Source organism: Anarrhichthys ocellatus, unplaced genomic scaffold, assembly GCF_004355925.1.
Source record: "Anarrhichthys ocellatus isolate YVR2014 unplaced genomic scaffold, GSC_Weel_1.0 scaffold26, whole genome shotgun sequence".
Classification (NCBI taxonomy): domain Eukaryota; kingdom Metazoa; phylum Chordata; class Actinopteri; order Perciformes; family Anarhichadidae; genus Anarrhichthys; species Anarrhichthys ocellatus.
The window spans coordinates 2,311,193-2,382,063 of NW_022280056.1; the positions used below are offsets into that span (position 1 = coordinate 2,311,193).

At 41.0% G+C, this 70,871-nt stretch overlaps 4 protein-coding genes across 10 annotated transcripts in view; 1 reads left to right on the top strand and 3 right to left on the bottom strand.

The window, feature by feature from the left end:
* Positions 1-13,430, bottom strand: part of ints1 (integrator complex subunit 1) — a 17,159-nt gene extending 3,729 nt beyond the window's left edge. The window contains exons 1-39 of one of the 6 annotated variants that reach the window (XM_031862244.1): positions 13,360-13,430; positions 12,615-12,743; positions 12,234-12,524; positions 11,956-12,152; positions 11,705-11,842; positions 11,448-11,607; positions 11,226-11,331; positions 10,925-11,111; positions 10,480-10,625; positions 10,250-10,391; positions 9,936-10,112; positions 9,742-9,850; positions 9,530-9,650; positions 9,351-9,428; positions 9,092-9,249; positions 8,783-8,879; positions 8,611-8,702; positions 8,458-8,518; positions 8,177-8,374; positions 7,783-7,912; positions 7,405-7,584; positions 7,043-7,192; positions 6,761-6,940; positions 6,539-6,652; positions 6,267-6,434; positions 5,823-5,934; positions 5,579-5,737; positions 5,341-5,487; positions 5,137-5,235; positions 4,785-4,909; positions 4,318-4,572; positions 4,073-4,232; positions 3,854-3,985; positions 3,605-3,773; positions 2,300-2,426; positions 2,074-2,189; positions 1,884-1,971; positions 1,524-1,774; positions 36-165 (exon numbers count right to left, since the gene is read on the bottom strand). In XM_031862244.1, the coding sequence (XP_031718104.1) occupies positions 36-165; positions 1,524-1,774; positions 1,884-1,971; positions 2,074-2,189; positions 2,300-2,426; positions 3,605-3,773; positions 3,854-3,985; positions 4,073-4,232; positions 4,318-4,572; positions 4,785-4,909; positions 5,137-5,235; positions 5,341-5,487; positions 5,579-5,737; positions 5,823-5,934; positions 6,267-6,434; positions 6,539-6,652; positions 6,761-6,940; positions 7,043-7,192; positions 7,405-7,584; positions 7,783-7,912; positions 8,177-8,374; positions 8,458-8,518; positions 8,611-8,702; positions 8,783-8,879; positions 9,092-9,249; positions 9,351-9,428; positions 9,530-9,650; positions 9,742-9,850; positions 9,936-10,112; positions 10,250-10,391; positions 10,480-10,625; positions 10,925-11,111; positions 11,226-11,331; positions 11,448-11,607; positions 11,705-11,842; positions 11,956-12,152; positions 12,234-12,524; positions 12,615-12,669 (5,505 nt within the window). In that variant the 5' untranslated portion in view covers positions 12,670-12,743; positions 13,360-13,430. Of the gene's footprint in view, positions 1-35; positions 166-1,523; positions 1,775-1,883; positions 1,972-2,073; positions 2,190-2,299; positions 2,427-3,604; positions 3,774-3,853; positions 3,986-4,072; positions 4,233-4,317; positions 4,573-4,784; positions 4,910-5,136; positions 5,236-5,340; positions 5,488-5,578; positions 5,738-5,822; positions 5,935-6,266; positions 6,435-6,538; positions 6,653-6,760; positions 6,941-7,042; positions 7,193-7,404; positions 7,585-7,782; positions 7,913-8,176; positions 8,375-8,457; positions 8,519-8,610; positions 8,703-8,782; positions 8,880-9,091; positions 9,250-9,350; positions 9,429-9,529; positions 9,651-9,741; positions 9,851-9,935; positions 10,113-10,249; positions 10,392-10,479; positions 10,626-10,924; positions 11,112-11,225; positions 11,332-11,447; positions 11,608-11,704; positions 11,843-11,955; positions 12,153-12,233; positions 12,525-12,614; positions 12,744-13,155; positions 13,305-13,359 lie in introns of those variants that run through there. The other 5 variants (XM_031862249.1, XM_031862248.1, XM_031862247.1 and 2 more) reach the window with 5 other exon arrangements.
* A 5,198-nt stretch (positions 13,431-18,628) lies between these two features.
* Positions 18,629-29,469, top strand: mafk (v-maf avian musculoaponeurotic fibrosarcoma oncogene homolog K). 2 transcript variants are annotated; one of them, XM_031862038.1, is made up of 2 exons: positions 18,629-18,794; positions 24,931-29,469. In XM_031862038.1, the coding sequence occupies exon 2, from the start codon at positions 24,965-24,967 to the stop codon at positions 25,535-25,537; it is 573 nt and encodes a 190-aa protein (XP_031717898.1). In that variant the 5' UTR covers positions 18,629-18,794; positions 24,931-24,964; the 3' UTR covers positions 25,538-29,469. The 2 variants fall into 2 exon arrangements, with proteins under 2 accessions (XP_031717898.1, XP_031717899.1); XM_031862039.1 differs by having other exon boundaries at positions 18,629-25,009; positions 25,094-29,468.
* Positions 24,584-48,384, bottom strand: tmem184a (transmembrane protein 184a). Its single transcript, XM_031862036.1, has 9 exons — positions 47,915-48,384; positions 47,383-47,604; positions 43,012-43,177; positions 42,056-42,146; positions 39,145-39,220; positions 34,637-34,728; positions 33,092-33,261; positions 32,817-33,014; positions 24,584-30,606 (listed from the first exon to the last, which is right to left on the bottom strand). Exons 2-9 carry the CDS (start codon positions 47,602-47,604, stop codon positions 30,377-30,379), a joined length of 1,245 nt encoding a protein of 414 aa, XP_031717896.1. The 5' UTR covers positions 47,915-48,384; the 3' UTR covers positions 24,584-30,376.
* An 859-nt stretch (positions 48,385-49,243) lies between these two features.
* Positions 49,244-52,557, bottom strand: psmg3 (proteasome (prosome, macropain) assembly chaperone 3). The gene is made up of 3 exons (XM_031862040.1): positions 52,431-52,557; positions 50,985-51,213; positions 49,244-49,904 (listed from the first exon to the last, which is right to left on the bottom strand). Exons 2-3 carry the CDS (start codon positions 51,201-51,203, stop codon positions 49,752-49,754), a joined length of 372 nt encoding a protein of 123 aa, XP_031717900.1. The 5' UTR covers positions 51,204-51,213; positions 52,431-52,557; the 3' UTR covers positions 49,244-49,751.
* Between the last annotated feature and the right edge of the window lie 18,314 nt (positions 52,558-70,871).

The window sequence follows — 70,871 nt, forward strand, 5'->3', positions numbered from 1 at the left end:
CTAGGAACGTTGTCTGTGAAACAGGACCTCTTTACCTTGCAGCTGCTGCCGTCTGCAGCCCCCCCACTGCTGAATGTGCCTTCAGGCAGGGTAACGTGCTGGATGACCTCAGGGAAGTGCAAATAGATCTGCAGCAGCAGGTTCTGGCACCGCTTACTCATCGCACTGAGAGACAAAATAAACAAAACGGGATGTATACTGTATGCACTCCCTTTAGGGGAAATACATTTTATTATTGGCTTAGACCGTTCAGCTGTTCGTGTTAAAGCTTAGTAACAAAACAACACAGACTGTAATCCCTAATGTTATTGAGTTGTGTAGCTTGAAGCTATGTAATTGACAATGACTGGTTGACCAATTTTGTGTAGCCACAGAAAGTTTGTCACCGCTTTCAAACTCAAGTGAGCTTCACTCTATAGCGGGACGAAAAGGTTCCCAGTTTGACAGAAAGATTACTTCAGGTTTTGTCAAATTCACTTTCTCCATCTCTTTCAGCGGATTATGAACAGAGCTGACATGAGATCACAGATAGAGAATGATAAAGCACTTTTCTATTGTTTGTGTACCAGCGACAATCATTAATGTACACTAACACAAACTAGGCACATGAATAGTGTAATGTAATTCTTGGCCTCTGCCTTGAAGTCACTGTGGTTTCACAAAATCCTCTCAGGCTCAGATGATGTACTCTCTACTAAGTGAAGAGATTTATTACAGCTATGACTTAAGCAAATCAGAGCGACCTTGACCAAGAGTAAAAAGTGTGCTTGTTGTTCGAGAGTTGTTGTGTAATCGGAATAAACACCAGCTTATCCGACAGCGAGTTTTCCCAAGAAGAATGCTCAACATACAATGAAGTGTTTATTCAACACAAGGCCAAAACCCTTTACTTTCAACGTGTATTTATCCCGCCATAGTTTCACGAGCAACAATTTTACCAGACAGCTTAGCTGTACTTAAAATACTGTAATTCGGAAGCTAATTTTGCTTGACCTTGGCCAAAGTTTCCTCATTAAAGTGGTTTAATAACCAGAGACATATTCATGAAAGGAGGGTTTGCCTCCACAAAGAGTTGCACCCTGATCTCTGACAGCTAAGTCAGAGCAGGAATTCACAACACAGGCAAGTTTAGAGCTTCAGCCTTAATCCTCTTGGCTTCATTATAATGCACTGAGCTTTTAAAGAGATCACAGTGCAGACGACTTCTGCTGGTTTTAATTTCACACCAATAGACCTAATTATCGAGTTTCCCCTGGTCCACAGCATTGTGGCTGACAGAGGAAGTCTGAAAAGTTCATCTGCACTGAGAAGGAAAATCTAGTGCGATTTCTCCAAAGTTTATCAGCACACTAGAACGGGACGAAAAATGACTATCCATGATTAGGCTAATTAGAAACAACAATACAACTGTCAAAATAGATTGCATGAACACTTTGGTGACTCGTACGACAGAAGGTGATGAGTGTATGCGTCTTTGCATGCAGACGAGTGAGATAGAGGAAAGATTCGCGTATACACCTTACCTGTCCTCCCGTTTCTTTGTGCAGTTGATGAGGTACTCTGAGACCTTCTTAATGTTTTCTATCTCTCCACTGCAGTAGGAGTGAAGGAGGGGCAGCCTGGACTGGATGAGAGAGCAGGAGGCCTGGTCCAAGCTGCTTTTGTCATCGTGTGGCGAGTCGCGACTGTTGAGCTCGGACTCTGACAGGATCAGGTCCACCAGGCTGATCAGCTCCTCAGAACTGAGTCTTAGCACGAACTTCTCTGTTTTCTTCTGCATAGACCGGAAAGAACAATGAAGTCAGCAGAATGAACTCTCTGGTTTTGGTCTCGTCAAAGAGAGGTGACCACTAGGGACCTTGTGTTTGGACTCTTGCTCTTACTTGAGGGATCTTCTGATCGCGTCCCTGCCAGATACGCGGGATGTGGCTACAGGCCCACAGGAAATCAAGGGCTGATGATGGGTCAAGTCTGAAAAATGTTATAGTCATATGCTCAATAAAATCTCATTCATCCAGAAAAGAATATTGCTGGCTTCACAAAACACATGTTTTAAAAAACAAAATGGTTTACTTGTAGTCTCTGCGCTTGCTGAAAAGAGCACTGATACACTGCAGGAGGGTGGACCAGTTTGACTGATGTGTAAGCAAAGCCAAAAGATATGGTCTGTAGGCAGGAGTTCCTCTTGACTGAAATAGAGAAATAGTAGGAAAAGATGCATCAGGAACGCCAAGCAAACACGTCCTCCAGTGTGAAAAGACAAGAGAAGTACATTATCAGCTGGCAATGCGTCTCTCACCTTGTTGAGGGCAAACAGCAGTTTCTGCTGAAGGTCCGGACACACTGAAGTGACCTCAGGGTCGAGATGCTCCAGCCAATCAACCAGCAGCCCAGAGCTCAGCCCGGACTTTGTCACCTCGGTGCTGCTGGGAAAGGAGAAACTGAAAGGTTACCTCTATGGAGAGCTGACTGCACCTATTCAAGACCTCAGAATACAACTGTGCTAAAGATCTAATGCCCAATGTTCATGTTCTTAATGTGCTGGTTCAATACAACCAACCAATCAAACATCTTGCCATTAACGTTCACTTTTTCCTCCCCCTGGATTGGCTGCTTCGGGGCGGCTAACCCAATTAAACTCCCATTCTACCACCCAGCACTACACCAAATATTCAGCCCATCAGTTACATTGTCATAAATTTGATCCATGGCACAGCAGTTTTGATTTAAACGAAATGATGACTGCTGTGTTAACTGCATAACCAGAGCACACAGGGCCAAAACGCTACCGTATGACCAGTTGCTGACAAACAATGCAGTATTTTAAATGCTATTCTTTAGTCCGGAGCAGTGCTCACTCTCATAAAATGTACCAGGTCTACATTGCATCACTTCTAGCAAACTTCACAGAGAACAATGAAAGCAAAACAGCAACGCTGATCAGTTTTAACTGAATGTTCTCTGGTCTAACTCGGCTAAAAAGACAAAAAAACTGAATCCACCAGCAGCACAACAGTGTGTCCTTCACTTCGAGCCCGTTTGTAACCGATACAGACGCCGAGATCTTCACTTCACACATCTCTCCTCTGCTCCGTGCGCGAGCGGATTGGATAAGCCGAGGACTCGGTGAAATCCAAGAGCAGCTGGATATTAATGGTCATGTGAAATTGTAGCTGTGATCTTATAATCGCATAATGAATATTGGGGGAAACACATGGAGCCAGTAACAAGGTTTCTACTGTTAAATGAAGACACTCTCTATTCTAACAACACACAAACAGTATTATGACAATACAAATACAATCACTCCATATATTTGCACTCCTTGGATAAGACCTTGCATGTGTCAGTGAGCAACTTCTCAGTATGTAGGCCTACCTGCCCTACTGGCAGCGATTCTGTAAAGTCTTCTTCTCATCTGTAAAGCTGTAAAACCAATAAAACCTTTCTGAACCAAATCCAGTAGCAGTTTCCGGGTACAACGCCACAGACAGCAAAACACCGCTTTGCTATTTGTCGCAGGGAGCCGTGTTTGTCATTCAGTCCTGTCAAATATGAATGTTTCCTGCATGACTTGAGAGGGAAATAGAAAGGCGATTCTCACTTGTTGGAGTCCACTTCCTTTTTCACACATCGCTCCTCACTTTCCTGAAGCAGCAAGGAAATCACCGTCGCAACAGGGCCAGCTGTCCCGTTCTGTGTACCGACAGTCATCAACAGAGAGAGCAGCTCCTCCAGATATGGCGACCTCACCTCCATCAGCCCTTGTAACACTGGAATATAATTAAAAAAACAGCATGCTTAGTTTGGGCTGCCATGATTCACATCATCCACACAGTGACTCTGTCAGTACCTTTCCCAATGAGCTCTGGTTCTGCATTACATCTGTCTCCAGACTTCAGCATTGCAATGACGGCTATCAGTGGCACTTCAATTTCTCTGCGATATGCCAAAGCCTCAGCCAGGTGGAGGAAACCTGAACGCACTGCAAGGTGGAGAGACACTCGTCACTCACTGGCTGTATGCAACGAATGAATCAACATTTGAGAAGATAAAGAGTTGAGGTGCTCACCGTCATTGTGCCGGTGTTTGTTAGAATTCTGACCAGCGAAGGATTTGAGCAGAGTCTTCAGAGGTCCTGCCTCCACAGTTGGGTTGTCTAACCAGATTAGCATCTCAACAATGACTTTAAGGAACAGTGAGGAGAACGCCATGTCCTGGGACACGAGGCGCTGGGAGAAACAAGAACAAAAAGTCTTCTGTACAATGTTCTATGACTCAGCATGGAATAATGCACCGATTGTCAGCAAGCCTTACCTGGTAGAGGTGAAGTTGGCGCATGAGAGGACAGGACAGGGCATGGCTGTGGTGCATCGATATGACAATAGGCCCCGCGTGAGCTGAGGTGAGCAGGGCTGCAAAGGCCTGCAGGAGCCGAAATGCTAGGCCACCCTGCTGAATTTGGCCCTGCTTGGCCCGCATCAACTCCTTAGCAAGGGCCTGCTGCAAGGCCAGAGAGAGATGGCTGGGAGGGGGGCCGAGCCAGCGAGGGTCCACCTTTAACGGGAAGATCTGTGAGAGCAAAGGATACAGAAACCGGTCAGTTTGACGAAGAAGTGATTCAACAGCAGCTTGGCATAAATAAGAGAATAAACTTTTGTTCAGAGGTGATTGCTTTGTTTTCATGATGAGACATTTGTCCCACACAGAGTTGTGTTTTAACCCCAAGTTATCCAAAAGTCATACAACAAAGGAAAGAGAATAAAACAGCAAGTAAATCCCACCTGAAGCAACATGCCAGGGAGGTCGTCATCAGGCCCAACATCAGGAAGCTGACTGGCTGCTCTCAGCTTCACAGAGCTGTGGGGCGCTTCCACCGCAACATTGGCCTGACTTGTCTCAGCAGAATCTGTCAGATGACGTCAGGACATGGACTCATTTAGATTATTTTAATTCATTTTGTGACTTTACATTAAAGCCCCATGTCATCTGAGATAATGTGCAAGTATAAAAAAAACTTTTTACAATATTGTGAGTAATAAAAACTTTGAATGTAAGCATGAACATTTTTTAAATGTCAAATGACATAAGCTAAAACAGCACATACACAATCATACGGAGACTAAAGTCACCAACCTCTATCTGGAGGAAGGGAGGAGCTCAGTAATGAATGGAAAGTGTGCCCCCCAGTGGCACCTCGCTCGTGCTGCACTTCAACCAGGTGGGCCATGTAGTCTAATGCAGGATAAATACAAAATGTGATAAAACAATAAACAACTCAAGACAAGTATCTCAAAATTGTAAACAATTTCTACAGTAGGATATCTGCAGCACTCTTACGTTTGTCCATGATGTTCTGTTCCAGCGTCTCTGTGTCGTGAGAGACCGCCTGATCCAAGTACTGCAGTAGTTTACTCATGCTGGATACAGGAATGCCAAAGGACTGCACAAACAGCAGCAGCTGCTGAGACTCCAGGTCTTGTAAAGCTGAGAGAAAACATGTATTGCTCCGTTAAAAAGTAAATATAGATTTCCATGGAGACCAGCACATAATTATGTGTACTACGGCAAGTTGTACCTGCATCAACCAATCGAGAAACCTCTGATCGGATCATCCTCAGCTTCAACCAATCAGGCAGCAGAAGGGCCTCTTCTGAGGTGTCAACCAGGAAGGCAGTTGGTAGAGGTTTCTTGTCGGGAAACCAAATGTCCAAAAGAGCGTAGAAATCACTCTCTCCTGTAAAGATGCACAATGGTAAAACATGTTATCTCATGGCTTCTTCAACATTGCAAACATTGAACTGCAGAGTTAGCAGGACTACCTTTGGGTGGCCCCAGAGTCAGCAGGATAACCATGGCATGAACTACAAGAATGTGCATCGTAGCCGTCTCGCCTGTGGTCCAACGCAGGAACACCTGGTCCTGAGATTCTGACTGGAGGCATAAAAAGAGCATTAAACGTGTGCTTTACAACCTTCCAGACATCAAACTGGGATTAATCTTCAATTTCAGATTAGGTTTTAGTTGCAGCCACAAAGCACATTCTTCAAACCTGCTAATTTCCTGTTGTATTTATGTTTTCTTGCAATCACAATCAAGTTCATTCAATCACAGGAATATTGTCAGGTCACTAGGCCCAAAACGGTGCCCTTGCATCTTATTCTTAGATATTTGTCTTACTGTGAACTCGTGGGAGTATCAGTAAACAGTTAGCCATAATGTAACTGACGATGTAGTTCAGTAACACAACTCTTGGTAATGCTCACCCAGCTGTAAAGGTCCTCGCCCTCTTTGGTCTTCCTCATCCTCTTGATGTACGCAGAGAAGATGGTGAGGAAAGCACTGAGCACAGCATCAGACTCCGGTCTGCCGGAATGTCTGGAGAACAGGCTGTTCATGATGGTGGAGCGCTCGACGATTAGTCGGGCCACGTCCTGTGGAGAGCAATTGAGGATCAGATTCACTTCAGGGCTGCTCGACAAAAAACAAAAAACAGATTAAAGAAAAGCATGTAATGTAATTAATGTAAGTAACTCGCCGTGATTACCAGGGCCAGGTCATTATGAGAAGCCTGCTCCTCTACTGGTGCATGCTGGGATAGGTAGATGAGATAGGCACTGATCGTCTGTGGATCTGTCTCCATGTGAATAGCCTGTAAGAAAGCAAACAGACAAGACACATCCGACAAACTCCTCGTCATTGATCATCCTAAAAGGTTTATTTCCAGTTATTGACAGTTAGCGGTTGAGTCGACACTGACCTGCTGCAGAGCGGTGGACGTCATGCCTCTGACGCTGTCAAACAAGGGGAGCTTTGGGAGGTCTTGTAGCAGCCACTGGTACCCTGGCAAGAGCTCAGCATCCGTAGAGTCTTCTTCCATGGGCTGGTCCCGCTCATCTCCATCTTTCAAGCCTCCTTCACTCAGCACCAATGACAAACCCTGCACACAAACATAAAATGTAAAATAAATTTAAGAAAATCACGTTCAAACAGTAACACAATGCAACTAGAGATGGCTTTTTTTCTGCCTCCAATACGGTACCTTCATGGCCAGGACTCTCGATGCCACCTGAGAAGAGCTTAGCCGACGCAGAAAGTAGTCCAGCACTTCACATGTGGTCTGTTCGTCAGCCTTAGGACCCAACAGAAGATCCTGGAGCCGTCCAAGTAGCTGCCTTTGCTTTTGCTGTCTCTAACAGGAAGACGGATAATAATACACGTTTATTCAAGAGTCAGTAATAAGATGTACATAAGTATAAACAAACACAGGTAGAAATGTAGCAACTAAAATGAAGCCCAAAGATGAATTAAGACCAGATAAGAAACATTAAAAAACAACAAAACAGGACAATTTCAGTAATAGTTGTCTGCCAACAGTGAGGTTCAGTGTTGTAATCAACATACTTGTCTCTTCTTGGCTTTTTGCTCTTTGCTCTCTCCCTCTTCGTCATCCTCTATTGGCAGACTGTCATCCGCAGCATCATGCAGAAGAAATTCACACAGGCACTGCACTGGAAGCACATCCAGGGACCCCTCACTGGACTGGACCAAATCAGCCAACCACGGCATGGACTGAGAGGAAGCCTGTGCAGGATGTAAAATGTCCTACAGTTACAGGATGCACACAGACAACAAAAGCCTTACAATAAAGTTATTTCTGCCTCTTGGAGTCCGGCTTTCATTTCTGTTCATGATCAATGTTTCTGCTGCCAATAAATCACTCTGTTTGAACAGGTTTTCTCCACTTTTTGGGCGGCTGTGCAGTGTGTCCATGGCCATTACCTGTCTCTGGATGATGTTGAGGAGGAAGTCTGGGTTGCGACTGCGGCAAAGGAGATGTCCCAGACGCAGAGACTGGTTGAGGGTTTTCACCTGCTCCTGGATCTGAGGAGGAGGTCGACGAGGAGGACCCCTGAACACAAACGAAAACTATGAATCCATCTTATAGTCACAAGTTTAAAATTCATATTACAGACTGACAAGGATTTTCTAGTGGTGATAGCTAGATTGAACTGTCTGCTGTATCAAAAGTAAAACGATGTCAGTTCACTGTCCCTCCAATCTAAAGAAAGTGGAGGTTGTTGGAGAAGTGTCAAGATCCTAACTGAGGCATTTCCTTTGAGAACACAATCAACTTGTTACAGGGGTCATAAAGTTCATCCTCTGGGCCTCTTACTGTGGATCCAGACTGGTGAGCTGAGACAACAGCAAGCTGTTGCTCTCTGTGATGGTCTGTTTGGTGGAGGCTGCTGCCAAGTGGCTCTCAAAGGCCAGGATCTCTTGCTTCTCTCTCTGGGAGATCTGCAGCTCCCTGTTGATCATCTCCGTCTTTGTGTCCTCGTCCGCCACGGTGCACGGAGGGTAGGTATCGTTACTATGGAAGCAGAGAGACGCGCGTTAGTGGTTCAGCATTATTATCCGGGAACTGTTCTGTTCTAGAGGATAACCTTCACCTACTTTGTCATCACCATCTCCATGAGCATTTTCAGTGTCGGATAGCCATCCCAGGCAGCCAACCCTAACGGACAAATCAGACACTATATTAATAAGGTTATTTAATAGCTTAGCAGCTCTTCTTATTTATGCAACATGAAGAACAGAGTGCTGTACCTATTTTCTGAGGATTAAACGCAGCCACCACGAGCAGCAGCAGCCAAGCCTTCCAGTACAGAGCGGATATTGCCAAATTTGGCACCTGGTACCTTAAACATTGAGGCTCATTTGTTATTTCAGACTGTAAACGGTATGACGTGAAGGTTCTTTTAAAAGACGGTTGAAGTACCCTGCAGGCAGCTGAATGTTCTCTGGGTGGTGGTATGTACATAGATTCAGCACCGCATCGATGAGCTGGATCCTCTCCACTTTCAGGACCTCCAGATCTATTTAGAAAGAAACAATCCGTCAGCTCCACGGTTTCACACCGATATGCCGAGAAGTATTCAAACAATTACAACCATATTCCCTTTGTTCATACTTTCCTAACTGAGGCACGTGTGTTTAACAAATGTCCAAATATTCTGCCAGAGAGTAATATACACAGCTTTCACTATGATCATAAACAGTTACAGCAGAAGTGGATCTTCACACACACCATCGGACTGAACTCCAGCAGCCCTCTTCACCAGGTGATCTGCAAGCTCCATGGCATCGGCTGGGCCCAAGGGCAAGTCCCGCGACAGCCCAATCACCAGAATGCGCATCAGTGTGTCCTCCAACAGAGGCACCTCGGAGCAGAGGCGGAGGAAGAAACTGAGGAGTAATATATATATAAAAATAGCTTAGTACGGTGACTGTGCTGTATCCAGTCAGAGGAAAACATGGCTCCTTTTGAATAATGGAGGAATACTCACTTCCTGTCGCTCTCTGGAGGCCAGTTGTCCCACTTGTAATATGTCTCAGGTTGCTCTGTGAACAGCACTTTGTGAAGGCTGCAGACATGAAGGAAATAATTCACACATGAAGCAGCTGAAAACATTGTTAGCTTGTGCAGTTTTAACAATAAACACATCAGATGCACGCAGTCACCGACCAGTGGACATAGTCTTTTGCTCCAGTTTTGCTGATGGTTGGAACCACGGTGTGAAGCCACCACACAGCGTCTCTCTGGATGGCAGCGATCTGATTCTGAAACGACCTCAGGCTCTCCAGATCTGACACAAACCGGACATATGTTTAAGACAAAGCCTATCAAGCATATTGTGGTTCATAGATACACCATTAGAACAAATACACAGCACTGACTCTTCTTCTCTCCTTTGTCCCACGCAATGCCAGCCTCTTTGACCTGAGAGGTGATGCCCAGCATCATGGAGACAGTCAGCAGATCTGTCACCTGGATAACAAAACGTTCCTATGGGAGAGTCAAAGAGAAGAGTCCAGAGTGAATACAGGAAGATTAAAGATGAAATTACTGAGGCATCTTCACAAACACATACTTTGAACTCCAGGTCCACATAGGTGGTCTCCTTTCTCTCCTGCATTAAGCCGAAGCAGAAGGGCTGGAAGTTAATCTCATGCTTGGTCTGTTTGATGATCTCTCTCAGCAAAGCTCGGGAGGCCCGGAGGTAGTCATCCTTATTGGTCAGCAGGTCCTGGAACACCATCGCCAAGAACTACAGACACGACAGAACAACGTTGAATTTAAGGAAACACCAGAATGTAAACACATACGCTCATGACTGAATCAAATTGTAACACTATTTCCAAACTATTAGTTGTTCAAAACAACTCAAAAAGTCTAGAGTTTCACCTTTGGGCCCTGCTCCGGGCTGTGCTGCAGCACCGTGTGGAGGACTTGCATGTTGTTGGGATTCCTGGCATTGGAGAGCTCATTGAAGATCACCAGCTTCACCATAGTGGCCAGGTTGTCTCTGTTGGCATTGAGCAGCTCCCTGGAGAATCACGAACACAGTACCCGTGAGTGGAAGTCGCTGCGCGTAACAACGAGTTAGGAGTGAGACAACAAGGGACTCCACAGACCTGACACACAGCATGTAGTGGTTCAGCAGGACTTTAGGTTTGAGTCGGATCTTGATCAGGTTGGAGATCACCTCCATGTCATCTGCTCCCTGGGTGATGCTGTTCATACATAAAGACATGAGGAGGTCCTGAGCCGGTCGAGTCAGCTGTGCACACAAACAAAGAGAGTTAATACTCATTAGTTAGAGTTCTCAACATTCATCTCCAAAGTCATGATTTCACATAAACAACACAAAAAACATGAGATACTGCAATACAGCAGTATATTGTTGTGTCTCTTGCATTGAGTCAATACATTGGTACCAATATAAGATAATATTGATACTAATGTATTGACTCACCAAAAGCAGTATTTTACTTCAGGTTGTGGACAGAAAACGTGGAGACTGAAATGCGTGGAAACTGAGCATTACAAGCGGATTACTCCAGGACACTTCATACTCACTTTTGGGTTCTGGAGCCACATCTCCAGCCTCTGCACGGCCATGAGCCGGGCCTCTTTGTAGCCACACGTGGCTGTGAGCAGACGCAGCAGGTTTCGTGACACGTTGTCCATCGGCTGCCTGCGGTTCAACTGATCCCTGAGGACGTCGAGCACGTAGTCCTCCACGCTCTCCGACAGTTCTTCATACCTACAGTACCCCAGAATCAGTATAGAGGATTTGTGATAGTATAATAAAATATCAAAAATGCAATAATAATAAATAAAATGCAAATCAGACGATTTCAAGTGGTATTTTCCATACCTCGGCATAATCTGCCCTTCATCCTCAGGGCTGAGTTTCTCCTCAGCTATCAGCAGTTCAGTCTGGCTGTCGTCCTCCTCGGGGATTGAGGGATGAGGGCTGCTACCTAAACACAAAACATAAAAAAAACAAAAAGCAGCATAAACACTCAGCACTTGTTCCCTGCATCAGCAATCCTGACACCAAACAAACCGTGTGAGTGTTTTCTCCATGGAACTGTACCTGCACTGAGGTCGCCAGCAGAGCGGCCAGTGTCAGCCTGCAGCAGCATGCTCTTAGGGGGCATCTTTGTCCCAAAAGCAGTCTGGATGTTGTCAACAAAGTTCTTACAGTGAGAACTGTCCACCCAGATTCTTTCCCCCAGAGAGTCCTCAATGTACACCTGGAAACACATTTTAGATGAACATAGTGCAAGACATCTTACATGGCTAAAATAAGGGAATTTATAAAACTGTTTGGAGTGTTTCGGAGATTCTCACTTTTACAAAGATCTCTGGCCAGTTCTCATCCTCCTCGTAGGCTGCCATCAGCAGATTGCAAGTAAGAACAGACACGAGGCTGTTCCCCTTGGCTTTAAAGTTGATCGAAGCGTCCCGACGCAGGAGGCTGCACAAGGCCTAGTGACAAAAGCGAGACAGGTGGAGTTACAGAAATCCTGTCAAATTCTGTAGGGTTCACGTTGGGGAAGGTTTCTGTGCAAGGCTGACACAATGTCAGTGACAAATCTTACCTCAATAATTCCTTCAGTAGCAAAAACGTTAGGTTTGATTTTGGCCAGGAACATGAGACTGAGGTACAGCGTGATGTCGGGCTTCGCTCGGTTCATCTTGAGTTGTTTCACTGCTCCACACAGCAGTCCCTCAATGCGATCATCATTTCCTTCAGACTCTGAAGCTTCAATCTCATCGAGAAGAATTCCAGGAGACACTACAATAAAAAAAGAGGCGTTTTAACTTTCTATGTTGGCTTTTTTTAAGTTTATAAAACGAAAGAAAGCCATTGATTTACCTTCAATAGGTACCACCGACGGCTCCTTTATTGAGGGCGATATTGCCCTCTTGTCCACGGCTGCAACATCAGCAAGTCGTCCCAAAGCACTGACTGGAGGGGTGGTGGAGAGTTTGGGCCGCTTGGTGAGGCCGGACAGACCCGATGAAGATGGCAGAGCGGAAGAGGTCTCTCTCTTACGGTCAGCTGGTAAACTTGTGGATGCTGGCTTCAGCAGGACTGCGGGGGCTTTGGGCTCCCCGCCCTGGCTCTTTAATCCAAGAGCAATGAAATCTCCTGGTGGAGGGTGACCTGGGAGGGGCAGATGTCACACTACGTTGTTACATCACCAAAACCACACTAAGGCACTGGGGCAGACATTACACCAGTTGGGAATCATACCTGATGGCTTCGCAGCACTGGGGCGCCTCAGAGTTGTAGGCTTTGGACGATTCATCTCGACTAATAGGCACAAGTCAAAGCCCAATTAACAGTAGGTTAAGCAGGTGACATTACTTGGCTTGGGGTAGTCTGTGTGTGAGAAAACAAGGAGGTACACAAGTTAGCGAACGTAGAACACACTAGTTTAATATCGTTAACTGTCATAACTTAACGGCTGGAGCCACAACTACCGTTAGCTATTAAAGACCCTAAATGTGCAATAACTAATGTTAATCACTTGTCAAAGGAAAACAGTAGCGTAAGCGACCAAAAGTATCAAAAAGGCTGTGTTCAAGCTCAGTTAACAGCCTGCACGCTGTTTATTACATCTGTACTACATACTGAACACAAACAGTTAGGCTAACGACAACAAATACGGTTAAAGCTAGCGTTGAATATGTGGTTGTTAGCAATTTTAGCTAGTAGCTGGTAGGTGTAAAGCGCAGCACTGAGAGTGAACTAGCGTTAATTGACGTGTAAATTTGAATTTATAGTGGCTCACATATATAATCGGTTTCATAAAACGGATCGTGGTTAGCCTGAGCGATGCACTTATAACTAAAAGATAGCGTGAGCCAACTCAAAAGCTATCACACAGTCGGTGCCATGACAGCTGCTGCTGCTTCTTCTGCTTCTTCTTCTGCTTCTTCTTCTCTTCTGTGAATCAATGTTGCTTGTTAACAAAGGGAAAAGTACCGCCACCTACCGCCAGGAAGTGTCAGTTGGCGTTGTTGTTAACGGTACACCGAAAGCAGTCAACTTTAAAGTAGAAGAAAGATGTATGCTTTGCATCAAAACACCATAATCAAGACTACGTACGTATATTTTGAGCGTTACGTCGTTATCCTGTTCATCATGGCATGGATCTAGGTTTTACTTTGAAATGTATTACCGGAAATACTACTTTACGATACATATGTCTAGCTTGATGCTCGAGGCGTTCAGCTGTAGTTACTCACTTTGACCACAAGAGGGCAGAAAAGCTCAGCATTAAATACATACGTTGGCCACAGTCGCATCAAGGCTAGTCTCGTAGTATCAGCGCGAAGGAAATATCCAGGCCGACACAATACTAATGGTTTATTGATCTCTTTGTCTACTGTAAACGTTTGCCAGAAGTATTCCTATGCTGTGATAAATTAACAATAGAGGGAGCTGTAATTATGTGCGATGGCCACTAGAGGGCAGTGTGTACAATTGGAAGCAAACTAATCCAATTGATACGTGTTCCCCATAGATACAAAGCATAGCTATGGAGTGCCCTCTGGTGGTCATGGTGGGTAACTGCATTATCAAGTTAGACAAAATGACATAGTAAAGTTCCGGTTAACACTTTCAAAGTAAAACTTTGAAATAAATATTAAGATGTAGGTACGCACTGTGGCCACTGGAGGGCACTAACGACTCATTACTTCTTTTCTTATAATGTACACTACTATATACCAACAAAACGGGGATATAACTTCAGAGTTTTAAAAGTAATTAAAAATAAATAATGATAGACTGAAATTAAATGATAGAATCTGACTATTTGAACTACTTCAGGTTTTGGGAAAGTTTTTCCCAATTGCTGGTGTCTCATCTCATAATCATCATCATAGTCACCATTACCTCTGCACATCACTACAGATTCAGGTTGGTCAAAAATCCTACAAAGATCATCCCTTTATCCCTGTTTTCTATATTCTTTGCATGAACTCTTACATTACCTGATCAATATAAAGAGTTTGATAGGGCATCTACCCTATCTCTACTATCCTTCCCTTTGATAATAATCCTCATATCAGAGGTATTACGCATTGTTAGTAGCATAGCATATCTCTATATAATTAAACTTAAGGATGAATCAGTAGCTGTTTTCCTCTTAGACAAAAATAAATACACAACAAAAGAAACAAGATTATATATGGCGGCACGTTTTGAAAAATATATCACATTTTTTTAAATTGATCTTTCTCTTGTGTTACATATGAATACACAAGATTCACTTTCTTTTTCATATGAACACACTAGATTCACTTTCTCGTAAAAGCAAAGTTGACCACTTGATATTTTCAAGCCTTCTTTACATACCACTAATTTAACACAGGGTGGCAGCATTCTCCAGTCTAGGGCTCTGAAATAGTAAAACTGAATGTAAGGTGGTTGGTTTCCATGGTTTCTATCTTACCACAATATACTCATATGATGTGCGTGAATACGTAAACAGAACAAGAATAATGAATATTAACAATGAATAATCTGCATTGATAAAGTCACAGAATTTTGTGAAGATTTTTTTAAGGACCAAACACCTGAGAAGAAGAATACACAAAATATCAAATGACATTCAACAACACAACAGCCACAATTTAGCACAAAAGAAACAGCAAACAACAAACGTAAAAGAAACAAGAGCCAGAATTTGTTTCAGTCTTAAGTCATCGAGAAAGTTTAAGCACTATGTGATGATGAGTCACATGCAAGATCTCCTGAGAAACTACAGAATGTAAATTTTCATCCCGACAGCTGTTTTCATTTTTTTTTAAATGTCAATCCCTCGAGGTGAACAACATCTGAGCATCAAAGCTTTACCACCCACAATAATGTCCATATTTAGTCCGAGCCACGGTCAGCGGCAGGGCTGTGTTCATTCCTTAAACATTACGAAGCACTAATATGTGTACAAGCTGCACCATTCCAGCCTGCTTTCCTCACAATCCCATACTTTCATTTTGATGATCAAATAGTTTTCAGCTTCAAAAGAATCCTACAGAACTAGTAGGCTTTGAACAGTCCAGCAGGGGCCTGATCCAGCTGCTGCCTCCACTACTACTGTAACTTCACTGTGTTCCTTTCCATGCAGCTCCAACCTGCCAGACGCTTACGTAAAGTGTTTTCATATGAAACACATTTTGGTGACGTCAGTGGAATGTCCAGTCGATGTTCCAAATTAAATCTTGTGTCACAAGGGAAGTTTGAAAATCTGCAAAAACAACCCTTTACTTCTGAAATTACGTTCGGTCCAAACTGTGCCAGAGGCAGACGTCTTGTGTCAGGCATCCTCGGTCAGCTTCTCCCGAACACACAACATCTGATTTATGAATTAATGTTTTGTATCCATTGAGATTTAAAATTATATTTCTTCAACTTTAAACTTCAAACAATTCTGCATGCTAAACATCAGCCTTTAAGTCACTGATTATTCAGAGGAATTGGAAGAGAGAAAAAAAGATCCCCATACAACAGGGGGCCTCTTTGTGCCAGATCACATTTCTGAGTTCAGCAGTCTGAGTCACTAAGAGGCGACTTTAGTGACTCAATGTTACTTCCTGTAATCCAAAACGGCCCCGAAAGAACTCAGACCCCACAGCGTGTTGATCCAACGAAGAGAAACCTGACGAGTCTGCCGCACATGGTCCGCTGTTTTTATTTTGTGAGACACGATGGGTGTAAATCAGGTCATCTATGTCCACTGCTGACAGATGGACAGTAACTGGGTGGTGTGGTGTTGACTGAGCAGCTGGATGTCTGTCCAGAATATCAGTGGAGGCTCCGCAGAGAGTTTAATCCACCAATTTGTATTTCTCTTTGTCGACTGCTGGATACAGACAGACAATAAACCAGAACATTAGTCTTGTTTCTATTTTGTTTGTTTGTTTGTTTCTACTTTCTGCGCTATTTCATGTCTCTTCTCTCCCATCTCATCTCATTCTAATCTACTTCAACATAATTTCTAATTTAATGTAATACCAACTCTAATCTAATAAAATCCAAAATCATCTCATCTCCTTTGTGATAAAAATGAGATGTGACATAAAGTAATTCATCGAATGTAATCTTAAATTTAATGTAATTTTATCTAATTTAATATCTAATCTGATTCTCATCTAATCCCATCCCGTCTTCTAATCTAATGTAATTTATATGAACGAATCTCGTTTTAGTTCTATCTCATCTGTATTATAATGTAAACCATCTGATTTCATCTCAAACGTACCCTCATTTAATGTAATCCAGTTTAATCCCATCTCATCACATGTAATATAATCTCATATCATGCCTTCTAATATATAATTTAACTCATCACATCTCTAATCTGATGAAATCCAATCACATCTCATTAGAACTAGTCTCAAAATTCTGCCTGCTGCATCACAAAGCTGTTTTATTTAATCTAGAGAATACAGAAGCAAAGAAGAACCGCTTCACTAAAGGATGCTCGTGTTTAACTCACGACAGGAAAGCTGCGCACAGGAAATGGTGTGTGTTGTTTGTGGTCAACAAGAAGGTGACACAAAACACAAAGATGGTTCCTCATCTGAAACCGTTTGTTTAGCTTTTTCCAGGAAACCAGCTCCAGTGCAGATGAGAGAATCAGATCAACAGCATCTCCAGTAAGTGATTGATTCCACATGGGATTCAGTGGAAGAGCTCGATCTGAGTCACCAACGGTAGACTACGGCAGCAACAACACACCAATCGACGTATTTGGCACAAATCTGTCAGGTGGTAGTTTCACTGGTCCTGTGATTTGTATTGTGACTCAGAAAACTCAACATTTAATGATTTCCTTTTGTCTACCGTCAGCAAAAGACAGCAAAAGTGAAGAGAGACGTCTGTACAGCAACTTTCTAATGTTATTTATTTTGGTCTAAACAGTCTCAGGAGACACATCGAACTCAACATTTAGCATTTAAGAGTCATCTGCTAGTCACATTTTATCTAAAGGTCAAAATGTCATCATGCATCCGAGTTGTGTGTCGCTGTGTTTGCTCTTTTGTGTCTCCAGAGGCCGAACACAGGACCATTAAGAAAACCGTCACTGAACAAAGATCGTTCAATGCTGAAGTTACTTCTGGCCTGAAATGAGCAATTAAAAAGTCTTAAACCTCGAGGACACGACTAAGTTCTACTTCACGTGTGTCTACATCTTTCTGTGTCAATCTATAGAAGTTGTTTGACAGTAAAAAGGCTCCGTTAACTGCTAAATTGCTAAACTAACCAGATTCCGTATAATTGAGTCATTTCTGCCACACAGACTCAGATGTTTACCTTTCCCATGAATGTGTTCAGATATAAACTGTTTGCCAAATGTGTTTTAAGTTTCTGTGAATTCCACAAACACTCACATTCATAAACCACGGATGGACAATATTATTATTCATATAAGATATGATGTTAAGTTATTTACCAGGCAGTTTATCCTGAAACACACTTGTGGGTATTTCACAAGATGTTATTCTTTGAAATTTTTCTCTCAGTCATGTTGGTGCAGTCAGCAGAAAAACATGTGAAAGTGCATTTTCCTCCTCTTTTTTTCTGTCCTTGTTTGAACTGTGCAGCCCACAGTGTTTAGAGAGTAAACACACGGCATCTGTTTGTAACAGGCACTACAGTCTGAAGCAACCTCAAAGCCGAGCTCTTCTTCTGTCGGATAACTGAAACACATGAGTGCAGCGGCTCTGAAAAGGCTACTGACTTAACATATTTACATCCAGGACGTATTTCCCCAGAATAACCTCTGACGTTACCGGCAGCAGTGCAGTTAAAAGAGAAATCCTGTGACTGCTGAGCTACTACGCCACATACTTTCCTCACGAAAGGAATGCTGCTGCTGCTCCCGAGTCAGACAGAGGGAGGGGCTCGCTGTTTTCTCCCAGTTAATGCACACTTTGGAATACCTTGTACCATAAAGGAGTCTACTTATAGGGGGGGGCGACAGACTGAGAGAGTTTAAGACTTCCTTTTTGAAAACTTAAAGTTTTTCCTCCAGTATTCCCGGCTAATATTAGCCACATGAGCAGACTTTGTACCGATTAGTTTTGTAAAGTAAGCAAAAGCAGTCTCCAGCAGCAGGCTCTCTACCTTCTATTTATGGCGCCCCCCCCCCCCCATTCCCAGACTGACGTCAGCAGAAAGTTATTTTCATGAATGGAGGGGGCGGTCACGAGGAATCGGTGACGTGAGTGCTTGCGGAAGCAGAGCGTGGAATGTTGGTACATTGTTGTTGTTTTGTAGTTAATTCAGTACGAGGCTACACCGCTGCCCGTCTGCTGGACGCTTCACACCGACTGTGTCAAGTTACTCCGCCGCCTGTATCGGAAACCTACTCCGCTAGTTTTTACGCATCACGGTCCACAAATATCCGAGTCCACAGAGGTGAGCTTGTGTGTGTGCGTGTTTTTTTTTTTTCTTCTGGGAAGATGTTTTGCCATGCCTTTTTTAAATTGCTGAAGTTGTCACAGAGACATATTGGCGCATGCAGATAGGAGTATGTTGACCACACGCGCCACTCATGTACGGTTTTGATCCTGGTCATGAAAGTTGATGTTGACTTTGTAGCATGTTTCAGTCGCGTGGACACGTGTTGTGTTAGAGTAACATAACACAATGCCCAAAAAAGTTCTGAGTAGTCGCGTGAAAAAAGTAGGGCACAACATTAAAAAGTGTTAAAAAAGAGCAGTATTTGAATAACTGCTTTTGTTTTTACTTCATTTTTTTAGGAATTTGAATCAGCCTGGTATTTTTTTTAAATAATTTAAGTGGATGTATTGTCTCAATGAGTGAAAGCATTCAGGAAAGTATTTTATACAAATTATATTAAATATATAAGTCTAAATCAGTAGATTAATGTTTGTGCGATGTTTACAATGTTAGCCTATAATATGTATTACGGTTACTGTTAAAAACGCCCTCATGTATTACTGGGCGCCACAGAGCCAGTATAATAAGTTGTTTCAAGATTTTTTTTAAAAGGGGAAAAAAAAGCGGTTTTGGTTATTTATAGCCTTCTTTCTGTCACTCGACTGACCTTAGCTTTTTTTGGGGGGGAAATGGAAGTGAAATAAACTTCCTGACTGCCCTCGTTTAAACTTTAACTATGTCATAAACAACATTCTCACATCCCCTTTAATTCTGCCGGTCTTGCTGATTTCATTTCGGGATTTAATTTCGGCTTCTGTGATGCAAACATACCAGCCTACCTTTGACATTGGAAATAACACGTGGTCAGCATTTTAGGCATGTGGAACAAAGGGCACGATGAGAAGTTAGACCACTGGGGCTGACTGACCTACAAAGGAGAAACAAGCAGTCACCAAACAGCAGGAGCAGCACATATTTCCACAAACAACTCACTAGTATTATCTTATCTCCATGTTTAGCCATCATTTCTGGTCTACAGTATTTATGACAAGAGTAAAGATAAGGAAACTTGTTTTGAATAATTATCTGATAATAACAACTTTACCTCAGAAATAATACTGCTGACTTAATTTAAAATAACTTGGACTTGTGACCTTTTAGGGCCATTGTGATTCATTTATGGAACGTATTTGTCTTTGAGTAACTTGTTTCACTTAGATGGTCACAGATTTCTATCTCAGAGGCTTTTGTGATTCACTGTTTCGGGTGGGTGCACACAGTGTCTGCTGCTTTCAGGCAGGCGGTGGGGGCGAGTGCACTCCTGTCATGAGGTTAACATGTGGTTCATTCACCACAGTGATGATGTCTTCGTTGGAAGGAGAAGTAACTGTGGCTGACTCATTTTACCGCCACAATACTCGGTGGCAGTGACATAGGGAGAAATCCCCCTGAAAACACAGGATACAGTGTCATTGTCATCAGACATATAGGATTTCTCTTTCTGCTGGTCAGTAGTGAAGGATGAAAGCGAAGGCATAACGTTTTTGTGGTCGAGTGTTGTGAAAGTGAAATAGCTGCGGTTTGCGATGCTGTGACTCACAGGGAACACGCTCACCATGATGTGTTTTGCTCCTCTAACTGGAAAAAAGATGTCAAGTCTTGATTGTTGACTTTGGAAGCCAGTGATTTTATCCACAGCTGAACATGGCAAACAGAGTGTATGCAGGCAATAACAGATGGATGTGTGAACAGGCCTGCTGTGCGTCTGTCCAAAGTGACTCCCTGACAGTTATATAGCGTCTGAGACTGCTCACTCTGCCACCCACAGTGATTTGCATCCTGCCCTTTTGTTGCTTTTCTGTCAGTGGCCGGGTCTCAACCCGCTGCTTTCACCTCGTTATGGGCAGAGGTGTGGCACGTGTCGAGATTACTCATTTATCTACTGCGTAATATTGATTATATTGTTTTATTTGGTGGGATATGTTGTGTTATTGGGAATGCCTCGTCTGTTCTCACTGGGGCTGACTTGCTGATTCAATTGTTGATCTTTTTCCTTTGCAACTTCCTGATTTCACAAGTGACTCAAATTGCATGTTGTCATCAACACAAACAAGCACTTCATAGCATTCAGAATGTATGCTTTGCCGTCACATCTTGTCTGACCTTTTGCAAGTTTCTCAGCTAGTTGTTTTGAAGGAGAAGCACTAAAATCTGGACGGCCCTGGATAATTATTAACAGTATTTTCTTGCATTCTTGACATTTCTTTGAATCCCAGTGTCCCTGGTTGGGACAATATCTTTGCTCAGATATTGAGCAAAGATATTGAGCAAAGATATTCGCTCAGATATCTTTGACAGATATTGTCCCTGGTTGGGACAATATCTTTGCTCAGATATTCTGTGAGTTCTCCTCCCTTTCCCCACAAAAGTTCTGGAGTTAACACCAGACATTTCCAAGGTTCTCTGTACTTTTCCTTTCTCCCCGTGAAACAACGGGATTTTCCAGGAAATGTCAGATTGGGAGGGTGTGATTCCCTGCCGCTGGTCGTCGCTTTTACCAGTAAACAGCATGACTCACACTGCTCAGCTATGCTCTCCATTTCCTTCACATAATATCCCACCAAATGTGCTGCGCTGGAGAAAGAGCAGAGAGACGCACGCACCGGTCTGCAGACAAATCTCTCCACCACCTCTGAGAAAAATGCAAGAACAGCGAGATCTTTCTCAGAAGAGTGCATCAGGCTGTCAAGGGCAGCAACACGTCTGCTTAACCTACTCCTAAATTAAAACAAAAAGAGAAGATAAACAGAGTCCAGACAAGCTAACTCTGCATTTATCACAAGTCTTTGATATGCTGTTTATTTTAGGAGGAGGCTGCACCCCACAGTTACCTGCTGTTACTGAAGTGCAGCCTTGAAGTTGACCAGATGCCTGACTTTAAAACCAGTATAAACAGTGAACAGATGATACATAGGTTTATTAAACTGACTTCGTCTCAAGTTTAGACTTTGTGCATACACTATTTCATGAATTTGCTCATTAAGAGCTGGGGCGGATTTGTGCGCATGTAAAAATTTGTCATTCCCCGTTTTTTTCCCCAGCATTCTCAAAAATAGCCTTAAAAGGGTCAGTTCATCTTCAAAGCAATGTGTGTGCCCAAAGAACAAAGTAGCAGGTTTACCAGAAAACATTCTGCTTTCCACATCAAATAAGACACATGCTTTACACACAACCATAGCCATGAAATGTGTGTACGGCTTTTGTAATGGACAGTTAGTTCAGGAGTGTCACCCCATGGCTCTAATCTGCTTTTTTTGTAAGACTTTGTCATAACTTTGTGATAACATTGCGGCTGAAATATAGTGCTTTTTGGGTTATTAGCCATCAGAGTATCATCTTGAGGAACGGAACATTATTTCTTTGTTGTATGAAAAAGTAAAATGAAAGATAGACCCTCACTCTTGTCTGCCACGCATGTGCACACAGGCTGCCTTTGAATTGTTTGGGCAAGTGAAAGATGTGAGACGCTTCTGAATTCCAGACGTTTTGTGAATATTGCAGCCGTTGTTTTACAAGTGGGGTTGTCTGAACTCCACCCCCACATATAGCCGAGTGCATCGCGGGACATATTCAGACAGAATGTTCCTTCTTCAGTGAACACGGTTGTGCATGTGAGGGTTTGCACATGCGTGTTCACTCAGGAATGTGGTTTTGTTCTTTGCCCGCCATCTGTGGCTTTTCTTTGAGGTATTGTCCCAGACTCCTTTTCTTACCATTATGAAAAACCTAATACGAGTTGTTTTTGACTATAGTGAGAAGCCATGATTTATTATAAAATAAGTCTCATCTGAGGGGCAAAACCGTAAAGAGCGGATTTGGCTGTGTGATATAATTGCTGTTTTTCCTCTGAGGAAACTTTGGCATCTTGATCAGGAAAACATTGTCTCTCTGCGAGTTGCAAAAACATAAGCACATGCTTCAAGAATTTCAGTGAAACAACCTGGCCTCTTGGTTCAAGCTGGAGGCCCCTTGTATGAAGAGAGGGTGGCCCCACACCACTTTTCTGTGATTTTTGCAGGGAATATACCCAGGGACCCCCTCTGATGCAATACCACTTAAATTAGGCTGTTTGGGCCAACTAGTTGTCGAGGAACGTATTTCAGTTCTTCATCTTTATTTAATGCTTCTTAAATGTCAATTATGCAATTCTTTGCTGCATGTGTTGTTTTGCAAAATCAATGAAGTACACCAGAGAGAGGAGCAGATGTTCTCAGTGTCTAAACATGCATTTATGTGGCGCTGGGTTTAACTGGTACACGTATTTCTCATCTGTTTATTTTCCAAGTCAGGAAAAGTCTTTGTCACAAGCAGATGAACCTCATTCTGTGGACAGCAATGTTGAATTTAATATACAGTATCATAAATCATTGACTGATGTTCAGGTCAAATCAAAGACAACGTTGTTTTTTGTATCGACTGCACTATTTCTTGCAATAAGGAACTGTAAATCAACAGTTGCAAAGTCCTGTATTAGCAACACAGCCATGGGATGTGCAAACGTGATAAACATCCCAAAAAGAGCAGCCACACCCCGAGTATGTCCTCGCATGAAAGCTGCAGCTAACAGGACTGCTGAGACTATTTGCCCTCTTACTGAGGTATCACTTATCGCTTGCTCACTTAAATTGTTTAGTTGGCAGAAACTTGTGTCAGCACTGTGGGCTAAATATATCTGCCAGAGATAAATAAGGGCATAGAGCAGCTCAGGAAAGCCCAGTGTAAGAGGATCCAACCAGCGAGACACAGGCCTAAATCCACAGACTACATTGTCTCACAGCAAAAATACATCAGTGACTATAAAGGAAAGTATTTCTCTGTGACACTCTATCTCCAGGAATGTTCCACATGCGTATCTACTGCCCTGTAAAGTTCAGCATAACTGTAAATGTTATGCCGACGGTCTGTTTTAATGTGCCATGAGGAGGCAGAGTAGTAGATACCGAGACATCTGATTAAGGGAATAAACAATGTACATTAAACTGGATTTAAGGGATGTAACAGGATAAAAAGGGACAGACTGAGGATACAGAATGTTTATCAGTTATCAGCACAAGTTGGTGCTTCTTATTTGTACTATGAATAGGCTGTGGTGCGGTTGTGAATGAGACTTGTTTACCCTTTTGGTGACCATGTGACTCACACTCCCACGCCCATTTGCAGGGCGTTTCCATGGCAGCAGTCGAGCATGGAACAGTGCACTCGTAGTCAGGCTGGTCGGCAGGTCCTGAAATGGAGCCTTGGGGGGATGTGTGCCTCTCACAGGATCACAGCTCAGCGCTCTCGCTTTTTTTTGGCCATGGCAGCAGTCAGGAGAGCATGTGCCTCACTGTAACGAGTACACAGAGCTTTGATGCAAAGTTGTGTGTAGAGAGAGGTTGTCTGATTCTAAGCTTGCTTGGTGTCGTGAACTACATTGCCAGGGCTCTCCTCTAACAAGTGAATACAGGCACTCTCCAGTGCTCGTGTTTAATGTGGTCATGCTGCCCTCTGCTGGCATCAGTGACTATCACGCAAGCATACATGTCGACACATGACGTAACCCTGGACTGTTGTTGAGGTGTCTTCAAAGTGAATTTGTGGGGAGGAGTGCCAATCTGATGTTAGCATCTGCAATATACAAAAGAAATTTTGTAATGCGTTAGTAGAAAAAGTATCGAGATGTGTTACAAGTAAGAGTATCGTCAAATACGACAATTTAAAAATACTTCAAATCCAAGTAAAAGTACAGAAGTATTCTCAGCAAACATCTTCAAAATATAAAAACTAAAATGCCCCGTCAGTGATCTAGAATTATATATTAAGTTACTGAATTATTATTTCTGATAGAAAGATGATATTGATCATATTTTTGTCTCTAAAATCCTAATCTGTAACGTGATCGGTATTCCAAATTGTCAAATAAATGTAGTGGATTGAAAAGTACAATAATTCCCTATTAAATGTAGTGGAGTAAGTATATAAAGGAAATACTTAAGTAACATGCCAGTATCTCTAAATTGTATTTACAGCACATAATATATATAAATAAATACTTTGTGACTTTCCATCACCTTATATGTTGTGTTTCACTTTAAATGTTTTTTTTTTTCAGTGTGTCTTCTGTGAGATTCTGGCCAGTTGTCTGCATGCAGGGAATGACGACTAATTTTAAGACGAGCAACGCTTTAAAGGTAAGCGAGAGAAGTTTGAGAAATGTGGATGTTGTCAATATTCAGACATGGTGTTGTTCTTCACCCTCTGCTCATGTCCTGCAGGTAAAGAAGGAGGCGGGTGAGAATGCCCCAGTGGTCAGCGACGACGAGTTGGTGGCCATGTCCGTGCGGGAGCTCAACCTGCACCTGCGTGGGCTGACCAAGGATGATGTTGCAAAGTTGAAGCAGCGGCGGCGGACCCTGAAAAACCGGGGATACGCCGCCAGCTGCCGCATCAAACGTGTCACCCAGAAGGAGGAGCTGGAGAGACAAAAGATAGATCTGCAGCATGAGGTGGACAAGCTGGCCCGCGAGAACGCCAGCATGAAGTTGGAGCTGGATTCCCTGCGAGCCAAGTATGAGGCCCTGCAGTGTTTTGCCCGGTCCGTGACCCGCGGGCCCCTCTCGCCGGGCAAGGTGGCCACCACCAGCGTCATCACCATCGTCAAGTCCTCCAACCGCAACAACTCCAGCCCGACCCCGTTCTCAACTCTCTCTCTCTCCTAGTGACAGCACTGGGCTCTTGTTCTCCTGCCTGGTCCTTCCTGGTTCTGACCCAGCCTGAACCCACTCATCCTGTACTGAGAGGATGCTCGGTAGTTAGACTGAGGGATGGAATGGGGTGGCAAGCTCTATGTGACGTTATGCTGCATTCACAACTCTGTCTCTCTCCTTCTGTCTCTCTTACACAATCTACATTGTCTGTGCACTGTGCAAACTCCCCCCTCCCTGACCCCCCAGCACCGGCAAGGTACTGGGCCTCTGTGACCCCGTCCTACATGACTGTTAGCAAAGATTTGCTTTTTACTCCAGTGTGAAAACGTATACGACATGCCTTAATGTGGCAGCGTTGGTTTAGTCGTACATACTGTATGTGACAGTACAGCCAATGCCAAATTTCAATGTAAATTTAGCCTTTGAAGCTGTTGCCTTAAAAGGGATCTATAAGTGATCCATATATAATACTTGCATGTAGTTTAACACAAAGAGGATGTATTGTTCCAGCTTTGAGGTCAGGTGGACACCTCTTTATAACTACAGTTGCCAGTGGTCTCCAACCAGTTGCCTTTCAAGAGCCAGCCAAACACAACAGATGTTTTCACTGATTAGCTCCTCTTCTCTGTTGGACGATGCTAAGCACTAAAATCACCTGTTGTAGTGTTTGATTTGAAGTTGAAACCTGCCTACACATGGCTCTCTGTGGTCCATTATGGAGAGCAATGCATTATGCAGTTTGACGACTGACCAACGTTCAACTAAAGGCCTCTACTCGTGATGTGCTGTTTATATTGCCGTCGTCTGTCTCGGCCTAATTTAGGTTTTATTTGAAGAGTTTAAAACTCAATTGTTAGGCCAAAATGTGTATGCAAGCCTTTGCTGGACTTGTGGAATATTATAAAAGATGGCCATTTGTACCATTTTTCACCTTAGATTTGCTGTCGGAGCTCATTCATGCAATGCTTGAGAAGTTGTTGGATTTGTCAGAGGGGCTGAAAAGTGTTGTGTACAGTTAGCTATGTTGTTTAAGACATCGGAGGTGGTTGGACAGGTGCTGCAAGTGATTCTGTTGGTAGCTTTGTGGCCAGTTTAACGAGAGAAAGTATTCACAACTTCTGCTCGAGTATTTTGAAATGCAAAAGAGGTGAATACTTGTTTTCCACAAATTGTAAATGCTATTTGATTAAACAGGCAGATTTGGGAGGAGTACGACGTAGGAAAGAGATTAGTGAGCATTTGTTCGGATTCAGGAATCATTGTAGAGCACTTTTAAAAGCAGGTTAGGTTGCAGTATAAAAGAAAACATTTCACAGGGCAACTGATTCCTCGAATTAGAGATCGCCGACAGAAGCCATTCTTGTATTTCTGAAGTTGGCTGAGCTTAATTGCATGACGATGATTAAACGTGGTATGATCCCCGACTGTAAGGTCAAGCCTAATGTACCGGACAGTATCCTCTCCGATACGTACACCACAGCACTTACCGGGTTCTGTTTTGCCTCTTTCCTTTATACGCAACTCTTTGGCAGGTAATCCATATTGGATATAGTGATAATGAGTCATCCTTACAAGTGAAATGCAATTGAACTTTTTTACTGTATATTACAGACTACCGAAATGATAAAACTCCCACTGCCTCCTTTGTAACTTTACATTGAGAACTCCGTCCAAATAGAAATCATTCCTACTGCTGGGTCACGAGAAGTGCTGCTGCTGGGGTGTTGGCAACTCTGAAACAGTAGCCATTAACCTTGCTTTTGACACACTCTTCTGCAAGAGAACTCCTGACACCCATCTCTAGAAACGCTGATGTCGCGACAACTAAATGCAGTAAATACCTTCCTCCCGTTGTACGTTTTGAGGTATCTAAATATGAAATTCACTTGAAATCAAGCCGTTCTTACTGAGGATCCATTCCTAATTTGGAGTGAAGTCAATAGAGATTGTTCATGTCAGGATTGTCTCTTGGCTAAGAGGACATGAGTTTTCCCCCTGTTCCATAGCTGCAAAGAACAGTTTGGGGAACTTTGCTGCTGTACAACCTGCTGTGATTTTTAGGCAGGGGCAATGCTGTGTTCTTACTTTTTGTATTTTCACTTGGTTTCTACATTGATACATCCTGTGTTCTTTTTCTGAAACTTAGTTTTGTATGCATATGCATGCATGCATGCATACATGCATGCATACATACATACATACATACATACATACATACATACATACATACATATATATACACACGTCAATTATAAAGACATTACTGCTTGAAGCGTTTTCTGACCAGCGTTACAGTGACCTCTTGTGGTAAAGTTTCAAAACAAAATGCTGGAAAATTAGGCATTTGTTAATTTTAGCACATATTACTGAATTTGGATCCAAGGTTGATTAGGCAGCACATCTTAAAAATAAAACCTGTAAGGAGTACACATTTCCGTACTGTGCCTTAGTAAAAAGACAAAACCTCTCTCCAGGTGAATTAAGTTCTTTGTTGTTGTTGATCCAGTGTGACCGAGCACAGGTCAAGCTCTCAAATACGTGTTGCTCTTAGGCTAGCTTACCACAAGCACTTATTTTAATGATTACATTTTCTACAAGCCACTTTTTTGCTGAGATAAAAGCAGTCCTGTAAATAATGTTAGTGAGCGTTATACATGAATGTAGACAAAGTGTATGGGTGAGCAGAGGTAGAAGCATTACTTACCATGGATGAGTCTTTCTTCCTGTTGAAGCAACTGCAGCTCGTTATACAATACCAAGGAGCTGTAATGGAACCGTTTAAAGACATCAGTGGTTATTTTACACATTTATGAACCATAACAATGCAAATGTATGTATGAAAATTAGGTTTCTTGTGTATCTTGACTATGTATTCAAGTTTTTAATTTAAAAATCCGTCCTGAAAACATGACTTTGACTAAATAAGATGTCACACACAAGCTTTGCCAGTCCAACAAGCTACAGTATTTAACTTTAGACATGTAGAAAGTCAGTGTTTGTACTCTAGATCGAAGAGGTTTCTACTATAAATTCAGAAGAAGCTCCACAATAGAAGGACTGGAGCAGGTTCTATGGATAATAGGGTTGTGGGTGAAAAACATTACATGTTAGTTTAACATCAGCGGTTTCTATGTTTGTATTTCAGATGTTAAGTTTGTGTTTCGGATGTTTATGGTTTTTCTTGTTCTAGTCTCAAAACAACATGTTGAGGCCAAACGAGGACAGTAATAAGGCAGCATAAACTGAGTATGTACCCATAACAAAGTCATTACTCTGCTCATATATATATTTTATATTTATTTCATTGAATTGTGTAATTTTATAAAAAAAAAAAAAAACACCTAAATTATTTTACATTCATTTACTTACATGTTTTCTCAATGAACTACCCTCATGTACAAATAAAGTCTGTATTTGTTTCTACTCTGATTTAAAGAATGGTAAATTATTCCTATAAATAAGTCTGCAGTGTCTGCTTTTGTACCTTCAAATAAAGCTTTTCTTTTCCTCAATGAGAAGTGCAGATTCACTCAGTTCAAGTTACACAAACAAAAACAGGACTAAGACACACAAGTCAATTACATCTTTGTACCCAACTCAATTGATTTCTGCTTTCCCAGAAAGACAGCTATAATTGGCACAAGGTATGAACATTCAAACAACCTCTGACTTGATAAACAGAAGGGGTCTCCAACAATGTACTAGGAAAGCTATACGTCTCCCATGTCACATAAATACAGATAGCATTTCTAAAAAACTAAGTGGGAGAAGAAACTACAAAGTCTCTCAACCCACACAGATTTGTTGCGTTACTTTTCCTCCACACAGAATTTGGTTTGGTCTGAATACACACATTACATTAAAATATTCCAAACAGGGTTATCCCTGGCTTTTTACATAAACAGAACATATGAATTACCACAATTTACACCAATCAAATCCTGTGCATTTCATAATCCCTGGAACACGGAATTTTAACACGAATAGTGACGCATCAAACAAAAAAAAGGTTCTGACAAACGCTTTTACAATAGTACAGAAGCTACAAAAGACTAATTGCGAGCATCTGTTGAACGGCTGTCTAGTTGCACTGAATTAAACTCTTTAGCATGCTGGGAAAATTAAAGAGAAGAATAGAACTCCCACTTTGGAGGAGACAGGTTTATCCAATTTGTCCATGCTACGGTAAATACAAAGGATTGCGAAGTACTACAGTCTGAAGCGCCTGCTCCAAAACGAACGTGTATCTGAACAAATCTTTCCATTTGTCAGGGAACCATGCAGAGGAATGCTCAGCAAATACTTCAAACGAGCAGATGCGAGAGACGGTCCATAAAGTGTCATTCCCAGCCATCGCTGGCTTCCCTGCTTCCCTCCTGGAGTCACATATTAATCATTTCCTCTTTGAAACTGACACGAATCAGAGGGAACGCACTGCAGACGTCCAGAGAACGAGCAGTGACACAATGAATGAAACAGAATCAGGATCAGGGACACTCCTGCAGCTTGATTTAAAGAAAATGCACAGCTCCAGATGTCTCCGATACCGTGAAGGTGACATGTTATCTTCCTGAGATTATTTCTGCCGAGATGAAGACAGGCGAGTTCTCCGGTCATTGAGCTATCAATTAAAAAAAAAAAAAATACTATTCATTTCATCCTCCTCTTGCTGATTAAATTATTCATTATAACAGGACAAAAGCAAGCAGTCCATCTTAAATACTGGGATAATAAAAATGAAACACCTGGATTCAATCCAGCTCTGTGCAATGTGCGATACAGCCGATTCCCCAGAGGTCAGAGATATGGATGGCAAGAACCCAAACACCTGGATCTTGCTGGAAAAAATGTCTATAACTCATCATCAGAGGTGATCAGCATGATTTTGTCAGACTTGCGCGAGCTCTTGTTGCCTGCGGCCACTTTTCCGTTTGTGCTGGGCTGGACTACGTCCTGTGTGGACTGCTGGGTGTACTGCTGGTAGGCTGGGGAAAAGTTGTGAATCGCATCCTGTACCATGTCTCCCGGGTTTATGGTCTCCTTCAGACCGCTGGAGATGCTGTGCATAGGAGGGATGTTTTCTGGAGGAACAACATAGGCACAAGGGAGGTTGGAGGATGATTGAGAAGATAATCATGACCGTGACTGCAATGTTACAACTTTAAAAGAATAGCTAGACAGTTACATCCTGGAGTCTCCTTTGGTTGCCTGAGAACTGTTCCCGGCCAATAAATAGCCCAGCGTACACAACTAACTAACAACAAATCATCATTTTCATTTCATTTATTCATTGTCCAAAAAATTTAAAGAAATGCCCAAGTAGACATTCATATTACTCGCTACAAAATTTATATCATGAACCTTAAATTATATAAGATAACACAAATCTGAACAACAAATGTTTTTGCATTTTTGCTGGATAAATCACTTAATGGCTTGTTAAATAAATTGTGTCTATCGATTAATTGTCTTTTTGTTTAATTGGTACTATCAACTACACTTTGTGTGACATTACAGCAGTAATATTTGATCGGTTAAAAAAAAAAAAAAAAAAAAAAAAAAAAAAAAAACTTTCGGCATGATGTCCTCCTTTCATCATGACTTCACTGGCTGCAGTTTATAAATGGGCCGAACACAATTCAGTCACAGGCATTGTCCTCACTGATGGTCCCTTAGCCCCCAGCAGGGGGCCAGGTTGAATTTTGCCCAGAACGAAAAGGGTGTTCAAGGCGAAAAAAGGTTGGACGGACATCCACAGCCTTCTGTTTCAGGGTCACTGGCAGTGCTGTCTGGATTGGCTTATGGAGGTGGCAAAGAGAAGGGCAAGGTGGGGTAGGTGGATGGGTGTCCAGGGCAGTTATGTACGGTCTGCTGAGTTTCTCCTTACTGCCGGAGTGGACGCAGAGGAAGGGTAAACCAGAAGAGTGGCAATATCTGCAGTCACACACATCAACACCTGAGGGTGGGTGTGCACCAGCTGAACTACAGTGTTAATGGTAATGTCAAAAAGTTGCAAAGGGGGACTGGATGGCTGAAGCAACACAACTAACTAAACAAAAAAAATTAAATAATGAGCTGTCAAACCATTCCACATCATTATTATACTTTAACCAATTATTTTATCTTGATTTAAACAAAAGTAATGTCAAGTAGATACAGAAACGTTTCATTTTTCATCATCGCCTCAAGTACTTCTGCATGTTAAGCAGCTCAAGGGAACACAGGGTTTCCTATAGCAGGAGAAAACAGGCAAACTGATTGATATCACTGCGGAAGGCTTTTCCCATGGCTTCCATTTGTCTTTGACTTGCAAGCAGCACCGACGTCAAGAGGTGCCGCTCCCTCCCTGTTGTTACTGTACTGTGGCGTTTCAATCCCTCTTCATTGTTTTACTGGCAACTGTCCTCTGAGCCATGAGTAACAACAGGCCTCACGCAGGAAGCACTATAAGAACAAATGTCTTCATGTTCGTGTTTGCATCCACAATTTCATTGTGTTAGCACTCACTGATCTCTGAGATTCACCAATGTTTCCTTAGTTGTGCTCTTCTTTTAGGTAGGAGGAAATGTTATGAGTGGTCGAGAGCAGTTTTTAAATTTGATGAACATAAAAAAACGTATTAATATTATATATAATTAACATTAAGCTTCTGAATGGCTTACATACTGCTCTTCAATGGTTTTTGAATCTCCTGTAACACCAGTACTGACGCTCAAGCTAATGCTAAAGTTCTTCTTCCAGCCTTGTTTTTGGTGGCATCTCTCCCGATTCTTGAAGTTTTAGGAGTATTTGTACAAAACACAACACCTGCACTTATATCGTGTTTAAGGAGCGTTACCTATGCTAATAATAAACACCGGCCACACGCCCCTAAATTATGATCACATTGGATCATCACTCAGCACACCTGGGTAAGCGCAGATTTGGATGGTTAAGAACGTTTGGTGAGTCAGGAGACAACTTCCCTTATTTTTAAATGAATAGAAAATATAAGAGATATTTAAGAGAATATTGCTGCACGAGGCCCAATGTGTGCCCTTGGTCAGGTCAGTCGGCAGGGGCTTCATCAGCCTGACACACTGATCACGACAGCACTACATTTAATTCAAGTACAAATTTGTAACCATGTGGCCATTCCAGCTGGTTCCTTCAGTTAAAATAGAGGGCTTGAATGTGAAATCTAACTTTAAAAGTCAGTCTGACTGGACTAAATGGCCAGTCAGATCAAGCCAGTGTCGGTCCATATTCTGTGGGGGGAGAACGGGAGGGCAGTACAGGCTACAGCGCTTACCTGGCACATCATTTTTTTTCTCCTGGTAGACGGTGCAGGTGAAGGCGTATCGGAGGGCAATCGCAGCAAAGAACATTTCGATGCAGGTGATGAAGTTCTGCCAGCCTGCTGCCACGGTGCCGGCGCCGACCATTTGTCCATCGATGTAGAGCGCTTTGGGTATGACGCTGCAGCGCTCCAGGATGGCGAGGACCATTCCTACAAAGCAGCAACATTTTAATTAGCAATTTATACTTTTACATGAGGACACAGAAAAAGTGAATGTGCAAACTTACCTTGCCAGAACGATAAGAAGATGACAGATTTGATTGTGAGGAATTTCAGCACTGGTTCGTACGGCCTGAGCAGGTCACTTGTTGCGAAGAAGAAGAGGAAGAGAGCGTAGAGAGCCAGACTGACTGAGAAGTTGTAGATGATGGTGATATATAGGTATCCTCCATTTATGCTGCACAGAAAGTAGGGAAAGTCACAGAATTACAAAGTGGTTAATTTATGACTGTGAAATACTTCTGTCTGTGATCATATGACAAGCCAGCATACAGAAACTTCAATACATTTTTTTGACGGCCACAATCCATTCATGTTTTTGATCCATTTATTACTTTGGGCTGAATTAAAAACACTGGCAGCTCAAACTTGATGACCTTTTTCCGCCATATTGTTAGAGCAGCTGGAAGCAAAGCCCTTTTAGCCTCTTACTTGAAGCAGTTAATAAAGCCCGTTTGTACTCGTCCTTCTTATTTTAGAATGCATTTGATAAACAGGCAGACTTTCATTGTCAGACTGCCTCGCTACCCTCTTTGCATTCCAGAGAGATTCTCCGAGGCCTCAGCTGTGACTACACTAATTACTCCTATCCATACAGTGCATGGTTGGCTGATAACGTATAAGTAAACAATCAGTGAATCATCATGGTCTTGCTAGAGGACTTAAAGAAAGACATGAAATAAGACAAGTTACTTATGCCTGCTAATTTTGCTGTTGAAGTATATGGAGAAATAAGCAGGAAGAATTTAATCATGTCTATCTTTTAGCTCGACAGTAAGAGGGTAATGATATCTGATAAATGTCTGTCGCCAGCCCTTGTTGAACTCTGTGCTTCGTCTGAGTAGTTTAGAAACAAGTGTTGTCACAGCTGAATCTTCAGAAAGAGACACCGAGCCGAGAGGCGGAGAAGAGCACCTGAAAATAAGTCAGACCGTTTACGGGCTGCAGATTTTATAGCTTTTGATTACACACTAGACAATTTTATTGATGCATTACCCTCTCCATATTATTCTGGGACCCTTATAGTCTCATATGGTACAACTGCAAATACACTCAAATTAAGTTTGTCAGTCTGCAATTTGCCTCCGTCTTTGTACGACATTCAAAGCAAAAGCATGAAATGAAACAATACATCTTCCGTTATAATATTGTGCTTTACTGAGTGCAACATAAAATAAGAATTAAGTGTCTTCATTTCAAGACAATTACTACATCTGGGGAAAACTTATAAAGAAATATAGTTTCTTTAGTAGATCTATAGAAAACCTTTGAATTACTCTTTGCAATACCAGCAACAGCCAGAAGAATGTGATTATGGCTGACACAACTGGGACAACCTGCAGTAAAGTACCTGCAGACTCCCACAGGAAAGCTTGATACCAGCACTTTGTCTGAAATGAAACCCTTTAATTCTAAACATCTTCATCATGCCAACTGTGAAGAGGTGATATAATCATCTCCATGTGCACATAAACAGCACACAAGCCTTCTGGCAACGACATGGAACGTGCAAGATACATAACGAATGAAATGGAAAGAGAGGTGCTGCTCACTTAAAATCTCCATCATGATATTTGCCAAAGGCCTGCAGGATGATGGTGATGACTGCCATGATGGGTTTGACAACGCAGAACTGGAGAGTCGCCTGGAGAACACATTACAATTCAGAAAGAGACACCCAAACAAGCAAAGACACCATGAAGGAGGAGGAAGATGAAGGATGAAGAAGAACATCAGAATCGGTTTGTACGTCTTATAACCTGAAAAAGATGTGTAACTGCTCACTGACAACAAGCAAGGACACAAATTAAAAAGGTTATATCCTGTTTGTTTAATCCATACAAAAAAAACAAGTGTAAAAAAGATGATTTGCTGTTTTATGGGCAGTTATATGTTGGACTGTTTGTTGGACTTATTTTTAAGCTTTAAATTTTAGTACAGATCACTCAAATAAGATATAACCTGTTAAAAAAAAAAAGCTTGTTTTGTTTTTACACAGCCCAACGTAATGCAATTCAACCTCTGGATTACACACATCCTAAGATTGAGGAGCCTTGGGCGCTCAGGAAGCAACTTGGGGTTCAGTGTCTTGCTAAAGGACACATCATGCGGACAGGGGGAGCCAGGGATCAAACTACCAACCTTATAATTGAAAAGGTCAATCCGCCCTACCTCCTAAACCACAGCTTTAGAGGTGCCTGAAGGTGGATTTTGGACGTTTCCAGGCCAGTGATTTCTGCGAAGCTAACTTAGCACAAACATTATGTTTTGTCATGCCGCCGTATCTTAACTTCAGCTGTTAAACCCTGTGTATCATAGTTTATGACGTTTTATCATAAATGACAAATTTCAGACTCATTGTTCTCTGTATCACGCAGTTGGATGGATCTCCTTACAGTCAAGAAGAAATAACCATCTCATGTTATTCATTCACAATGCTCTACTGTAGAAGCTTCCAAACTTTCTCACATCTCTTTTCTCATTTAAATCCAGTAACCTGTTAACCTTAGAGATCACTCACGTATGCACTAATGTTGGCAGAACTGGTTTCAGGTATTCAGCACTTTTTAATGAACTGCACTTAAACCTAGTCTTGCATTCCCCTGGGAGATTTTAAAGCTTTATCAACTGATATTTTACATGATTCTTCTAACAGTTTTTAATTCCTTGCTCATCATGTAGCGGTGCTGTTTCTGTTTTGCTTATTGTGTTCTTGTGAATGATTCTGTGAATGTCCCTCTTGGAAAATAGATTTGAATGTCAAAGAGACTGCCTGATTAAATAAAAAATAAAAAATAATAATACCTGGCTGCTGGCTGTAGCCTTATACTTAAAGGACGGATATGAGAGTGGTATCAATATTCTCATCTAATTACCAGCAAGTAAGAAAATAAGCATATTTCCTTAAATGTCAAACTAGTAAATTAATTAAAAAAGCAATAAAATACATTTAATACATCCGTTGTTAAAGTTGTCATTCTAGAAAGCAAACAATCCGATGCTGTATTCATGGTGATGTGGATAGGGAGGATGTTTTGCACAGGAATGTAGACCGGCATGCAACATAAGACTGGAGGACAGGTGTCCTCTGTGTTGTGTATTGAAGCCTGAACCAACCAATTTGACAGAGGTTGCTCCAAACTCCCATCCCCGTTGCGGCACTTAAAAGCAACAGATCAGGAGCGTTCGACTTGATTAGCCAGAGGGAGACTTTTTTGAACGGCCAGTCTAAGTCGGTCGTGGGCTTGACAAAATGACGTCAATAATCATTTAGAGAACTGATTTGCTTTGAGAATATTAAGTGACAGGTTGGCACTAGAACAGGCACAGGGAGAGCAAAAACTGTCAGTACCAAAAGCTTCAAAGCAAATCATTTTGCACGATACTTCCTGACATGCTTACTATTCCAAACACAATGCATGTTCATAATACTAGTAGATTAAAAGTCAACCACCGTTTCTGCTTCAAATTAATTTAGTTAATAACCGCACACAGACTCTATACAAATCTAGTAATATACTTTAATACTAAGCTACATGTGTGTCAGTGTAAACGGCACAATACAGATGTACGACAACAGAATATGTTCATTAACTATATATAGAGACTACATACTTAATAATAGCTCTACCTCATACTGGTGCATCAAAGGGTTTTGTGAATTTAGGATGACATGCACATCTGGTATATTCACCACATGTTACTTTTATTTTGTCATCAGCCTGACAGCGTTTTCCATTACAATACTAAATCATTTCTCAGAGAATTCACAGCTTGAAATGACCCGAAGCATTTTCTCTCCGTTAGCCTTTTTACGACATCAGAGTTCACTGCAAAAGTTCACTGGTGGCAACTATCGACAGAACTGCTTTTTAAATTTCTCTAGAGTCGTATATTAAACAGCAACACCCCTCTACTTTGTAGATTGGGTATTACAATACAGACACTCAAAGCTGATTCATCAAAATTGATTGAACAGTTTAATTAACACATTTATGTATCTGGCCACAAGGTCAATGTTGTTATTGTCATCCTCACACTCCGCAGGAATTAAAGATGCAAGAGTGGCCAGCAGGACAGATGTTATGTCTGATGTCAATAAATTAGTTACATTTTCTACATCAACTGCTTGTGCATTCTGGCTGCTGTTCTTCCCTTTAAAGACCCAATGAAACGGAAATTAGAGCGCCTTTAGCTTCTGTACAGTTTGTATTTTAGAACGAAACAGAATATTTGAACGGTGTACAACTACAAGAGGGATTGAAATCAAATCCTTTGCATTTGATTGAACGGCAAAAAAAGTGGGCAGACGTCAAATGAATCGCAACACGGTGCTCCAGAGGTCTGTGGCTCCACACACATCTACCGTGTCGCTAAAAGTTGCAGATTGATTGATGGATGGATGGATGTCATATTAGTGGTTGAAATTGGTTGGTACAAGCTTACGTAAGCACACTTCATATTCTGTTTTACAGGAGAAAAAGATTATTCGATTTTGACATAAAAATACGGACAAATTGATTTTTTGCAGATATTGTTAAATAGGTGCACAATATTACCAGAGACATGATCTGCAAGGGTTAAAAGGTATATTTCATTTTATCTCTACTTTAAGGAAAAAAAAATGAAAGACAAAACTATCAGCAAAAAACAGCTACTAAATGATTACATTTGTGTAGTGAAAGAACATCGTACTAAGGGTCTTGTGCTGTTGTAAAGCCAGGTGTAGCATGAACGCAGTCACAATGAACCTTCGTCTTTTGCATCCTCAACAGCTTTCCCTGGGACGCAGCATTTGACTTTTGCCCAGTTTTTAGGAAAATAAAGCGTCTAAAAACATGATAAAGGACTTAAACTGAAATGCAGCTTATCCTCTAACCTTATCTCTCAGAACCACAATTAGTCTAGGCTGCTTTTCCATATCAGTGATTCATTTGTTAACCACTCATCTAATCAAATACTGACGCTTCCCCAAAATGTGCAAAGAATTTTTACGCCGACCCCACCACCCACAAAATGGATCAAGGCCATTCAGATGTTGTGCTCTGCTAAGGTCCTGTCCACTAGTTTTTGTATTTGACTTTGATGTGCTGTTATAGATATTTCACCTTGAAGTTTTCTTTTAAAGACGAACGCACTGGTGTTTTCTCCAAGTGACAACACTATGTGATCAATATTATTGAGTTTTGCAGTTATAATAAATAAGTCAGACAGCAGATTATCACTACTTTGAATCCACTCACTTCCTGGGGGTTGACCTGCAAAACAGCAATTAATAATCTGAAGTGTTCAATATACTGATTTCTGAAATTTTCTGTGCATGACTGTTAATGTTGTTGACCTATTTTAAAAAGCAGAATAAATCAGTGCTAAGCCTTTGCTTGAGGCCAACACTTTCACTGCACTGACACCCAGCAAACTCTAACAGACCTGGTGGGGGTTTTATGCTACAACGGGCAGTATAATGCTCTTTAATAATGCTCGGATCTTTAATTGTCCTCTCACAAAGAAAAATCCTTTAACTACGATTTGTTTCAGATATGCCACCAGAGAGAACTTGCCGTGTTTTCCTTTTAAAAACACTTCACCTTAGACTCCTGTGGAGGCACACCGATTGCTTATCACTTGCCACTTCTAAAGAAAAGAAATGTTCATTTCACCATACATTTTGTTTTGAAGACATAACGCTCAGTTCCAATGTTTTTTTTAAATCAGGCTGGTAGATTGTGCAGCATCCCAAGACATTGGGAGCGCTGCGCTGACAGCTCACATCATCGCTCTGTGTTTATTATCAAGCCGCTTTCACCTGGCCTCAGTTGCTTTTGATTATTTTCTCTTTTTAAACCAGTGGATGTTATCCTCTGAAAAGCACACAGCCAATTATAACAGCTGTCATTTTTAAGCAGTATGGAGATCTGGGCAGAATGGTAATTTACAGCGCAGTATCTTTTGTTTAGTTTTTCCAAGACAATTTGACATATTTCTATTTTCAGTGGGTGTAAATATATTTCAGTGGTCAAAAGGAGCATCTCTTGTGCCGCGATAAGGGGATGAGGCTCACCTGTTTGCAGAATCTTAAGAAGCCGATGGAGTAGCTCGTTCCGCCGAGGCAGCAGGTACCGTACAGACAACTTGACCTGTGAAGACAAGAGGACATGATGAGCTATTAAGTCAATACTGAAACATTTAGCATCAGATAACAGAAGAGAGTTAAAGAATGTATTGAGTGAGATGTAAAATAGAAACACAGCTACTTTGTATTACAACAGCTAGAACACACAATAAACACTAGCTTGCTTAAATGTTTATATTTTTTGTTTCATCGATTAGTCAATTAATCAAAAAAAGAATTGATTGTTTTAGAAGTTTTTCAAACAAAAACGCCTGACATTTGACTCTCCCAGCGTATCCAATATCAGCCAGGCTTTCCTGTTTTTCTTGCCTCTATGCGACTGTAAACTGAATCTATTCAGGTTCTGGACTGTTGGTCAGACCAAACAAGACATCACCTCGTTATAGACAAAACTAAAAATCGTTGTATCAAGAAAATAATCAACAGATCAATCTATAATGAACATTATTGTTACTGCTCAGTTCTATGGTATATTTTCTGAGTGGTGATGTATTTGACTGCGATGTATTGAGAGATGTTCCAAATATTTTGACCACATAATTTACTTTACGCATGTAGGATCAAAAATATAAAAAACACAAAACTAATAAAATGTACTAGGTTAAAAAGAGTCAAAAATTGGCACCGAGTGACAATTGACAAAAAAATGCCACAAAATGAGACTATATTGTCCCTGCAAAGCTGCCTACATGACAAAATCCCAATTGGGAGTCATTTACAGCTATATAAAAACCATGAATGTAAAGTGAAAGACAAGCTGCTTACACCAGATTTTGTGCAGTTGCACATACAATCGTCTTCATTTTGATTCGGAATTCTAGCATTTGGAGCATTAATGAAAAACATATATTGCGGTAATTTTACATGTCCATACAACAATGCATGTACATGAACAGTAGTAGCTCAAGGCGTTGTGTATGACAGTGGATTTAAAGGCTGCTTGTTCTTATGGCGTCTTTAGCAGATTAACTTTATGGTTTTGGGCTAAAACAACAGCATCTGGTCTGACAGTACCGAGGAACTGGACGGTAGGTAAGACTTTTTGCCTGAAGAAGCTCTGGTATCAGCACAAGTAATAACATTTTTGTACCTATTCTTTGTTTATTATTACTGTAAGTGGTGTGTTCAGGAGGCAGTTTAGGGGGTGGGGAGGCAGATGGAATAAATAAGCTGGTGAGAAAGACTGACTCTGCTGACGGACTGAGCCTGGAAGGAGCAGACATGAGGATTAGGTCTAAATTCAGATTCCCCCTAAAGCATACTTGCCAACCCTCCCGATTTTTATTTACCCTCTCCCGGTTTCCTCGCCATGTCGCAATTTGCCCGTTTTATGACAAATTATATATATAAGCTATAAAACTCTAAAAGTCTACCGTTTCCACTCGGAAAACAATACAGCTCGCACCTCATCCTTCTCAGCGAGTGATAGACAAAGAGTAATAAGGAGTAATAAGAGAGAAAGACTCAAACTGCTGCGTGCGGAGGACAGCCGTGACCGGAGGAGCACTTTAACCATTCGGTTAGTATGCAGCATATAAACAGCAGCGTTTTAAGGCTGCCGTCTCTGGGCATTAATCACCACCTCTCTGGCAGTGACCGTCTGCAAGCCTGTGGATAATGCAGCCTCTGGAGGCTTCCACTCAGCCCTTTAGGCCCGAGCCCCGCATAGGTTATAACAACGAGGGCTCTGGCTTGGCTTGTATCCGTGGCATGTCTTGGGTGGGACTCAGCCAACTCTGTTGTCAGCTGGGATGGACCACATAGCGCTGTAAGACGTGTCTTTCAGTTTAATTAAAGGCATTCGTTTCATAGCGATTCTTTTATTGTAAAGTATTGTTTTTTTCAAAAAAAAATATCAGAATACCAAATTTGAAAACAGAATACTTACCCAACAAACAGATAATCGAATAGTCTACACGTCGTATTTTAATCCTTTTCATAATTGTAAATGACTGACGAACACTCAAATGCATCGTCATCACTTGCAAATGAGAGCATGTATATTCAGTCAAGTTGAATTTGAGAAACAAATTTGGATTTGCCTGCATTGTGAAAGTATTTCTTGCTCTGTGTTCATTCCCACAGAACCTGTGGACATCTGAGGTGTATTATTTATCACACTTAATGGGATTAATGGGAACATCACAAATTAAACTGAAGCTTATATTGATGTACAATATTTATTAGAAAAGGAGTAGGTTTAATGTGCAGCTAAAAGGCAGAGACCATGTTTCTAACATGCCAACACAATGGTAATGGCGTACACACATTAAATGAATCATTAATCTGCCATGCTGCTGATTAAAACATACTTGACTTGAACATTAACACGCTACGATACTATCCACAATATTTGATGTCTCTCGAAATCCTAAAGGGCGCGTAACAGCAAGGCAGTGCAGGGATTTTAATCTAAAACCAGATGTAGAATTTATGCCTCGTCCCCAGTAGACAGCTTTGAGCGATGCCACCATTTATCAGGGCTCAACATTAGTGTCTCCACTGTCTTAAGAACCTGCAAAAGAGCTGCTGCGCTGCGGCTGAGTCGGCCATAAAACACAGCCTGTCTGAGGCTGGTCAAAAGCTCTGAGATAAAGGATAAGATTCACAGATTAACAACATACTTGTTTATTGCTCTTTCACTGGGTTTTTCACACCAAATGCTAATTCAAGGGCAGCAAGATGCACCTTGCACCTTTTGTGATTGTAAACATGAAGATGAAACCATATTGTAATTTGTCCAAGTTGAGCTTAAGTGAAGGTTGTACTTTAAAAATCTTCAAGCCAGTACCAAACCAAACCGGTACGTACATGTATGAACTAGAACGAAATCACTCACTGTATGGTCTTCCCTCGGATCTCTGACATGATCCCACTCTCTCCTCCCAGATACTCAAAGGACAGGCTCAGGAAATTGTAAATGACGAACGCTGCGACAGAAAGAAAAGAGTTACTTCTTAAACTTATGAACCATGGCATGATTTTAACTGTAGAATATCTTGTCACCTTCATAAGTATAACTTCATGTGAAAAAGGTCAAATCATTTCAGAGGAGAAAACGTCCACATGATAAAAAATAATTAGTCCTACATTTTGGAACAATAAATGTTTCAGTCCTTACATTAAGAAGCTTCCAAGGGTTCTGTGTCTTGGAAATCCCTTCCTAATCCTTTGTTGCTATTTAAAGAGGGATTAAATGAAGCTAATGCAGATGGTGTCCAGTCAAGAGAAGGTTCATTATGTTTTAGCCGCAGCCGCTGGTGGCAGTCCAGTCTTACTGCTTTCTGATGCGCTGCACTTATCAATCAGCCACAAAATTGGCTTGCAAACTGGAAACTAATCTCCTGAATAATGTATTTCCTACTTCCCCTTTTTCAAATGACTTGTAATCCATTTTGCATATCATTCACCTTTGACATTAGTAAAGTACATTGGTCTTAAAACATACAAAGCAAATACACAACGACAGTTGCAATGTGCAAAGGCAATTGAACTACAATGTACACAGAACAGAGTTTAAATAATATCTGAATATTATACCTAATACATTTGACAAAATATCCTACCTTAAGAAAAGGTACATTGAAGTTGTTTTCCTCATTTGCAAGCACTGAAACCAGTGCACAAAAAAGGACGTTCCTAAAACGACTCCTAGAAACGCAACACCTCAAATAGTGACGTCTATCTACATGAGAACAATGACTGGTGTGTAAAACTAGTTTGGTCAGTTCCTTGTCTATCCTTTCCTTTCATTATCAGGCAGATAATGTCAAGGGAAGTGCTTGTGAGCCTTACCTTCGTAGCAGTCTCGAACAGAATCAAAGTAGACGTAGTACTGGTCGTTGCTGATAAAGAGCAGGCTGAGCCAAGAGTCAAAGGCATAAACTGGCACGATAAACAGGATGCGGATGATGTAGCGCTGCTCGTTGGGGACAGTGTAGGACCGAAGGTGTGTATAGATCTGAAAATACATAAACAAAGAATATTAAAAGCATAAACAAGAAGAATGACAACTCCCTGATCACTCATGGAATAGAGTTATGAATTAAATAACTAGGAAACTTAAATTCTGAACATGATGTATGAGATTAAAATAGAAGAGGACATACTGTAGCCAACAATGTTTTCCTATAGCCTTGACTCTAAAGCCATATTCCCCACATGGCTGTGAACAACGTGATATGTCAACAACCAGAGAGCTTATGAAAAACAATGAAATAGGTTCTTTAACTCGATGACTTTATTCATAGCTACATTTGATCTTGCATTGGCTGCTCTGTGTGTGTGAAGATCTGTCACTATGAAACACGGCAGCGGGGCAGACTAGAATAAAAAGACATCACCCAACTCCTATTTTAATAACACCCAAAACATTCCAGCTTTATACCGAGTGGCCACACCTTCTAGTATACAGCTATAGCTTCAAATACAGAAGCAGACAACATGATCAGTGAAGTTCACTGAGCTGATAAAAAAAGTCTTAACCTCTACCTTTTAAACACACACCTCATACATGCCGTATCATAAAGGTGATATGGTGCAGCTGACAACATCTATAGGAATACACACAGCATATGGCAGACAATCTGACTGATCATTCTTTCTAGTGACCTTTAGTTTTATACACAAGGCCTCATTTTTAGCGGGGCTGTAACGATTCATGTGTTCGTACAGAACCGTCACAGTCTGGGGAACGCAGAATATACGGCATGTGAAATAATGCACATAATGTTGTGCCCCAAAAGCTTTGAGCCTTATGCCGTCATAAGAAATAATTGAAACACTCATCCTAATGCAGAAGTTTTATTTTATTTATTTCTCCATGTACTTTGAAATTCGTAGCATAAGAGATGCTTTACAGTTTTGAGAAATTGTGCGGTGTTGTCTTTTGTGAAAGTGTTTGTTCAGTGTTCGTTCAGTGTTCGTACAGTTTCACAGAAGTGTTTGAAACATTCCATATATTTGTACTTAAAATAGTTTACCAAAGTTTCCAGAGGGCAAAATGTTACTTCATCAAGAAGATTGTTTTCCATCTTTGACACTATATGAATGAAAGGAAACGTATCCTTTTGCATTTGTTCAGAACTTGCGGTCAACCGTGAATCTTAAATCATGCTAAGAACCGAACCGTGACCCGTGTGTACCGTTACGCCCCTAGTCATGGCAAAACAAACACCTGATACAGTTTCAACACACATGAGCCAAATCCAAATGATGAATTACATTTTGAATTCCTACTGAAATGTCTCAGGCTGAGGTAAGTGTTGGCTTATCCATTCTGATCTCAAGCAAATCCAGGACTTAACGATCTGTATGTCTTCAAGCACAGTTAAACTGCCCCTCTTGGGTAATGCTGGCAGATGACTGCTGGTTGGCTAATCTCACCAATGTTAACAAATCAAAAACAAAGCTGTAGCAACATAAAGCTGAAGGGAAACTGCCATAACCAGGCAACACCTCTGATCCAACGACAATATGGAATAGAAATACATCAAAACTCCATCATATAGTAAATCTAATTTATCCTTGCATAACTGAATTCATATCTGACTAATGCTCATAGGACCTCTTCCACCAAACAATTAGCATATTTAATAGGGAAACCTGTTAAATTGTTTCTCCAGTATCATTGTCCCTCTGCAGATTAAAATGTAGCCCTTATTACAGACCAAAACCTATTAGGGAATATTATTGTGATGCCACAGACTTGGCAATCATTTTCTAATAATGACTCATTCTTCATAAAGTTTTAAAAAAAAATGTTTAAAAAAAAAAAAAAAAAAAAAATCACTAACCATCCAAAAGTTTCTCAGCAAACCGAGATGCTTACGGCCCATTAGTTAACTAATCGAGTATGAGGAGGATATCCACGTAATAACATCGAGCTCAAACTGATAACTCTCTGAAAGGGAGAGAAAACAAACACATCCGTGTGTAACCTCATCAGAAAACAAACAGATTGCTGAAACAATTAGTCTATTAATACAGAAAAATAGCTATTCTAATAATAGATTGACCATACACGTTATTTTTTTAAACAAAAATGTCCAGCATTCTCTGATTTCTTAAATCTGATGATTTCCTGCTTTTCTCTCTCTTTTTTATGATTATACACTGAATATGTTTAGCTTTTGGACTGTTGGCTGGGAAAAACAAGGAATATGAAGACATCAGCTTGGGCTTTAATGTGAATTATACGACCAACAGTCAAAAAAAACAAAATATTCAGATTACAATCACAAAGAAAAGCAGCAAATTATCACCTCTGTAAAGCATTTTTGCTTGAAAAATTACTACAAATATGAATTGTTTATCAAAGTAGTGGCCTTAATTGATTCGATTAAATTGACTAACCCTTGCAGCTCTACAGTAGTTTCACTCACACTTAAGCTCACTTACTGAATAATATTTTCTTGAACATATTTTGTGCCGTTTTGATTCAAAATCTACCATCAGTGGGTGTGAACATTTCTAATTATAAAAACCTCCCTTTGCAGAAGCAAACTAAACAACTTCCAGAGTCTCGCTCTGCTCGACGCATTCAGCTTGATTAAATGCCCATTAGAGGCAGCACATTAAAGCCTGATTACTGTAAGGGTGGGGGTGTGAAGTGAAGCAGACTGTAGACCGACGTCCTCCATTTGCCTGAAAAGCTAGAAAAGCCAACCACGTCATTCCTGACTCCATACAGCTGACCTGACAGTAATGCACAGTTGTATGCTGAATAATGGCTTCAAGTCAAGCTCAGATTTATTTCCGCATCGGCTGCCCCGACAGTAGCGATAGAGGAGCCACATTTTTGAACACACACATATAGCTTAAAGTGATTGTACATATTGTAACTTAGTGTGAGGGACATGACGCAGCCATACAGCACACCATAAGAGTAGTCTGCTGCTCTCAATCCCGAATGCTTCAAGTTTCAAGGGGACCAATAAGCCCAGCAAGACAAACGAGCCACACTCCAGCGATTACTGGCCCGAAAAGCATTGGCGACTTTACAGCAAAGAGGAACTAAGGTCATTGTCTTTCCTCGTTTAGTATTCAGAATGGGAGTTTCGGAGTCTATAGCAATCCTCTAGAGCCAAGACAGATGAAACACCACCAGCATTGCAACACTAGTCCTGCAGATCATTTTATTCTCCCAGTGTGTCCGAAGAGATGCCTGTTGTAAAACCGCTTCATTCTCCCTGTGGTGCACTCGTTATTTATTTGTTCAATTAAAATGTCTTGTGGCAAGTGTTTGTCCAAACAAGTACTATATTAAAAACGATAGAAACCAATTTGCTGGATATTGAGTCACAAATCCCTAAACACGGATTGTTTTCATACTCACAGGAAGCAACATGTTGATGCTTTGTGAGGATGTTACAAAGCTTAGAAAAGTACCAAAAGAATAACAACTCTTTTATTAATCACACTAAAATACAGACAGTTATGACTGCATGTGTGTTAACGTAAATACGACGCAGGCGTATGACTTGGATGGATGCATACTCAATTCAAGGGTTATAAAATCGACTAAAACTGGGAAAAATAACAGCTTCACACCATTAAAGCCACAGCTAACAAGAAAACAAGACCCTCATCCTTTAGAACGCTGTAAATGTTATTTCAATATCAATTGATTTCCCCGCTGATAATACACTGCACCCTGCCGCTCTCTACCAATGATAAAACCATAATGATAAGCTATCATCCACGCACAGCGGGTAACTCACCCACACAAGAGCCATTTATTCTTCCTGATTTCACCCCCAACATACAGAGAGCTCACTGCGTATTTATTGCCCTTTAATCTGCTCAAGGATTTTCGTCCATTTTTAATCTCAGTCAACTATAAACTAAGCAAAACATTCACACAATGCAGTGAGGGAGTGCAAGCACAAAGTAGAAAGTACATGCCTGGAATACTTTAGGACTAGATACTGTGACTGTGAGCTGAGACACGGAACTCACAACACTATGCTGTAAGGTAATAATCCTTTGTGGATAGAAGAATTTGTTTTTGTCCTCTGGCAAGGGAGGTACAATGTGTCACTCTGTTACCATCTGTGATTACATTTACACCACTGAGAGTGCAATGCTTTGAAGCTGTAGGCTATTTAATCACTAGTGTCAAGTAGTGCAGGGATTTTCTTCCAAGCTTTAGAAACATAAACTCACCTGGTGGCATGTCATGAGCAAGGCGGACCAGACAAATATCCCTGAGAGGGCCTGAGCAGCCACTGTGTTCAAAAACATGTGGTCTTCTATGATCGTCCCGTTGCTGGTTTGAATGATGGTCATATTGGAGATGACCGACATATCTGGGAGGATTGGTGCAGTCAGGTGGACAATAGAATTATTTTCTGCTGATGAATCCATGGACTCCAAAGAAATGTTCATCTGAAACAGAGAAGGGGAAAACACACACACACACACACACACACACACACACACACACACACACACAGTCCAGTCAGTGTAAGACTTACAGGTAACACGTAGAAATACCTCCCATGTGGGTTTGACTGAATATTGCTCAATTATGTCATACCACCTGCTGTGAACACAACGAAACCTAGATTGTACTGTTATTCAAAAATGTATTAATTAGTAAAATAAAACTACTGTAGATGGAGGTGAAATACTGCAGTACTGTATAAATGACCACTGTCTTGATATGCACCTTCTTTACAGTCAACAAACAGCTCACCTTGTCGCGGGGAGGGTGGAAGCAGCTTTATCCCGTTTAGATGGCAGGCTATCGTCCAAAACGCAATTATAGGATCAACATGGGGAATAAACTCGCCTTTCAGAATAGACAACCGACCTAATCCACATCCATTTACAGACGCCCCACCGACTTTATCAACGACGGGTTGAACCAGACTGAACTTCCTTGTTTGAAACAGGTGCCTGACCAAGATCGAAGTCCACAAACTCGGTGAATAAAATCTCGCAACAAAAAAAACTTGACAATTGTGTCGTAGCTTGTAGCGTTTACTCTGAGAAACCCGTGGAAAAGACTGACTTTCAAGGTAAACGACGAGGATTTGAATGTTTCCTTAAGCGGCGAGCCGGAGGCGCAGTAGAGATCAACAGGTTGAGCACAGGTAAATAGGTCACGTGTCCGCAGCTCCACGTGTGTCGTCATCACGTCGGCTTTATGTGGGACACATTACGTATCGGCCAACGAAAAAGTATTACGCTTTTGGAAAATCATGGAATATGTACTTGTATTGCCTCAATCTGTTCTGTATGCGTTGCTACTGTTTACTTGATTTTTTGGTTTGTTATACTTTTGTTAATAAGAAAAAGATTACGTTGTAGCCAAAGGTAAAGTCTTGACTAAAATATTCCATATCTAATATTTGTATTACCATTTACTTACATATATGGGCTACTGCATTTTCAATACAATCAACCACCAATTTAGAAATAATAGAAAATCAAGCATAAAGTTGAACAAACACCTCTCTGATGCAATTAAACATAGAAAATAAGATTGACAATTGGCATATGTATGCAGGTTATACTGTACATCCATGTTTTACTAGCTTGATGTTACAAGAATAAGTGAGACATAAAATCAACTTTACAAAGTCATGGCTCTTATCACATCCTATATATTATATTCAATCACACAAACACGATTCCAAATGACTCACATATTACAGATTCCTTTCATCTATTACATTGTACACATTTCTAATGATGCTAAATCAATAGTCCTTCCAGCAGATGGATCATTAGTATAGTTCTCATTGCTCTGTGCTTTCGGGCATGATCTGCATCAAAACACTGCAAATACAGAATGCATTCCTTTGAAATGTGTTGAAAATCATTCCAAATGGATGTTTAACTGCATTTAACGCAGTGTAACACAGATGTGATTGATAAATAAAGCAAACTACAAAGACTAGACAAGGTCCAATCTTCCAGTTTGATGTGAATATTGGTGACGCTTAAAATATTTAATATTTATCCAGTGCAAAGCCTAAAACATCCTTTACTGGGGCTGAGAAGACAGAAAAACAACAAGTTTTAAAAGTGGTCTATTTAGCTTTATTTCTACATTCTCTTAATGAACACATTTTTAATATTTGCATCCGGAAAAAAAATAAAAATAGCAAACAGTATGAAGTATTACTAACAAACAGAAGGAATAAGGTCAATACATATTTCACACAGGGATGAACTGGAGCTATTTGCAAACTATAACTTAGTCAACGAACATTCTTCCATTTTCTGAGAGCACAGTGGCTTTCAGAAAATCTTTCTTTCCAACAAGACAAACTGTAAAATATTTTCAAGAAAACTTTACTGGCTCAACAAATCAAACATAACAGAGTCAATGAAATTGGTATCAAATATTTCTGTCTCGCAGCACAAGCATCAGTTGTTTTCTTTCTTCAAATCACAGACTGCCATTTAGTAAATAGTAAAGTCTTTCCGATTAAAAGAAAAACACAGAAGAATGTGACATTTGGGGCATCCAGAGGCTTGTATTTCAGCCAGCCTTCAGGCTGTGTGTCCATTATGTTGACTCCCTACCAGACTTGACAACTTTTGATGATCTCTTTCATTTGTTTTATTGCATCCATGGTGGAATCCTTGAGTGCCAGACCCATTAAGACAGGCTTGTTGCCAGCTTCTTGTGACACAAAAGTTGCCAGGTTTTTGGCACAAACATGTGTCAGTGGCTGAAAAGTGAAACACAAATCAGGGGTTAGATTATCACACAGATAAATGTTTTGATGCAACATGTTTACGTCAGAAGAAAATGAACCGATTAACATGAATGACTTCTACAATCTTCGTACGTGCAAAAGCCTGGCCTGAGAAACTCCACTGATAAAATGAGGACATTACACCTGTAGCACTTCACTGGCATGGACACCTTATCTATTTATGCCATGTTTGATATTATGTGCATCAATAATCTCCTCATCTATTTAACATATCTTCAAACACTGAGGTTTTAGAGGTATCAGCTCACTTTCCAAATCATTCCCACTGCACCAAGTTTGACATGACAAAATAAAAAAAACTTTTCCAATTACATTCTGTGCCGCTGCCATCGCCTGTGTGGTAAACAGTTAGAACTCGCCTTTACTGTCATGCAGCATTATTGATTGGGCTATATCACACACACACCAGGAGAAAAGTAATTTCTTTCTGTGAAGTTCTCCCAAAATAAGCAGCATTAGCACGACTCTAAATATGACTTACAATATGATTACATTTTAATAAAACCCCTGATGTGGCTGTGGCAGGTTGTCTGGCTGCTGTGAAATCCACTAAACTTTCTAATAACAGAGATGAAGACTCGGCTGTTGACTTAAAGCTTGATTACATTACATAACAGCATTCAATCATGATCGTTCTTACAGTCTGTGTGACTGGGCTTCAACACTGTGCTTTCCTCCCCGAGTCAAAACCCCCACACCTTACACGAGAGTGCAAGTATTGTCTTTAAAAAGAACCTGCACTGTCAATTCCACAAGCAGACATAATTATACTCCATTTATCTTTTGATAATCCATGTCTAGCACTGAACGCCAGTTAGAAATGACATGCTAATGCAGAGCTGAAATAGGTGCAAACTTTAACAGCCCACTGAACTCCATGCCTCCTTCCCATCCACCACAGCAATTCAGAACCAATCCTATCTGCCCTTTGACAGCATGAAATGAGTTACCCTGTGTTGCAATAATCTGTCTGATGCCCTGTGAACAAGTCTATAACGCACTGATTCATCAGAACAATTTCATCCAGCGTACCTCGTCTTTGCCCAGCAGTACTTTGGTGGAGAACGCTGGGGTGCTGATATCATTAGATCTGGAGTCAGGTGTGACAGATATCAATGTCCCCATTTTTCCGTACTGAGTGAGAACTATGAATATGTAATTGCTGAACTCTGTACAGACGACCTGTGTTGAAATTCCATTGACTTCTTTCTCTGTCTGTCTCGATCTGATGACGGGCTCAGTAGAAGACATTTTGTCGATCCTGGGGAAGAAAAAGAAACAGGAAATGGTACATGACAACGTATTTGAAAGGCTGCAGCTAAAGAGTATCTTCACTACTGATTATTCTGCCAGCCATTTGTTTGTTTCATAACTTATCTGATTATCAATTTTAGTGATAAGATGTCAGAAAATAGTGAAAAATGGTCATCACAATCTCCTAGAGCCCAGGGCGACAACCAAAATTCGGAAATATACAATCATATCAGTTTACTACCATATATGACAAAGAAAAGCGTCACACATTTGACAAGGTGGTGCAGCAAATGTTTGGTATTTTTGCTTCTAAAATGGCAGTTGCCAAATAATAAATGTAAAACGACTCATCAAAAATCGACAAATCCTTTCAGTACTAGATTAACAACACGCACACATTTGTTTTTTGTGGAAGTAATGACATTTATAAGTTATTACATTTAACAGGTGTAGTTCAATTCTGTTTATACCACTGACAATGTCAATTGTGTTATGATCACAGAGATGTTTATCATCTATTCAACACGTCTTATCACTATGTACTTGACTCCTCCTGTGTATTTGTATTCATATGGTCATATTCTGCCCTTACTTATTCTATATAGATTCAAATGTTTTGGATGTTATTGATGCTGTGACTGTAGAAATGTGAGTCTGACGCCAGTTGTCTGCTGGCCCACTTGTATTCAGGACGTCGCTCCTTCCCCTAACTGTACTGTGCATCTATTTTCTATCGTGTGTTTGCAGAAAAACCAACTACCCCCCGGGAACAAAAGTAAAGTTGAAGTTGTATAACGACTTACAGTCACTTCTACAAATAACTTTACGGAAATAATTTATGTGGAAATAATCGTCAAAGATGAGATTCAAACAAATGGTTACAGTCTCATATTGCACATTGTGAGCAGCCAAGTACAGACACAGCAGCTAAGTGCAGAAGCAGCAGCTAAGTACTAAGTACAGAAGTATTTGAGAGTTGTGTCCTCACTAAAATCTACATCCCATCACTTGCAGAGGCCATATTATTACTTTCCAGCGGAGTAACGTTAACTAAGTGAAACAAAAGCTCCGCAGAGGTGATGCTCAGCTTTGAGGAAGTACTGACATGCAGAGGCTAACGTTAGCCAAACAGCTAACCTTACTGTTTGCTCCGGTTGTAATCGTCATAGTTGACATTACAATGAACAGATCAGCGTGTGTGTGAAATAAAATACAAATCCTCACTCTGTTACTTCGTCTGTGGAAAGCGGAAAGCTCCGTCTGCACTTAAACACTTCACTTTCTGCAACTTCTGCAGCGATCTGTAGTGCTCTGTCGCCGTAAGATATCTATGCGTGATGACGTAGCTGAAGTCACGTCTTACTTCCGGGATAGTTTCTGTTCAATTTCAAACTAATTAGAGGAATTCTGAGGTCCTTCATCATGTAAAACTGAAACAAAATGTGATATTTTATGTGTGGGCATAATTGGTCAAATAACTTTCAGATTCAGATTATTAGTATCCAACAACTACAGCTCATATGAGGCTTTTCAGTGGTTAAGACTGAATAAAATCATGTCTAATAAACTATTTGCCTCCGATTAAATGCCTCCTTTTGAAATTGAGTAATTTTACAGATTTGGCAAAGGATTTTGCAATAATTTCTCGATTCAATTAAAGACCTTTGTTATCCCAGGTAATATTTAATTGAATTAAATCAAATGAAAAACAAAGAATAGAGAAGTGTGTATATTTTAATAAAGCAAATACATGATCATAAGAACAACTGTTACCATAAATGTTTAAATCCAGAAGGAACCTGCAGCTGAGTGGGTAACTAGTGTCTCAAAAGATATCATGTTGAGTTTGGGTTAAAAAAAAACAGTGTATTCTTTCAGAATAATTTTCTGTCATTGGCATTGCCCTCATACTGAACCTTCCTTACAGGTTCACCAGAACTACAGTAAAAACTAAATAAATTAGTGTTTATCTTTGTTTTTCTCACAAAGCATATTCAAGGTTCCAGCATTGTTCACAATACCACAACTATACATGAAGGAACTTCAAACCATCTCACTGTTGCGCAGGCACATAACTAGTCTGTGTGAGTCCGGACAAGTACGAAGTGTTGTAATATAGTTTTAGTGAGGCTGCATGTGGCTAAATGTGGCCCCCATTTAGTTCAACTCATCAAGACTTTTCTTAATTTTTTTTATTCTCTGTTCAACGTGGAAGCATGCGAGCAAAACAAAGTTTTCTTCAAGAATTTAAGGTAATACAGGGCAAGTCATTGATACACAAATGGTTATTTTGTGGGTGAAGTATTCCTTTAATCTGCATAGTAATTTTCATAGAAATGACTGTGATGAAGTAAGGACGATTCAACTGAACTTAATTAAGTATTATCAAGAGTGAATGTCTTAGAGTTTAAAATTAAGCCGATCCTCTGCCCTGGTACATTTCAATCAATATTAAGTAATAGAAACAAATCTTCCAAAGCAAGAAACCACAGAGGCAAGATGTTTTCTAATTAACTGTCAATGGAGCTTTACTTTTAAGAGCAGATAAAGAAATTTAAACTATTTTTTATTTTTAACTTATTTTTGAATTAAATAGTGGCAGTAGATAGAGAGGACTGGAGGACATTTTTTGATTGCTTGAATCTGGTTAATACATTTATGATACAGATGAAATGGAAGTATAAATAGTCCATGAATTGTTTTAATTTTTAGCGCATCCATTATGAAAACCAACTGAAAAAGTGTTTTTAGCTTGGTATTGACCTGACATTTTAACTGCATTCAGATGTTAGGCTCTGCAAGGACAATTTAGTAGGACCTTTACATTTTGGCTACATTTGCCAACTACAGCAGTCACATCTGCATTTACAGCTACAGGAGAGGCAAGCAGTGCAGGAATTGTCACTGTTAGAAAAAGTGCTTGCATGACCTTTTTTTTCAGGTGGATGTGAGGCTCCACTGAAGTCTGCAAGTGCTGCATCAGGCTGACTGATCCAAAAGGAGCCATCCTCATGAACATGACACACTCACAATGTCAAATAGCGCCGGCTCAGCGGAATTGTTATGCACCCTGAGTAGGCAGCAGTAGGTATGAAATTGGTTGGACCGCTCCCTATACTCCCTGGCTGACCATCTGTGTCCTTCAGTGATCATTTTGATACAAAAAAAAAATTGTAATGCAAAGATCAATGCGCAACATTTTAGCATTATTTGTGTAATGTACTGTCACCGAAATCTATCATGGTATATTCACGTGAACTAGCAAAGCACAAAAATGTTCATGAAAGGCCACAGTGAGGTAATGAAGATGTTTAATATATTATGATATTAAAAAAACATTTTGGAATGAATATGCATTACTTCCAATGAATATGCATAACTATGCCAAAAGGCAAGTCACTTATTCTTGAGAATAGAAAACTCCAAATACAAATCATAGACTGTATATAAGAAGTAGACGTAGTCCCGTTGACATCGCCGCTTGGTTTGTGCACTGCTGTTTTCAAGACTTGAGTTTGGCATTTTTGCCGTCGGCATCTTTTTTTTTTCTTTAAACCATAAGTGACCTGAGAGGGTGTAGCTAGCACAACAACTGAAAACACACTGTGAAAGGGTAAAGTTGTAAGACGAAAACACGGACAACTCTCAGACCAGACAACGCCATGGTAACCACCTGTCAATTACAAGGTAGCCCCGCCCTAAAGCATACCCTGCTTTATTGTCTATTTTACTCTAAATGGAACAAAAACTTACGAAATGAACATCACGCTGTATTGAAGAAGACTTGCAACTAGCGATTGAGACCATAAAATCATGTTGCCGCCTGCTACAAACAGACAAACAGCAACATGTTCCCCTTGACACTTGTCATACATCATAATATAAAACACACCAGAACAGCGTCATAAAAGCTTCACGACATATTCATGAATTTTGTTCAAATCAGTTTGAATGAAATGTCCACGAGGCCCTTGCTATTTATTACCCTCAGCTATGGAATGAAAACACCGATATACCGTTTTCCATATCATTGCATTTGGTTGAACGTTGCCAAATTCACAAATGTCAGTTTCTGTTCAGGAACTTAGAGAAAATACTCATAGCAGGTTTATCCAGTGGGTCATGAGAAGATTTTTACAATAGGAAATGTGTAATGAGTTTCTAATTACTCATTTCATGTAATGTTTCTTTGTGAATAAGTAAGGACTTGTTTTGCATAATGAATAGTAGACTAATGGTTAAAGTGGCTGTTTCAGGCTATTGAGGGTCCTTGAGCTGTTTCCAGGAAAAAGCAGTAGTCTAATCCCTTTTAATTTGATTCATATGAAGATATACAGGTTGTGAATTATTAGTGAATTATTTTCAAAACAAAGGCTTTTTATTCTTCCTTCTTTCCACTCCTCTTGCTACTCCAACCTTTTCCATCTCATCTGCCATGTTAACAATCATAGCCTTGAAGCTAGAGGGAATGCATTGGTGGGCCTTGAAATCAGAATCTTTGGATTACACATCAAAGAAGGGCAGGATTTACATTGTAGTTGTCGTTATGTAAAATGGTGTGAACTCATCAACATGTACTGTGGATGTGGATGACGGTTCGCCAAGTCAAATTTAGGAACCAGATGCCCCTTTAAACTGTCTTGGAAGAAAAAGAGTTGATGGTGCTTAAGGGTTCTCAATTTTACAAACATCTTATCTGTGTCTGTATGACTAGTCAAGCGTTTTCTCTTTCTCTATCTGTCTCACACACAGACACTCTGTAGTAAAATGTCATCCCAGATGAAAATATTTGCTAGATGAGGCAGCTCCCATCACCACCCTGCATTTCGTCTTCACATTTAAATTTGCTGCTTTTGTTTATGTCATCAAGTCTCTCTTTGGTATGCACTGAATACGTTCACGCAGACTCATTTTTGTCTCTTTGCGCCTTTTGAATAATAACTAACTCAATATTAGGTCATCGGTCATCGGTGCAACTTCATGCCTCAGTACATTCCACAGTCACAAATTCTCACTTACACACGAATACATACACACACATAGACAATTATTACCCTTGTGGCCACTAGAGTGCTGTGCTGTATTACAGATAGAGCTCAATGGCGACTTTACCATGACATTTGAAAGCTGTGCTCATGCCTCATGAGGTTAACCCCTGGGGTTAGTTTCCATTAAGTGTTTTTTTTAAAACAAGCAATGAAAAACCCAAAGGGGAGAATACAACCTGTTCAGGGCATTTGTTAGAAAGACTAAGCAAACTGTGATTTACCTTTTCTTGCTCCAGACCTACAAAAGTGTTATTCTAGTGTATTGTAATAGTGGTTTTAGTATGACAATATGATTTCTTTGAGTTTGGTCTTTGTTTTTTGCTTGAGACAAAAAAAACACCTAAATCAGTATGAACAACACAAAGTTAAGCAACAATTTGTAAACATTGTATCATCCAATAGCAGAAGATTACCATAATCTAGGGAGACAGGAATTAATAACCAACAAAGATTACTTCAACAACAGAGGTTTCGGATTTTGAAATAGCACTTTTGAACTGTACAAAAAAATATCTGCCTGTTGAAATTACATGCTTGAGCAGTCTCTGATCTACTTTCCATTTTTCTTTCAACTTTTCAACAGTGGCAGACATTAACACAAGCCAGTGTTGAGAAAAGCAAGACATTCTCAAGCACAAAAAAACCTTTTATTTCAGTATATTGCACCATAAAAGAGGTAATCATTTCTTATGTTTCACAAATCATGTTTCTATTGTTTTTCTGCTGGTTTGGGTTGTGACTGACAGAAGAGATATTGAAATATTCTGGAGACGAAAACAGAAACCAGAGAAGCAGCAAAGACACATCTCATTCTGTCTCATCTCAGCTCTTCGCAGCGCTCCAGAAATCATGACTGCAACACCTTTCAAAGGTTTAACATTCGAATGCTTTGTTAAACGGCTCCGTGCTCCTCAAACACGCAAAAGCAGAGACACGAGAACATAAGACATGAATTCCATATAACTATAGAAAAAAAGATTTCAAATAGCTGCATCAGAAAATGTATCGTGACTGATTTAAGTGTCTTTGCAATGTTGATATGTGGCATACAAGAGTCAGACATTCATTTCTTTACTTTTCTTTCCATGTCGCCAGTGAAAAAGAAGATGCTCTGCTCCTGTTTACTGGCAGTGGACAGTGGCCCTGCACGTGTGAGTACACAAACCAGTAGCCAGTATGTAAAAGTTTCTACCAAAAACTGATGCAGAGGCAGCAATTAATACCTTAAGCCGGTGTAATTAAGTTGATGCTGTGGAAGTAAGAAACATAGAGGTAATGCTGAGGTAATCTTTTAATCCAACTATGATCCAATAAGGCTATAATAACATAACTTCCAGTTGAAATATAAATATCCATACTGAAGGGGGGGAGACTATATCGAGAGACCAGAGTAGAGGTGGGAACAATGTACACTATTAATATTTGCATCATGCTGAAAGTGAAACCTTGTCCTTTGGTTGAAAGTTGCAAGGTGTTATATAAGTGATAACCCTTCGGCAGCATCAGATTCCTCAGTATTCAGGTCAGCAGTGGATATACTTTGCTTGTCCTTGTTTGTAGATTACATCCTTGGTTGTTTCCTCTGCAACATTTTGCTCATGTTTGTATTTTCAGCAAGAATATTTGAATAATTGGCAGCAGAGAAGACTTGCTTTAAACAAATTGTTCTCACCTCAGGGGTACTTGAGATATTAAGTGCTTCACATTTTCGTTGTTTTCACACATTGAGCACCCGTATTTGGTTCTCAATCTTGTATTTGTAATCATTAATCATTACTAACGACCTTCATTAGGTGCTAACTTAGTTTATCTATGCATGTATGCTGTGCAGACCGAGAGCCAGACTTGGCCAATTACGAAAATATAATAGTTATACAAGATGGAATTAATGTCATCAGAGTGTGGGGATATTGATGGGTTTCACCAACACCGTCTAAATAGTTGAGCATATTTGGTTGATGGGTTCATTAACGGTAATCAGTCTCAACTGCCTTTTGACATGTGCATGTAAATGAAACATAAGTAGTGTGCCCTTTAGTGTTGTTTAAATTTTCACGAAAATGTATCACCTGATTAATTCAAATAACTTTGTTAAATTGAGCCACTGATTATCTGCCTGGTCTGTGATGCAGCACCTCATTAGTTCAGTGTGGCCAGAAGGCATTCATAGCGGTCTAGCTGAAAAATTACGTATTCCAAACTAATATTGATATTCAGCAGCATGATGTACCGAAATATAATTCCTAATTCAATTATTAAATGTACACTGAAACATATTTTTAAACCTCAATACATTTCTTGAATGAAAATGGTGAAGCTGTGTAGACAGATTCAAGGTATAATACGTACATCCAATGTATTTTCACAGATGGTAATGTGGAAGAGTTATTTTTTCCTTGAAGCCTCGGGAACTGGACTCAAATAGCATCCATTTGTTTTCTACACTGTCGCTTAGTAATTCCAAGGAGAATTCACACAATACCTTCAAACTCCTTTGATAACAGACGACACACTCAGACGTCCTGGAATGGAAAACAGTATGCAAACAATGGAGTACATCTTTCAGATCACATCTGGAATTTAAAAAACAAACGCTGCTTGTGAGAACGTGTTAACTGCAAAGTCTCTTGAACTTGCATCAGGGCAACGCGTCCTTAACAGTTTGTATGACAAGTTGTTTTTCAGGCTTCCTACGAATGTCCAGCAAGACAAGCTGTCAGTGCGGCTGCGCAAATCCCTGCAATGCAGAGCCTGTTTAGGCAACAAAGTTACTTGGTTAGGTTTAGGGAAAGTTAGGGGTTACATGACAAATAAGTCTATGTTGTCTTCTGGTTTTACTCGGGACAAGAACACCGGTCACCTTGCTGAAAGTCCTTTGTTGTTTGACCCATCCATCCTCCCTGACCTAACCTGACTCGCCAGGTGGTTTGTTACACAGACCAATGTGAGAAGCTGTCATCAGAAACAGTTTGGAGAAATAAGGCACTTTCAACAAATACTTGGCAGGTGATTGGATAAACCATCAAACGTGTGCCGAAACCAGTCGGTAAAAGAGCGAAAACGTCTTTTCAATCGAGAAAATTCCTTAATGCCGTTCTTTGCTCTTCCTTCAATGATGAAAAACTCTCCAGTTCTAATATAGCTGATGCTATTGCAGCATCTATGCTAACCTCTTCAGGAACCGCCACTGTTGTTTAGAACGAGCCGGCGCCGCTCCATGACTCAATTGATATTCTAATTGGAAGGACTAAAAAGTTGTACGAAGTTAAAGGAAATCACATCTACCGATATTTATTTACTTAGATATTATCAGTAGGTCATGGCTCATAGATTCCAAAGGGTATTTTCTGATACAATGATTTACTTTTTATGTGTAGTATATATACATACATAGTTTTTGTAAAAACTATTTTTAGAATCTGGACAATTAAAGAGCTATGTGCTTTGATTCATGTACTGAAACACCAAGAGATCCAAAGCAGCTCACTATGCAGTACGAAGGCGACTACATATTTAATGGCTTGGTAGCTGAGACATTTTAAACTCTCCAAAGAAGTAATAAGGAGCTTTAAAATGTGGAGAGGTGTGAAACTCTCTACTTTCTCCTCTGAAACTAGAAAGAATAATTCACTGTGATTAATTCACTTAACACCCTGCAAACACACAATAAAAAAAACTGCTTTATGCAGGTTAATTAACTACAATACAAGATATTGTAGCTTGCAGGATCTCTCACATTCAGGCAGGGGAAGGAGAGGTATTTTATGTTGGATCAAAACACACATGATATGCATATTTTAGAGAGCTGAAAGTTCTCAGTCGTGCAGTACAGTTGAGAGGCAATTCACATCTGAATACTTCATGTGACGAAGTGTTCCCTTTTGTGAGTCCGCTTATTTGGCTCAATGCAGCCTGAAGGTTCATTCAGCATAAGTTGAACCTCAAAACAATCAATGAATAAAACAACACATGTGGCCACTGTGAGAATAAGGGCTTTTAATTTTTCCTGCCGAGAACAGCCTCTGCACTGCACTCAGTTTTCCAGTATCAGTATTGCTGCCTGGGAAGAGGCTTGTCCCAGGGAGCTGTGTTGTCTGTTGCCTGTCTTTGTGTATGACGGGAGAGCAACTGAAGAAGGTTGTCAGCAGACAAAGAAACCTTTTAATCACAGATGTGGTCTCAATAGAGAGCCTTGGCAGCGGGTTCATAACATTTGGGTCGCTGCACGTCCTCATCTAATATTCCTAAAGGTGGAAAACATTGTGAATAGATTTTGGGCTGAGCAAGGGAAATTAAATCTGTAATCTACAAGCAGTGTCAACAAGCATTCTTCATTTTAGCACAGACTTTCTTTTGAGAGCCAGTTTCCATTTTTGTAGTTGTGGTGGGTGTGTCAGTGCTGCTGTTGTGTGTCATTTTGCATGATTTATCACCAGCGAGGAGACTGCTCACACACACTGAGAATGGTGTCAGGACTTGACTGAAAAAATGCCAAAGAAAAATGAACTGAAATGGGCTTACTTCTTCAATATGTGACATTTATGCTAATATGGAATGAAGACACTCATTTTGAAATACCAGCCTTTGTAACGCCTTTTACATTTCGCACACCATCTTAGATTTCAAGAGCAGTATTCATCTCATCTTTGGCTGGTATTCAGTTTGTTGTTTGATGAATACATGAGACCATTTGGGTATTGTTTTTCATGAGACGTAATGGGCACAATATTTTGCAGTGACATGGTAATGTCTTTGTGGGCGGACCACCCTAAATTCATTCATCAATCTGGGTCTCTCTGTTTGATGACTGGGTGGCATTTTGTGAAGACTGAGTGCAGGTATGGTGGCATGTCTGTGATTCTGCCTTGGCATTATTTAGAGGCACACAGATACATTCCACACACCTGAGAAAAGGTCACAGAGAGAAATGGAGAACAGCAGCAAATTGCCTCTCCATCCCATTACTGGTCTTTGTTACCACAATATGTTTCCCAGCCTGGCACACTGGAGGGCTGCTGTGAACTATGGGCTGTGATTTAGGCCGAGAACTTTGACTGTGTTACATTAATCTAGTCTGGGTGTTTTCCATTCGTCAAAACAATTCTTTGTTTAGCATCCTCAGGGAAATTAGGAATAATCGAAGGAGATTATTTATCATCACTTGTTTATTTCTTTATTTTGTGGTTACCTAACATTAAGGTTTGACTATATTGATGATTGTGGGTTCTTAATATTTAAAGTGACACATATGAGTGAAGAAACCTTCAATCTGTTCTGTGCTTGCAGATAAGAAGATAAAAAGAAATGTTGCAATTGCAAAGATGAGCATGTCGTCTCATTTATTCCTGAGATTTGTCTGTGACTGGCACATTGGCATGCCCCCCCCACATTAACATTTATATTCATTAATATTTAAGACACTGAAAAACTTAAAAAAAAATACTTACATAATAAATATGACATTCTTCCTCCAGTGGAGCTTCTCAGTGGAAATGTACAATATTTTCTCCACGATTACGGTCAGTGTTTTAAACGTGATTAATGTTGTGAATTGAAACAAAACGCAACACAACTGCTTCGTTATGTTTAGGTAACAAAACCATTTGGATAAGCTCAGACAAAGAACATAGTTTGGCTTGAAATAAGTTTGTACGTTAAACTTAGCACCGATAAAATAAGTCAATGTTGTCTTTTGGATTGTTTGACCCACCCCGACCTCCTCCCATATATGCAGACCTCCGCAGGCTTCGACAAGAAACGTATTTGTGATACATCAAATACAATGCAGATTTGTTGTATGGCAACACATTATATGAAGATCAGACTGGCAAGTTCATGAGTTAGTTGAATAACTAATGACGCAGTCATTTTTTTCACAAGATAAAGAGATTTTCCGTTTCAACAAAGCACTTTTCAGCCCGTTATCCCTGCCCTCTGGACTTTCAAGATACTTCACACTTCTCTTCAACGCTCCAAAGTCAACGGGTAGGCTACATTCATCTAAAATGCTCAATGTTTTATATGCAGCGGTTAATGAAATACAGTTACATGTTTCCACAGGAAGACTACGGCACCTTTCCATCCATGAACTTGAATAAGCACTAACCTACATTCAAGGTATCCATTAGGATACTGTGATTTTGTTTAACTCAACAAATCAAGCTTACCATGAGACTGATTTTTAATTCTCCTTTAAGGCTCCACTAAATCAACTACATGGCAGGAGCAATTCGGAGTGGGAGTACGATACCCGTCATCATTCACAAAGGCATCAGAGTGTCAATGGAGCACTGTGTGTGTATGTGGTTGTGTGTTGAATGTGTGTTTGGAGGTGTAGAGAGTGAGAGGGTGGTGCCTGATGAGGTTAGAGAGGTGTGTACCTCTGTGGGTCTCTGTGGTGTTTGCTTTGGTTTTCAATCTCTCCCAGCAAAGCCTCAAATGCTGTGTTTTCTGTGAGTGTACCCAGTGTCCAGGGCTCGTCAGGCGCACAGAGCAAAAATATGCCATTTTAATGTGCTCACTGAACAGGAACATTGTGTTTGACTTTGGCTGTTCTTATCTGCCCCTTGGTAGTATCCTTCTCACATTCTAATTTGCTTTCCACTGAAAGGCATGTTGTTATTAAATTATTCAAATGAAGACTGCCACAGTATATGAAATAAACTTAAAGAGAAAGAGTTAAGATTCCACTTGAGGCAATAATGGTTGCTCGCTATTTTACAAAAAAAGAAAATAATTGAAACCAATAGAACTCAATCCATGAGTAGACAACAAAAGCAATCCGATCCATTCTGTTGTCATGTGGATATTTTTCCACATAACAGGAACCTACAAATCAAAACGCTAAACCTCACATGAAGAACATTTGCCTCAGTATATCACTGTTAAATTAGAGTTGACAGAAATAAACACAGGGTGTGTAAAACTGAGATAATAGTGTAAATTATTATATTTTAAATAGCACTACTCAGTAATTGATTATTGTGTTGGTTCACAATTTGAGGTAAAATGTGCAGTTGTTAGACAGTTACGCCAGAAACACAAATCGGCCAACAAACCATAAAGAAACTGTTCAAGTGAACAGCAAGAAGACTGAAAGCAGCCTTGCTTTAAGACAAAGCAAGGGTCTACGTTGGCAGGGGGGGGGCATAACAATGCACATTTACAAAGTATATTGTTGGATGACGCCATATCGTGTCGCAGCAACAGTTGAGCCATGGGGCAACATTTTTGCCAGACGAACCAGCAGGGTCATATGAACGGACAGCGGATAAGTGGATTTTAAGTTTCTATGGAAGTTTTAAGACATTTTTCTTCTATACAGATTGTTAATGACACAAATTCAAACTGAACTTTGAAAAGCAATCTTTCAAGCCATGAGGTCAGTTTTTGATACCACAACAATACATTTTGAATGGAGTCTCATATGATGTCGATTTGGAGGCCAAGACATTCATTCCTTAGAGGGACGGACTCATTACATTTGGTTCAACAAAAACGTTTGGGTTGCCTGACACTAACAGGTCGGTTGGGCTGACTGAGTGAATTTCAGTGTTTTTGTAGAAAATGACATGAAAGACGATCACATCATAGGTACCTCTCCTCAGGTGTTTGAACAGTTACCTGTTGCTGTCATTTGGATCTGTGAAGTTAGCTTGTGCAGTGAGCCAAAAACATAAAAGCGCAACAACAAAGCAGACAGTTTGACGGTTACTGCAACATCTGTGCTGAGCAAAAATAGCTTTTTTTTTAGCCAATCAGACTAATGACACAATCATGTTGAAGTTATTCAATTGTGAAAAAGTAAATGACTTAACCCCAGTGTCCTGGGGCTTGGATGACGTAGAGTGTGAAAGATGGATGGTTGAGTATTCTCTATGAACAGACTCTGCATTCATGTGCGGAATCTGTAGGCAACGGGACAAGATTTGGCATCGGGAGCGTTCTGATTTCTGTTGGTAGTCCGAGCAGTATAGACCAATCACGATCAAGCTGTCTTTGGTTGAATGCAGGTAAACAGCCCGTGTGGAGAACAAAAGAGACAGAACATTTTGGACAAATTGGAATCTCAAAAACCCACCGGCTATTGTCTGACGATAATTCATCTTTTTATTGGTATACAATTAGCTCGTAAACTGTCTACTTATGAACAATCCAGTTGTAGGAATCTTCCCTCAACCCCAGTTTCACATCTCAAGATGTTAATCAGACTGAAAACAACGAGCAGCGCATGCAAAAGGAAGTCTTGGCCTGAATCTCCTTCGGCTACATCGGAACCAGAGAAATATAGCCCCTTGCCTCCGCAGACTGATAGCTGATGGGTTCAGAGACAGATGGGTGAGTAACACCTTCAGGTTTGAGACTGAAGACCAAGATCTGCTTCCTGCTTCAGCCATTCATGTTGGCCTTTTTTTACTTTCCCTTTGCTGAACAGATGCCAGTTGCCCACCTTAAACACACCTGAACTAAAATGTTGTTGCCACATGCAGATACTGAAGGACTGATAAATATAAAAATGTTGTCACTGAATATTAATCAAGATTTCGCATAGTTGTCATCATCAATGTTCTGTTTGACAGGAGGGTTGATAACTCCCATCATAATAACGCCATTGCCCAGCATGACTGTTACAGTTTGTTTGCTGGAAATATTTCTGACTAAAGGTCTCTGAATACCTCCAACAAAATGGCTTTAGAATCACCAAAGACACTTCATCCCCAGGAAGCTGTAGAAAAATGTTAACTTTGCTCCAGCTAAAAGTGAGTTCAGGCCCCGGAGCTCTTCAACAATTAATTAGAGATTTCTAATGATGGACCCACATTTATGAATAATCCATGTCTCAAACCGTAGGAGTTAGCATAGCCTTGAGGGAGATCAACAAGCAGGCTTATTGTAATTATTATCATTCGTATTTTATTTATTTATTTTGCATGTCATGCATATTAACCTTTGCTATCTAATGTAGCCTCTGATAAAGTCTGTTTGCATTGGGCTGATTTCAAGTCTCAAGCCACGCTTAAATAAATAGTTAAGCCAACAGTTTCTATGTCATTGGCAGAAATGAATCACTGAGGTATGGTTTTCATCATTGGTGATCTATTATCCCGTGTTTACATTAAAACACATTTCTTAACAATCACGAGGACACTGAAGTCAATGGTTCTAGCCTTTCAAATGAACGGTTGCCAATGTAATTTAAGTTCAATATTAAATCAGAACAATCACTACCTTGAACTGGAACTTTTTTACATTAGCTCTTTGACAATTTTATAGCATCATGGAGTGTTTTCACATTAACATCACAGGAAGGATTACTGTTGTGGATTAGAGGGGCTGAGTCATGTGTGGGTAGAGCAGGTAAGCAGAAGCAGAAGTGTTGCTATGGTGTTGGACTTGAAAGTACTCTTTATGTTTCAAGACATCAGACTTGCGTAGGCAAAGTCTGTGCGGTTGTCATCCATTTGAGGGCAGGACTCCGGTGGGACCAGAGGAGGTGGACTCTGTGTTTACATCAATGATGATTTGTGGTCAAATATAGTCCGAGTTGATGGACAATGTTTTCCTGATGTTGAATGTTTAATTGTAATATGCCGGTTATCTGCCCAGAGATTCTTTTTTGTTGCTGCTGTTTGCATTCCTCCTGATGCAAATTTAAAAAACATATATCACTACAGAAATTCACTAGTGATGTTGTTGTCTTGTTTCTCTTGTGTTGCAGATGCATTTTGGGGTGTAATCCTGTGTTGTATAATGACAATAAATGATCCCTAAATATGTTATCAGATTACTTTCTGACTCCTGCAGACACCTGAAGTGAGCAACACAACCCCCATAGCTCAGCTCTGAGAAACAAAAGTAAAGGCTACAACACACACATGCACACACACACACACACACACACGCACACACACAAACAGCATAAACACATGATCAGTTCAACCCAGTGGGTTGAACATACTCGCTGGTATACAGCATGTGTACAAAAAAGTCCCATCCAAACATCTTTCAAAGCAAAATGTGAACCAACTCAGTTCACAAATTGTTTGCCCTCTCTGCCTCGAAACTTGGTGTGCTTGCAAATAATACGTTTAAGAGCCAATATACCTGACGATGGACCCACCAGATATCTGGACTCAAGCAAGAGAAGGAAAGAAAGAAAGAAAGAAAGAAAGAAAGAAAGAAAGACAGAAATGCTTCAGTTGGTAAGAGGGAAAATGTGAATATGTATGCAATTACAAAAGTGCATTGCATAAAAGGTGGCTGGTGCAGCACAATGCTCTCACTTTAATTGATTTGCTGCTGCCTACATTATATCGATGTGATAGGACTTGTTCCTGATGCTGTCTCTCTCTCTCTCTCTCTCTCTGCTCACTGCTGCTGTCCCTCAAAGTCAGATAGGATCTTGACATGGTTTAAATTAAAACTAAAATTCACCTGTCTTTGAACTCCTGCCACTATTCAGATTCATTATCTTACTCATAGTCCCTGTCAGTATGAAATGATAATTGACCAGCCTGATGTCGCTTTGAAATTTGCTACACTTTCTGACTTACTGACTCACTTGCTACATAGTCTGACTTAACTGAATATAGCTTTCAAGGAATGTGACATATTACCTGTATATTACCCCTGTAACAAGGATTTCATTTATATAAGTACTATTTAGCTGTTGTATGTAGATGTTCTGACATGATGACTGTTTTGTCATTGGATTTGTGCAAAATCATGAAATCATGCATGTTCACCAGATACTGCTTCAGCTCAGACTTCAGTGGGGACTCCAGCAGCAACCAGCCCACCGCGGAGAGACCCAGACCCGGCTTCGCTGCAGCTTTCAACCTGCAGAGCTTCACCTCGCTGCTCCGCCAGTACCCACTGGTAGCAAACACAGACACCATGCTTCTTGAGACCCAGGCCGTATTGTTTGGCCTGCTGGAGGGAAAGGAGGTAACCAGGACTGACTAGCAGAGTGTTAGACAACTGCTGCAGTAAAATTGGTTTGTTTTTTAATGGGAATCTGAAGCACTACTACTTTTATCCACTGGGACTGCCAAAATCATCACAAAATGTAAATTCCTTGTAGTAACTTTAACAACCGTATAAAAGGCAGGAATTGCTGGTAAACCAGCCGTGCACATCAGCGTAGTATGGAAGTATGGAAGCATCCTAATAAACTCTTAAGCACTCAGAATAATTAGCTATTGCATAACCTGAAACGGCGCCAAAGGGTTAAAGCCCAGTTTTAATGTAGTTTAGGCATTACTGGGCTTCAGAATTGGGCTGTATTCCAAAAGGACAATTTAAGAGAATTACTGAAGGCACATTAAGTTGTCAAGATACCCATTCCATCAATGAAACCCCAAAGAAACATTGTGTTGCAGAAGAGAAATGCATCCCACATGTGTGGGATGCATTTCTCTTCTGCATGGCTTTGTTCATTTGCTGCATGCATATCCTAAATTACCTCTCTTCGGCTCAAACAGGGCAGCTAAATGACACAGTGTGCGTTCTTTTAAGCTGAACAGTGAACTGTGAACAGTACACTGTGTGGGCAGATGCACAGAAGTTCTCTGTGACATACTAACAGCGGCTTTCTGATGTGATTACATTTATAAAGGGCACAATTATTTTTGTTTGGAAGAGGTGAGAAGAATGTGTTAGTTTCATTCGGGTTATTATATTTATATTAGAGCACATTGGCTTATCAGCATCACTGCCATCATCATTATCTGTAATATCACATGGGAAAGCTAAAATAAAACAATGCGAGCACTCAAAGACCTTTTGGCATATGGGTACATCAGCATCTTGTAAAAAAGTAATGTATTAATGGTTTGAAGTGATGTTCGCTTTGGAAGGAATCCTTAAACAAATCATACACTTAAGACAATGAAACTCACTACTTGCTCCGGCAAGTAGTGAGTTGCAGTAGTCCAGGCGGGAGATGACAAGAGCCTGGATTAGCACCTGCGCCATCTCATCAGTGAGGAAGGGGCGAATCCTCCTGATGTTGTAGAGCAGGAATCTGCAGGAGCGTGTAACCGATGCAATGTTTGCTGAGAACGACAGTTGGTCATCCAGGGTCACACCCAGGTTTCTCGCAGTCCGAGTTGGCGTCACCACGGTATCATCAATAGTGATGGACAGGTCTCGGTGCGGGCAACCCTTCCCGCTCGGTTTTGTCCAGGTTGAGCTTGAGGTGGTGTGTCGTCATCCACTTCGAGATGTCAGCCAAGCACGCAGCGATGCGTGCCTCCACTTGAGTGTCCCCGGGGGGAAATGACAAGACCAGCTGGTCATCGGCATAACAATGGTAAGAGAAGTCATGCGAGTGAATACAAGAACCCAGAGATGTTGTGTAGAGCGAGAAGAGAAGGGGCCCCAGGACTGAGCCTTGTGGAACCCCCGTAGTCAGCATGCGTGGTTCCGACACAGAGCCCCTCCATGACACCTGGTAGGATCGACCTGCCAGGTAGGATGCAAACAGGGAGAGTGCAGAGCCTGAAACGCCCATCCCCACGAGGGTGGATAGGAGGATCTGGTGGTTAACAGTGTCAAACGGCGCAGACAGGTCCAGGAGAATCAGGAAAGAGGAGAGACAGTTAGATCTCGCTGCGTGAAGCGACTCCGTCACCGCAAGGAGGGCTGTCTCAGTCGAGTGACCCACTTTGAACCCGGACTGGTGAGGGTCCAAGAGGTTGTTTTGGTGGAGATAGGAAGATAGTTGAGTAAAGACAGCACGTTCAAGTGTTTTGGAAAGAAAGGGTAGAAGGGACACCGGTCTGAAGTTCTTGACATCAGAGGGGTCAAGTGATGGTTTCTTCAGAAGGGGGGTGACTCTAGCACTCTTGAAAGCCGTGGGAAAGCATCCTGAAACAAGAGATGTGTTCATGAGGTTGGTGAGAAAATGAAGTTCAGTCGCAATAGACTGAAGAAGAGGGGAGGGGATCGGGTCAAGGGAGCACGTGGTGGGGCGGTTAGATGTAACAAGGTTGAGGACCTCGTTAGGGGAGAGGGGAGCAAGATTGGGTAAGATGGGGCATGGAGAGGGGAGGGAGAGCTGTGGGGGAAGAGCTGGAGATGGTAGAGAGGGAGAGGGTGGACAGGGAGAGAGTGGACAGGGGGGCTGAGAGAAGGAGGATCTGATATCGTTTACCTTCTTGTCAAAGAAGTTGGCGAAATCGTCAGGGAGAAGGGAGGAAGTAGGTGGAGGGGGTGGGGGTTGGAGGAGTGAAGAGAAAGTTTCAAAGAGTTTTTTAGGATTGGAAGCAGAGGTTAGGATTTTGGAGCGAAAGAAAGCAGCTTTAGCAGTAGATAGAGTGGTGGAAAAAGTGGAAAGAAGAGCTTGGAAGTTAAGAAGGTCCCCGGGAGTTTGCCTTTTCTCCATTTACGCTCAGCCTTTCTTAGGCTCCGTCTGTCATTACGCACTGAGTCCGACAGCTATGGGGCAGGTGGGGTTGGCCGTGCAGGCCTGGAGGTGAAGGACAGAGGTTGTCCAAAGAAGAGGAAAGGGTGGAGAGGAGAAGATCAGTTGCAATATCAGGGGATAGGAGAGAGAAGGCTTCAGGGTCAGGGAGAGCAGAGGTAACAGAAGATGAAAGATCAGCTGGGGAGAGGGAGCGGAGATGACTACGGGTAGAAACCATGTGGGTAGGTGGTGGAAGTACGGGGGGAGAGGAGAGGGAGAGGGAGTAAGACATGAAATAGTGGTCAGAGAGCTGGAGGGGAGTGACAGAGAGGTTAGCAGTAGAACAGTGTCTAGTGAAGATAAGATCCAGCTGGTTGCCGGCCTTGTGGGTAGGAGGAGAAGAGGCGGGATAAAGGTCAAAAGAGGAGAGGAAGGAAAGAAGCGGTTCTAATTTATCAGTCTGGATGTTAAAGTCTCCGAACAGGATGAGTGCGGAGCCATCATCATGGAAGTGTGAGACTAATGTGTCGAGATCTTCCAAGAACTCACCAAGAGGGCCTGGTGGGCGATACACAACAGCAATGGTGAGCTTGACTAGATAAGTGACAGTAACCGCATGAAATTCGAAAGAGGACGGGGAGAACTGAGGAACCGAGACAAGAGTATATTTCCATTTTGGGGAAATTAGCAAGCCAGTACCACCACCCCGCCTCGCAGCTCTGGGAGTGTGAGAGAAAGAGTACACTTCTGACAGAGCTGCAGGTGTGGTGGTATTTTCTGGCGTGATCCAGGTCTCAGTTAGAGCATGAAAGCTGAGAGAGAGCAAGGAAGCGTAGCCCGAGATAAACTCAGCTTTCGGCACTGCCGACTGGCAATTCCAGAGCCCCCCCGGTACCACTTGCTCAACATGAGCTGAGAGAGTAGGATAAATGAGGTTAGCGGGGTCACGGCACCTGGGAGTGGCCCAATGTCTACGTGACCACCGAGCAGAAGAGAGGACCGAAATCGGATGCAAACACATGGTTTGAACAATAAAAATGAGGTAACTACACGTTCGAGAAGTCTTAGCTTGACAAAAAGTCGGGCTTGAAAAAGTCGCCTTGTTGCCTTTGTTCGCCCTAGCCTTCCTTTGCCAGACGCTTGAAAGCTGACGCTTCCAGCCTACAGAAGTGCTTAAGGACAGCAATCTACTGATTGTCTGCCAGGAGT

Bases quoted from the DNA above. Each gene is read 5' to 3' on its own strand.
- psmg3 (XM_031862040.1), bottom strand. From the start codon at position 51,203: ATGTCTTCTACTGAGCCCGTCATCAGATCGAGACAGACAGAGAAAGAA. The intron at 49,905-50,984 runs GTACGCTGGATG...TTCACTTTTCAG, and splicing joins TACTGCTGGGCAAAGACGAG to CCACTGACACATGTTTGTGC.
- tmem184a (XM_031862036.1), bottom strand. From the start codon at position 47,604: ATGAACATTTCTTTGGAGTCCATGGATTCATCAGCAGAAAATAATTCT. The intron at 33,262-34,636 runs GTGAGCAGCACC...CTTTCTGTGCAG, and splicing joins TATCATGATGGAGATTTTAA to CATAAATGGAGGATACCTAT. The intron at 30,607-32,816 runs GTAAGCGCTGTA...TTGTTCCTCCAG, and splicing joins GAAAAAAAATGATGTGCCAG to AAAACATCCCTCCTATGCAC.
- mafk (XM_031862038.1), top strand. From the start codon at position 24,965: ATGCAGGGAATGACGACTAATTTTAAGACGAGCAACGCTTTAAAGGTA.